Source organism: Nelumbo nucifera, chromosome 1 (genome assembly GCF_055504915.1).
Source record: "Nelumbo nucifera cultivar China Antique chromosome 1, China Antique-T2T, whole genome shotgun sequence".
In the NCBI taxonomy this organism is placed as follows: domain Eukaryota; kingdom Viridiplantae; phylum Streptophyta; class Magnoliopsida; order Proteales; family Nelumbonaceae; genus Nelumbo; species Nelumbo nucifera.
Window position 1 is genome coordinate 33,332,628 of NC_142649.1, and position 72,089 is coordinate 33,404,716.

General features: G+C 40.3%; 1 protein-coding gene, 1 long non-coding RNA gene and 1 pseudogene across 6 annotated transcripts; 1 reads left to right on the top strand and 2 right to left on the bottom strand.

The window, feature by feature from the left end:
* Positions 1-356: 356 nt before the first annotated feature.
* LOC104612050 (uncharacterized) lies at positions 357-34,167 on the top strand. 5 transcript variants are annotated; one of them, XM_088896338.1, is made up of 7 exons: positions 357-4,358; positions 6,067-6,283; positions 22,213-22,329; positions 29,302-29,444; positions 32,518-32,596; positions 33,311-33,436; positions 33,708-34,167. In XM_088896338.1, exons 3-7 carry the CDS (start codon positions 22,232-22,234, stop codon positions 33,778-33,780), a joined length of 519 nt encoding a protein of 172 aa, XP_088752464.1. In that variant the 5' UTR covers positions 357-4,358; positions 6,067-6,283; positions 22,213-22,231; the 3' UTR covers positions 33,781-34,167. The 5 variants fall into 5 exon arrangements, with proteins under 5 accessions (XP_088752464.1, XP_010277662.1, XP_088752465.1 ...); XM_010279360.3 differs by having other exon boundaries at positions 385-4,358; positions 33,311-33,508; XM_088896339.1 differs by lacking the exons at positions 357-4,358; positions 6,067-6,283; positions 22,213-22,329 and adding an exon at positions 26,001-28,781 and having other exon boundaries at positions 33,311-33,508.
* LOC148803100 (uncharacterized) lies at positions 27,515-32,511 on the bottom strand. The gene is made up of 2 exons (XR_016081217.1): positions 32,253-32,511; positions 27,515-32,222 (listed from the first exon to the last, which is right to left on the bottom strand). It is a non-coding gene; the product is annotated as an uncharacterized LOC148803100 (long non-coding RNA).
* A 23,140-nt stretch (positions 34,168-57,307) lies between the features above and the next one.
* On the bottom strand, positions 57,308-60,418 carry LOC148803101 (pentatricopeptide repeat-containing protein At1g11290, chloroplastic-like; annotated as a pseudogene).
* Positions 60,419-72,089: the final 11,671 nt, after the last annotated feature.

Genomic DNA, 72,089 nt, shown 5'->3' on the forward strand with positions numbered 1-72,089 from the left:
AGAAGTTAGAAAAGAGATTGGCATTGTGGAAGAAGAATTGCATCTCCTTGGGGGGAAGAATCATATTGATTAGAGCCATCCTTGCTAACTTACCAACCTATTTTTCACCTGTCTTTAGGATTCCTTTTAGGGAAGCCAAGAAACTTGAAAAATTGGTGTGGTACTTCCTTTGGGAATAGGGGCAAAGTAGGAAAGATAATCTGTTAAAGTGGGAGGTGGTGTGTAGAAGCAAAGAGGAGGGAGGGTTGGGAATAGGGAATGTATTGCAAAAGAATACAACTTTATTGGGAAAGTGGTTGTGGAGGTGGAATTTAGAGAGAGAGAGAGAGAGAGAGAGAGAGAGAGAGAGAGAGAGAGAGAGAGAGAGAGAGAGAGAGAGAGAGACTGGCATGAGGTGGTAGGAAGTATTCATGGTCATTTAGACATTTAGAGAACGGGTGGGATGCTGGGGTATCTTGTTAAGCAACTTTGGCAACAACTTGGAAGGCAATTCACAGTATTCTTCCGTAATTTCGCAACTTTCTTAGGTATGATGTGTGTGATGGTAATTTAGTCACTTTTTAGGAAGACATTTGGGTTGGAGAGTGTTATGGACACATTCCTCGGGAAGACGTACCATCGCCGCTGGCAGCAACAGGAACCTGACCCACCGTCAGCAGCAACAGTGATTCAATGATTCTCATCCTACCCAGTTCGGCAACAGCAGTCTCATCCAGATTAGATTGGATCATCTTGCTTGTTCTTATCTTATTCTATTGCTCTTATCTTATCTTGTTAGTAGATTATCAGATTAGGATTAACTTATCTTATCCTTAGCAAGATAGAACTAGAAGTCTCCCTATTCAGCAAGGAGACTCCCTAAGATTAGGACTCTTGTAATTTTCTATTTAAGGAGATACCAGTATTGAATAAAGATATTGAATATTCAGTTAAAAGAAGTGAGTTAGGAGAGTTGGTGATCTCTTCAACAAATCACCAAGGCGCCAAGATAGGTTCATCAAGAGCAAGAAGGAAGAAGGGAAAACAGGAGGTTTTCCCCATGGACCGACCCATGACGAGATCCTATTCTCGGGCCCTCAACAGAGAGGCTCCTTTGAATGACCTCTTTATGTTCTTATTCATTGTCTCTTGATATAAAAAAGAGCCTGTGTCAAAATTCTTAACCCTCTAGCATCTCCTTTGTTATCAATTTGGGACTTTGGGTTCTATAGAGGCTTTAGGGATGGGGAGATTGAGAGTCTAACCAACCTTCTAAGTCTTCTTGAAAAACGTCTATTTGGACCCCTTTGAGCTAGACAAAAGGATTTGGACACCTCTACCCTTTGGTCATTTCTCTTGTGCTTCCTTCTTTAAGGCCCTTTGTCGTTCTTCATTCCAATAAGTTTTCCCCTTTAAGGAAGTTTGGTGTAGGCCTGTTCCCCCTATGGTGTTGGCATTCTGTTAGTAAGTGTTCTATGGGAAAGTTAACACCTTGGATAATCTACAAAAGAGAAGATCTATACTTTGCATCTCACCTAATTGGTGTACTCTTTGCAGGTCTCATGGTGAGGATTGTTACCATTTACTAATCTCCTGTTCTGTGACAGTAGAGTTGTGATATTGGCTCTTCTTGATCTTTGGGTGTAGGTGGAATAGGCCAGCAGAGGTAAGCATTTTCTTTGATCCTTTTTTCTTTACTTGGCGCCATCGAAGAGGAAGTATTATGTAGAGGTGTGCAAGGGCATCTTTGTTATGGAAAGTGTGGGAAGAAAGGAATGCCAGGATTTTCCAAGATAGCAAGAGATGGAGTGTATTTTGTATAGGGCTATCTTGTGGCTGAAAGTCCTGGACTTATTTCTTTAATTTTCATTTAATGATCTCTAGAGGAATTGGGCAGTAGTGACAAGCTGCTCCCCTGTGAAGGTGCGTTTGAGTTGGGCACCACCTCCTGAAGGTTTCTTGAAACTGAATTTTGATGGCAGCAGTCAAGGTAATCCAGGTCCATCTAGGATGGGAGAGGTTCTAAGCAATGAAAGTGGAAATGTGACTCTCTTATATCAGGCCCATTAGGCGCCGGGGACTCCACTAGGGTGGAACTACTAGCTGCCCTTCAAGGGGTGCAGTTTGCAGCACAGATAGGAGTGGAAAAGCTAATAATAGAAGGTGACTCCAAGGTGGTTGTGGGGTGGCTTAGAACCCAGAAACTGTGATATGGTATTTTAATAATGAACTTAAGAAATGCAAGTGGCTGACAAGAAATCCGTGTCAGAATACAATTGGTGGGGAGTCAGCTATTGGGGTCTGTTTTGTAACTATTGGGGTCTGTTTTGTAACAATAGTATGTGCCCTATTGGGGTCTGTTTTGTAACTTGGGCATTTCTAGTTTTAATATAAAACAACTTTCTCATTTGAGAGAGACATGTAGGAGTAACTTTGCCCTAACTCTCTCTCTTATAACTCTTCCATCTTTCTCTTTTTCTAACCTTATTTCAATGAAAAAAGAATATTCTTGACCTTAATGACTTGCTGTTACCGATTCTCCCAGAATTTGAATACATTTTTAAGTCCCTGAAAGACTTAAGGCTACTTGCCTTATTTCTTACATTGAAATGATCTTAATAGAGCATTGTATTGAACCTTTCAAGTTATACAACTTCCTTGTAAATTAAGCTTTTGACTCCTTAATCCTTCAATCCCACAGATTTCCATTTTTTACTAGACCTTTTCTTGGGTATTGTTTCCTGATTTTTTTCCCATTGACTGAGGTTGCAGAATAAGACACCCTCTTTTTTGTTTTCTTTTCAGACCATTGGCTACATGGCTCCATTAGTGCCCTCAGGTTGGAGAAAAGCTCAAACTTGAGTTTTAGTACTGTTATGTATCATAGCATGATTTTGTGCCCTTTGGTACTGAGGATTTCTTGATTTGTTGCTTCTTATGTTTATTCTCATGTTTAAGTGAAGGCTGCTATTCTATCTCATACAAAACATCTGTGGTTACTTAAGCATCATATCCTTGTCCTTACCCTTAGTTGGAACTTGGAACCAAATTGATCTTTCTTTCATGTTTGTTTATTTTATAGGTATTTTTCCTACATGTTCGAGAAATAGCTCTATCAAATTTCCATGGGTGCCCTGACAAAATATCACATACTTCTAATAGAAGAACATCAGACCAAATTTTGTCATTTCATCTAATTAAAAATTAAATTAAACATTTATAATTGAACTTTTAGTGCATTTCCCTCCTAACCATCCCACTAGATAAGGTTTAGGAACAAGCTAGGCCTTCAGCCACAACATAGTGGTAAACTATTTGGAGATAAAATTACTTCCATATCTGGTATCAATGACAATGCCATAGCTTTTGCACTTTACCTTCCCCCAAGTTCTGTAGATTATGTTATGTCATGCAGAAAGAGTTTCTTTTTTTATTTTTTGATGAATTCATTCAGGAAGAGATTCATGAATTCATTCTTTCTTTGATCCTTGGGCCTCAGCAACCATTAAAACCTATATGCTATTACCATGTGTAACCTTATTAGTTTTGTAATAACTTTGCCTTCACTACTGTGCTTTTCTTTCTCTTCATCTTTGTTTGTTGTTAATTTTCTTTGATTAGATATATGCCATGGTTGTGGATACTGAAAACACATTCTTTTAGTCTTCTTGCACTAAAAGACTACTCTTATTCTTTTCCATATTGCTCTTTGGTGGTTCTTCTTGGAGGCCACCTCCATTCTTTTCCATATTGCATTTTGGTGGTTCCAACTAAAGAATCAAACTTATCATACTTTTTTATTGGGTCCATGATCATAGTTTAGCTTACAAAATCATACCTATGAATTCAGTTTCCTTCTTCAGTTGATGGAGCTGTGAAGAAAATGCAGATGGAGGTTGATCTGTAATATACAAATTTGTTTTTTATTTAGTGTTTGGTCATTTCAAGGCTATCCATTGTATAGTTCCTGCTATCTAGCCTGGACTGGTTAGAGTCACTGGTTTTATGGCAATTAATGCACATGTCTTTGTTAATTATCAAAAAAGAAAAATAGTCAAAAATATGCTTCTGTTATGATTATTCCATTCATATATTCTCACCACATAATATGTAGTCATTTCTTATGCATATTCCTGTACTTCATCACATTTTGTTTTGTTTTTCTTGGAAGAAAAGAAGTCTCATGAGGCTGGAAACCTCACTCATCTTTAGGCCCTAGTGCCTCACCTCGCACTTTTCAGTTACCCCTTTTAGTTCTTTGAGAAGTGGGCAGCACCAATAATTTCTTGACAAGACCCACTACAGATGGACATTTGGGTTATGACAAGGAAGTACTAAAGCTGACAATGCTTATGCATGAACCTATATTCAGAAAGCAGGTATGCGTTGGACTAGGAAATCTGGTCACCTCTTACATTTTAAATGTATGATGTAACATGATATTTTAAAATTTCTTGGATACCAGCTGTTAGAATATATACCTTATGTTTCAATGATAGATTATAAATCATGAATTAAAATAAGCATGATAGATCATGAATCATGAACTAAAATCATGAAAAGAGAAAAAATTGTGGGGGGGGGGTTGTAAGAGTCTTCCGGCTTCAATTAGGTGGTGTGAAGCTGCATCCCGTTTGACATCTATTGGACAATCTGACAATCTGGAAGTGAGGATCAGGATAGCGCTCAAAGACAAGCATTAGAAGATAGGAAAGTCTGTGGTGATCTTTGAGTATGTGATAGATTGGGTGTTTTTCCCCCCGGAGTTCGCTTAAGTTTGCTTCTTAGGTTCAGGGGCTAATTTCTGGGATGTAATTGAATTACAATTTTGTATTTCTGAGAGTCTCTTTTGATTTGTTTTTCTCAGTGTTATCTCAACTCCAACCCTATTGTTGTTTGAGACTAATCAACTCACCCCATCAAATATTTAAGGCAATACTGAACCCATCCTAAAAGAATCCTTTTAAAACTGTTACTGCCCCAGTCCATATCATTAAAAATTTAGTTTCAGACAATGTTGCAGAGAAATTAGTAAGAAAATGAAAAAAAAAAAAAACAGGAGCAGAAAGTTGAACAAGAAGAGTTGTTTGTTCTTATAGCATAAAAAAAGAACAAAACTTAAAGGTAAAATAGAGGAATCCAGTCATCACTGTAGAAGGTCTAAAGCATCAAATTCAGGTATTTTGATGCCAAGCGTCAGATCTAAGAAGAATGAAACTAGCAGGATTAAACACCAAAGATGGTGAAAACATAACAGATGCAAACAAAAGAGTTGTGAATTAAAAGTGTAGATATGGTAGACAGCTAGGTAAGATTATCTTAAGTGTGTAAATGACCTATTTCTTGCCTTATGTGGGGCGCAATAACCTGAGAAGTGGGTATATTGGAACCTGAACCCCCCTGGAAGGAGCCATTTAGATTCCAACCTGGTTTAATATAACCTTCTATAAATTAATCACTTTTCTGCATTTTTTTCCCTCTTGAATCATTACAATAACTTTTTAATACCTTCTAACCATACTGAAGTTAAAGACCAAGACCTTAATGTTTGGAACAGACCTGCGTTTGTACTAGATGCTTTACACCATTAATGGTATCGGTACCTCTCATCTGGATTTGCAAGTTTCTTGTAAAAAAATTATTAAAGTACTTATAATTTTCAACAAGTGGAAGATTGCAAATAATAAGATAAACCACTTTCAACTTTTTTCTTCAATGATATTTTCCATATTTCTTTCGTGGCTTTGTTTAGGATATTAGAAGTTAGGTTTCTATCTGAAAGTTGCTAATATTTGTGAATTGCGATGAACATGTGTGGTATTGGTAATAAGTTTTTGTGGCTTCAAATAAAGCTGGTGTTTTCAATGTATTCCCAACATATGTAATATGTTTATGAAAGTAGTTTTGTATCTTGTCATCAAATTATGCAGTTATATTCTAAAAATTGGATCATATTTTACAAGTTCTACTTTGTCATGTCTTGGGCTCTGCTCAGGTATGCTTGATTTAAATGAAATGATTAGTTACCTAGGGACTGGAAATTATTCTATTCCTGCTTTCTAATATACTGATTTTCTAATTTTTCAGTGGTGTCCACCACTTTTGGGGGGTTTCCGGGCATTGAAGAGGCTTGTAAAGCTTCAGGCGCCAGTAAGGGGCCACAATGTTAGAAAGGGGATGACATAGCAGTTAAGGTGTTTGCAGGCATTAGTAAAAGCCCAGGCATGATCTCGAGCAGGTTGCCTCCTTGGTTCTGATACATGGCATACTTACAACAAGTGCTCACTGCATGTTTCACCACCTTGTAAGCAGGCTTTACTTCTCCCACTTTATTTGTATTATAATTGAGTGCTCTTTCTGGTTTCTCTGGAAATTTTATATTTGACATTTCAAATACTTTACAACCCTATTCAATTGAGGCAAGGGTCATCCATTGGGAGATCCTACCCTTGTGATCGTGCAAGAAATTAAAGAGTTAACAAAGACAAAGCTGGTAAATAGGGAGTGGGGGGCAGGGGAAATAAGGCAAATTCTTTGAAGAAAATTTGTCAAGGTTATTACCTTAAAATGTAAAATAATATTTCTATAATGCGGCCCAGTAGAGCAAGTAACAATGGCTATCACTGGCATAGTTGTCAAGGTGGCGCCTAGGTGAGAAGGCGCCCTTGGAGTCTCATCTCGCCTAATCGCCAAGCAGTTTTCTATAGCGTGTTATAACAAACTTTTATATTCTTAATTTGTTGAGGTTATAATTATAAAATAGAAAATTTTAAACTAAAATACTCATTTAGTGTGTTTACATACTAATTTCTTTTTGTTATTTTCTTATTTGTTAGGGTTTAATCAACAAAAGCATTGCTAAATGCTTTATTGTACCCTCAAACACTTCAAAACCTGAACCAATCAACACATTTTCTTCTTTTTCTTTACTAATTTTGTGTTTTTATATACTGATTTCTTCTTCTTCTTCCACCTTTTCTTTTCTTCTTTTCCTATTAACAGAAATAGGGGTTCAGCCCCTATATTTTTTGAATTTTCTGTTGTTGCTCGGATTGGCTGAGGGCAAACGGTAATTTTACTCCTAAGAATTGGTGTCCTGACCGAGGGCGTGTAGACGATCGTTAGGGGTATGTCGAGGTCGAGGCAGACCACCTTGGGTGTTGAGGATACCGAGGCCTAGGGGGAGGTGGATGATCTCAAAAGGGTTGGTGACGAAGTCTGGATGCTTGGCTGGGCATACGAGGGGTCTGAAGTGGGCCCTACGAGTTTGCTCTGCAAGGAAAGAAGTGTTGGAGGCCTCGGATAAAGACCCGAGGTGAGGACTCTAATGGTCAAGTTAGTGTCCGCACAAGTAGAAGGTTTGATGTCGAGGCACACAGACGATGTTACTTTTAAACACCCAGTCTTTTGTAAGAAGAATGCTAAGAGTCTTGGAGGTTCTAGATCCTTTACCCTGTGGGAGGTGCCTTCCATTTATAGTTGGAGCTGCCTAGGAGTAGTTGGGCTCGGATGGCCCAGATGCAAGCCATACGAGGGCAGGGCACGGGGGTCCCATGAGGCCGCACGGTGTCCTGTGATTGGTTCCGTGAAGCTGGTGCAGGGTAGCCCCATCTACATTGGATCGAGCCCCGTTTGGCACATGTGGGCTGGACGCCTCAGCCCGAAATGGGCTGGGCCAAACTAGCCTACATCATTTTCTATTCTTCTTTTTCTTCTCATGAATATGTTGAAATATGTTGATTTTCTATACTTCAACATGAAGTTTAAGTTTATACTTTTCGTATGAAAATTATGGATATTTATTAAGGAAATATGATTATGGAACCTAGGGAATTACCCTAGGATACATGTTTTTACTTGAAAAAAATCCATTGCCTATGCACCTGCCTAGGCGACTAGGCGCCCCCCTGTCGCCTAGCCTCCCCTTGGCGCCGAGGTGGATGATCTCAAAAGGGTTGGTGACGAAGTCTGGATGCTTGGCTGGGCATACGAGGGGTCTGAAGTGGGCCCTACGAGTTTGCTCTGCAAGGAAAGAAGTGTTGGAGGCCTCGGATAAAGACCCGAGGTGAGGACTCTAATGGTCAAGTTAGTGTCCGCACAAGTAGAAGGTTTGATGTCGAGGCACACAGACGATGTTACTTTTAAACACCCAGTCTTTTGTAAGAAGAATGCTAAGAGTCTTGGAGGTTCTAGATCCTTTACCCTGTGGGAGGTGCCTTCCATTTATAGTTGGAGCTGCCTAGGAGTAGTTGGGCTCGGATGGCCCAGATGCAAGCCATACGAGGGCAGGGCACGGGGGTCCCACGAGGCCGCACGGTGTCCTGTGATTGGTTCCGTGAAGCTGGTGCAGGGTAGCCCCATCTACATTGGATCGAGCCCCGTTTGGCACATGTGGGCTGGACGCCTCAGCCCGAAATGGGCTGGGCCAAACTAGCCTACATCATTTTCTATTCTTCTTTTTCTTCTCATGAATATGTTGAAATATGTTGATTTTCTATACTTCAACATGAAGTTTAAGTTTATACTTTTCGTATGAAAATTATGGATATTTATTAAGGAAATATGATTATGGAACCTAGGGAATTACCCTAGGATACATGTTTTTACTTGAAAAAAATCCATCGCCTATGCACCTGCCTAGGCGACTAGGCGCCCCCCTGTCGCCTAGCCTCCCCTTGGCGCCTTGAAAACTATGATCACTGAACAACAATACATAATATGAACATCACATCAAAACAAAAGGCCAAAAAATAAAAATAGCAATAAAAAGCACTATAACAATAGTTATATGCATGTATGACTCTGAACTTGTATTCTAGAATATAGACCAAAAAGAATGATAGAATCATCAACAAGCTAGGGAATAAAGCACACCCTAATGACATAACCATATTGAGTTGACATACATGGAATTCTAGAGAGCTGCAGGACTAGTTTCATGAAGTTGAATAAATTAAAGAAAAAACACTTAAAAGATATGGATAACCGACCTCCTTCATGATCAAATGGGGCATGTGTTCTGAAGTAAAACTATAAAGGCTCAAGATCTGACCTCTGAAAATCAGTTTTTAAGATCTGTTGTCCAATCTCACTGAACTGGTCATCTCCTGGTGCAGAAGTGTTTGAGAATGGATGTTTGTAAGGATTGAATATGGAAATGAGAATAGAAGTGGAACTGTTTCCATCTGAGCTGTTTCTAACTATCTATTATCTTCAAAAGAATCATTACAAGCGTACCATTCAAAGGGTGATATGTCTGGACACATGACAAATAAGTACATTCTGTTGTTTTACTTGAACCATGCTGGTTTGCTCATGTATATATGAAGCAAGAATGTACCCTTCATATATTATTTTTTGGCAATAAATGAAAAAGAAAAATTTATTAAAGAAGTAGAGAATAGAAATTGGTGACAAGATATCATCCCCCATAATGACCAGCCAAGACCCACAACAATATGACCCTTCACCCCTTTTAATTACAAGAATCTTTTCTCATGAAATACAAGAAAATGAAAAAACAGTACCAAAACTCAGCTCCCATACACAACACCAAAAATAAAACCACTAATTCCCCTAAAAGTCCTCAACTCATTACATAAGTTTGCAAAAAACACCAATCAGGACTACCTTTCGGAACTTTCTTTGTTCAGCGGTTATCTCTTTTCCAAATCCCAGAACAATTTTCTCATCGTATCTTCCCCTCCTAAAACCAAAATTCCTAAAGCTTTCCGTACTTGGACCCTGGTTTCCACTACATTGTCCAAAACCACTTTGCCCTCTACCTTTCTAACTCTATCAACAATTTTTCCTTTACCTTCCTGCTCCTCTTCAGAATTTTCTTCCTTTAGAACTTCCTCCTTTTCCTTGCCTTCCCTTGAATCATCATCTTTTCACAGTCTTTCCTCTTCTCTCTGCAAAGTATCTTCAGTTTGAGCTTTAGGAAAAGACCCCAACTTTTTTCTCACCTCAGACTTTGACTTAGCAAGGGAATTGCTGCTTCCAGATGATTTATGTCTTTTATTTCTGAAAGACCCTAACAATTTTTGAAATTTCGCCCAGCCATCTAGCATGGTTCAGCCATCCATATATGGATCCTAACCCTTCCAACATATTTTTACTTTACTAGTAATATCATCCTAATAGTCGTCTATATTAGTCTTAGAAAGCTCTACCAACTCATCATATAAATCATTTAAAGTACATTGAGTTTGTAGAGTTCGAGACCTTAGAGGCTTGATGGCAGTCCTTAGTGGGTGGTTCACATGTGGACCAACAGGGTTATTGGTGTTAGAACCCTCTGCTTCAGCTCCTCCATGTGAACACCGGTGCTGTTTTTCTTCCATCAATACTTTGCCTTGAGCTTCTAGGGTTTTCCGAATAAGTGCAAGCAACAACTCTTCTTTAGCTTGTTCACCTAATCTTCCTCTCATGTTTCTACCATGGTAATGAGCCATTTGAAACCTGATGCTCTAATACCAAAACTGATGCAGTAGGGCTGAAACAAACTATGAGATCCTAAGGATTTCTGTGGCTCAAAAGAAATCTTCATTCATTCATTAGCTTCAAAAAGGAATAGAATACATCTATTTATAGAGTGATTTGTGTGGCTCGGAATACTGTTCACTATAATTACAAAAATGCCACTCATTGTCTTGCACATCAAAAAACACAATAATTTTCTATCTACTAATGTAAATAAACTAAAAATTGAAAGATAAGGCCTACTAAACTAGTGGAACAAGATGTTATGACCCAGGCCCACATAGGACTAGTTAAAATGACGAAAATACCCCTGACCAGCTCAGTCCAAGTCCAAAGAGTCTTCCCATGACAAATCAGAACCTGTTTGTAGGCCTTCTTGTGAGAATATGTCTTATAATTCTTGGACCGATCCCCATCGTTATGGTTAGAGGGGATGGAGTGCCCGAGGTTAGGATTGGAGGTTACATTAGAGAGAAAATTTGAGTTGGAAGAAGTAAAGGAAGCTGTATTTTCTATGGATAGATCAAAAGCACTGGGTCTAGATGGATTCACAATGGCATTCTATCAGCATTGTTGGGAGATATTGAAGGAGGATCAAATATTCGTTTTTGATGAGTTTCATAGAAGAGGAGTAGTTAACCGGGGGCTGAATTCCACCTTTATTGTTTTGACTCCCCATAAGAGAGAAGCTACCCATCTAGGAGACTATAGATCAATTCGTTTGGTGAGCAGTCTATACAACATTATTGCAAAGGTGTTGTTGAATAGGATCATCAGACAAGTGTTCCCCACCCTTATAGCACATAACCAAGGAGCTTTTGTGAGGGGAAGATGGATAGCAGATCAAATTCTAATAGCAAATGAGAGCATGGAGGATTTCAATAAATTAGGGGAAAAGGGAGTGGTATGAAAGTTGGATCTAGAAAAAATCTCATGATCTAGTAGATTGGTCTTTTTTGCTGGAGGTGATGATTAATTTTGGGTTTGAAGATAGATGGTGCAAATGGGTGATGGGGTGTGTTAGGACTTGCCATTAATCTATCTTGATAAATGGGATAGTGGTGGATTTCTTCTCGGCATTGAGGGGAATAAGACAATGTGACCCCCTCTCTCCTTTCTTTTTTACCCTAGTTGCAGAAGTTTTGGGGAACTTGATCTCTAGAGCAAATTCTAGAAGCTTAGTAAGAGGTTGGAGAATGCAGGGAGAACATGCCACCTACTCACTTGCAGTTTGTAGATGACACAATACTTTTTTATGAAGGAGGAGATTTGAACTGGATTAGGAATCTGAAACTTGTAATACAACTATTTGAGCAAATGTTGAATCTAAAAGCGAATTTTGAGAAAAATTGCATAGTGGGAGTCAATATGGAGGAAGAGGAAATTTTTGAATTTGTAGACATTTTGGAATGCTTAGTGTCTAATTGGCCTCTAAATTACTTAGGTCTGCGCTAGGAGACAATCCTCAACAAGACAGCTTATGGACTCCAATCATAGGGAGATTTGAAAAGAAACTTGCTTCATGGAAGAAAATTTATTTATCTTTTGGAGAAGGAATCACCCTAGTTAGGTCTACTTTAGCTAACTTGCTTGTTTATTACTTGTTGATATTCAAGATCTGAACCTAGGCATAGGTGCTTTTTATTGCTTGCCTCACCTAAATGCCAATAAATTTTACATCAAACCTTACACTATATTACAATATTTTTATATTTTTATATTTTTATCTCATAATATTAGCATAGTCCATGCTATGCCATAATATAATTTTTATTACTTCATAAATCAATATGCATTTGTGAGTTTTTTATATTAGGGTTCGAATGATACAAAGCTCTACCAAAAAAAGCAATAAAAAACTGAAGTTCAGTGGAGTTCGAAGACTTCAAGATTTTTCAAGCGATAAAGAACTGAAGTTCAAAGACTTAGAAGATTTTGAAGACTTCAAAGGCTTAAAAGAGTGAAGACTTAAAGCAACAAATAACACCAGTCGAACACAGGTATGTTCGGCATCTTCTTCTTCTTCTTCTTCTTCTTCTTCTTCTCCAGAACAGAAATAGAGATCAGCACCTTCTTTTTCCGGGATAAGAAAGAACTCTCTCCTTAAATTTCTGATTCTTTTCCTTTCCTTTTTGGAACAAAAACAGGGGCTCCGCTCCTTAAAATTTTTGTTCTCCATTTGATTTTTTTTTTGAAATGGTCATCATTTTCAAGTTTTTTCTTGCATTTTTTTAAAACGATTATAGGGGCTTCACCCCTTCTCCTTCATTTATTGTTTTCTCTCCTTTTTTTGAGATAAAAAAACAGGGGCTCCGTCCTTTTTTCCTTATTTGTTGATTTTCCTTCTTTTTCTATGACTAAAACAGAGCAGCCTCTTCTTTTACTAGGCAATGGTTATTTCCAAGACACCATCCTTGAAGCAGTAGGAAGAAAATGGTTATTTCTGAGATATTTACAGAAGAAAAGGTTTATATTTGAGACACAGGCCTAGAAACAGTATGAAAAATATGTTTAGTTTTAAGATACTAGGTGACTAGGCAACCAAGTGATCCCTTGTCGCCTAAGTTCGCCTTTGTGTCTTTAAAACTATGATGGGTGGCCAGTAAATGGGAAAAACTAATGAAAAACTTTCTTTGGGATCCAAGGGAGGAGAAAATGGACCATGGGGTTGGGTGGGAGATGGTGAGCAGAAATAAGAAGTTTGGAGGCTTGGGCATTGAGAATATAAGGAAGAGAAACTTGGCTTTGTTAGGAAAGTGACTATGGAGATTCCCTTTAGAAAAAGAAAAGTTGTGGGCTATAGTTGCTAGTATTCATGGGCTTGCGGATAATGTATGGGATGTTTGGTTTTGGCCAGGACTACAAGAGCATCCCCTTGGAAAGCAATCCAAGCTATTTTGCCTTTATTTTCCCCATGGATCAGGTATGGTTTGCACTTATGCAATCTCATTAAGTTATGGGCATAGGTTTGGGTTGGGGAATGTCCTTTGAAAGATTAATTTCCAGCTCTCTTTGCTATCTCAATCCTTAAAAATGAATCCATCTCCACTTTCCTTGTACCCTCTAACTTGATTTCTGGGTTTGGTTGGAACTTGGGTATGAAAAGAGCCATCAAAGATACAGAAGTAGAAAGTAGCTTGTCTCTTTTGGGCATTTTGAAGGGCTCTTCTTGGACCCCACAAAGCCAAAACAACAGAATTTGGATCCCTTTCCTTTGGGTTCTTTCACTTGTGCCACCTTTTTTAAAGCCCTAATTCAACCGGTTGCTCCTTATGGCTTGTCTTATAGTTGTCAAGGCGCCCCCTGAGGCGACAAGCACTCTTGGAGGCTTGCCTCACCTAATTTCCAAGCAGTTTTGTACTTTCTATTATAAAATATTTTTTTATTCTTTATTTTTTGAGATTATAATTATAAAATAGACATTATTAAACTAAAATATTCATTTTGTGTTATATACTATTTCTTTTTATTATGTTCTTATTTCTTAGGGTTTAATCAACACAAACATATCTAAAAGCTTTGTTGAACCGTCAAAGACTTCAAAACCTGAACCAATAAGCAAGGAAGAACTTAAAATTTTTCTATTCTCTGTTCCTATAACAAAAATAAGGGTTCAGCCCCTATAGTTTTTCTAACTTCTTTTCTTTCTTCTTTTTCTTCTCATGAATATGTTGATTTTCTATACTTTAACATGAACTTTGTACTTTTTTTTATGAAAATTATGAATAGTTATTAAGGAAATATGGTTATGATACCTAGGGAAGGACCATAGGATCTATGTTTTTTACTTGAAAAAATCCATTGCCTAGGCGTTGCCTAGGCAACAAGGTGCCTCAGCCTTGTCTTGGCGCCTCGAAAACTATGGCTTGTCTTTCTCTGTTAAAGAGGTTTGGTGTCAACCTATCCAACCAAATGTTGGGAGTTCTTGTTGGGAAGCTTTCCTGGAAAGAATCAACACAAATTATTTGCTTAAAAGAAAGAGACCTAATAGATGCTTTGGGTGTAGGTGGAACCCTCGACTGAATGTGCAAAGCTTGTTTGCTTCTTGTTCTTTCAACTAGCCAACGAAAAGAGGAAGGATCTTTTGGAGATGTGCAAGGGCTGTTGTTTTCTAGATTATTTGGGAAGAAAGAAACACAAGAATTTTTTTCAGTCAAGGAGAGAAGCTCAGAAAATGTGCTAGAAGTGATCCACATAAGGGTTGTACACTAGCCGAAAACTCTAGATTTGTTCATATACTTCTCGGTGGATGATATGCTAAAAATTGGAAAGAGATTGCGAGCTCAGTCCCAGCTAAGAAGACTTCCAAGTCCTGGAATTGGGGTAGTATTAAAGAATGAGCATGGGAATGTAATAGCTCTGTTCTTAGGCCCGATTGGAGTAGTTGACTCTCTTAGGGCTAAGATCCTGGCAGCTTTGGAAGGGGTAAAAAGCGCTAAAGACTTGAAGATTAGTAAGCTGATCATATAAGGAGATTCTAAGCTAGTAGTGGGCTGGTTAAAGGAAGACAACAATGATCTCTGGAAGTACAATAATGAAAAGAGAAAGTTCAAGTGGCTGACAAAGGATAGAGAAGTGCAAATTCATTTGCTGATGGGCTAGCTAGACAACGGGTAAGTAGGGATTATGTTTTTTGGGCTTAGTTGTAACTGCAATTTATTTCCTTTAGATGGCTTTTGGCCACCTTGGGGAGTTAAGAAAGTTTGGCTCCATCTTAATCTTTTTTCTTCATGGAAAAGTTTGTTATTGATCAAAAAAAAAAAAAGCTGCCTAAGTTCAAAAAGTATGCCTTTGTAAAAAGTTTTGACTGAAAATATGCTTGATTGTGCCCATTTCCATCTTTTTGAGTCAGAAAGCAAATTTTGCTGGTTTTGGATTAAAGAGAGGAGTTCTATGTTGAGACACAAATAAAGGGAATACAAGTGTACAAGAAAAGGCCACGTCAGCCTTTGAAGAATGTAACTAACAGCCAACCACTAGAACAAACTAAATAACAAACTAGACAAGTGGACTGGACAAGTGGGGAGGCTGGTATAACAGAATTGTAACAGCAGTATATAAATAAGGAAAGGAGGTTAGGAGGGGATTATGGATTTGGGGAATACAATCTCTCTTTCTTTCTATCTCTCTCTCTCTCTCTCTCATTTAGGAGGCAGGCTCCCTCGAAAGAGTCCCTGAGTTAGGCAGTACCTAACAAGTTGGTATCAGAGTCAAGATGCCAAGCACAAGGTCATCAGCAATGGAGAACAAAGTCGACAACATGGAAGGAGAAATGCAAAGAATATCAGCTGATGTCAAAGAAATCAAAGAAAGCATTGCATTCTTGCTGGAACGACTGGCACCGGCACCACCTGCGCCAAATCAGGAAGAGCGCAGTGACACCAGTCATCGAAGTGGATCAAGAACAGCAAGAATTGAGTTTCCCATCTTCGCAGGGGGAGATCCTACTTCCTGGCTTCTACGAACAGAAAGATACTTCGATTATCACAACACACAAGGACCTGATCGTGTTCCATTAGCTGCTGCACACCTGGAAGGAGAGGTGATCGTCTGGTACCAGTGGTACCGGCGACGGCACCCAAGGGCCACATGGGCAGACTTCACCGACGCCTTAACCATGCGATTTTGAGTCTCAGCTCTTGAGAACTATGATGAAAGCCTCGCTAAGCTACGACAGACCGGCTCCGTCCAAGATTATCAGATGGCGTTCGAAAGATTGGTTGTGCGCGTGCAAGGCTGGCCAGAAAACGCGCTTGTTGGCAGTTTTGTTGGTGGACTCGGGGAAGAATTGCGGCTGGAGGTAAAAGCCATGCATCCCACCATCGTTCTTGAAGCAGCAGCATTAGCTCGACTACATGAAGACAAACTGAGAAGGATTAATTGACCTTTGGGAGCTACGATCAGACCAGGTATACCGAACCAAGAACCAAGTATCTTGGGTAAACCGGAGCCCAGATCAGGAGTAGGAATCACAGGCAAGGACGCCAACTCTGGCTCAGGCCCTGACTCAGCCAATAGGTTAACCTAGGCTGAGATGCAAGCTTGACGGGAAAAGGGCCTTTGTTATGCATGTGGAGACAAATTCGGGCCGGACCATCACTGTAAGATCCCTCAAGTTTTCTTCCTTCAACCTAAAACCGAATATGTCAAGCAATCAACAGACATTGAAGAGCCAATGGACAACCAAGAATGGGGGCAATGGACAAAGGAATACTCGGAAGTATCCCTGCAAGCCTTGATCGGTCTTGCTTCTTCTCAAACTATGAGAGTAACCGGACTGGTACAAGGGCGCCATGTGTCGGTTCTGATAGACAGTGGCAGCACCCTCAATTTCATTACCCAAACATTGGTCAAACAACTAGGGATTCCGGTCCAAACATGTGCAACCTTTCGGGTGCACGTAGCTAATGGGAGCAACCTGGTGTGTGACAGTACGTGCACAGAATTAAAGATGAAGATACAAGGACATGAGTTCGAGGTAGATCTGCACCCCGTGGAAACCAGTGGAGCAGATGTAGTTCTCGGAGTCCAATGGTTAAGGCAACTAGGGCCGTCTCACCATGGATTTTCAAGTGGGCAGCTCACAGGTGCATATTCAAGGGCAGCTGTCCAAAGGTCCAGGACCTATTAGCCTCGCCTCCCTAAGGAAACAAGCAGCAGACCCAACCCACATCGTTTTAATGCAGATAGACTCCCACAGGAATGGCTCCATTCTAGCCCAAGGAAGCAAATCTGAAGAAGGCCGTACACAACTACAGCAGCTACTTCAGAAGTTCTCAGTGATCTTCCAAGAACCTAAGGAACAGATTTCAGGTGGATACGCAAAGGGAATCACATCGAACCAGAGGCATCGGTGGTATGGTCAGGCCTCCCAATTGAGGATGCAACTTGGGAACATTACTTGGATTTACAGAATAGATTTCCACATCTAGACCTTGAGGGCAAGGTCGCTTTCAAGGGAGGAGGGACTGTTGAGACACAAATAAAGGGAATACAAGTGTACAAGAAAAGGCCACGTCAGCCTTTAAAGAATGTAACTAACAACCAACCACTAGAACAAACTAAATAACAAACTAGACAAGTGACTGGACAAGTGGGGAGGCTAGTATAACAGAATTGTAACAATAGTATATAAATAAGGAAAGGAGGTTAGGAGGGGATTATGGATTTGGGGAATACAATCTCTCTTTCTTTCTATCTCTCTCTCTCTCTCTCTCATTCAAGAGGCAGGCTCCCTCGAAAGAGTCCCTGAGTTAGGCAGTACCTAACAAGTTGGTATTAGAGCCAAGATGCCAAGCACAAGGTCATCAGCAATGGAGAACAGAGTCGACAACATGGAAGGAGAAATGCAAAGAATATCAGCTGATGTCAAAGAAATCAAAGAAAGCTTTGCATCCTTGCTAGAACGACTGGCACAGGCACCACCTGCGCCAAATCAGGAAGAGTGCAGTGACACTTGTCATCGAAGTGGATCAAGAACAACAAGAATTGAGTTTCCCATCTTCGCAGGGGGAGATCCTACTTCCTGGCTTTTGCGAACAGAAAAATACTTCGATTATCACAACACACAAGGACCTGATCGTGTTCCATTAGCTGCTGTGCAGGTGGTGCCTGTGCTAGTCGTTCCAGCAAGGATGCAAAGCTTTCTTTGATTTCTTTGACATCAGCTGATATCCTTTGCATTTCTCCTTCCATGTTGTCGACTCTGTTCTCCATTGCTGATGACCTTGTGCTTGGCATCTTGGCTCTGATACCAACTTGTTAGGTACTGCCTAACTCAAGGACTCTTTCGAGGGAGCCTGCCTCCTGAATGAGAGAGCAAGAGAGAGAGAGAGAGAGAGAGAGAGAGAGAGATTGTATTCCCCAAATCCATAATCCCCTCCTAACCTCCTTTCCTTATTTATATACTGCTGTTACAATTCTGTTATACCAGCCTCCCCACTTGTTTAGTTTCTTATTTAGTTTGTTCTAGTGGTTGGCTGTTAGTTACATTCTTTAAAGGCTGACGTGGCCTTTTCTTGTACACTTGTATTCCCTTTATTTGTGTCTCAGCAGTATATAAATAAGGAAAGGAGGTTAGGAGGGGATTATGGATTTGGGGAATACAATCTCTCTTTCTTTCTCTCTCTCTCTCTCTCTCTCATTCAGGAGGCAGGCTCCCTCGAAAGAGTCCCTGAGTTAGGCAGTACCTAACATTCTATCACCTGCTCCAACTCCTAGTCATTGATTTTTCTCCTGAAAACAGGGGATCAAATGTGCTCCCACACCAAAGCCTGTTTATTCTCAACTGTATTGAACAAGAAAGGGAAGCCTTCTATTAGAATAGTGTTCCCACACCAAGGGTCCAGCCAAAACTGCAACCTGCTTCCATTGCTAGGTTTATATTTTAATTCTTTTATTAAGTGGGGATAAGCTTTGTAAATGCCTTCCCAAACTCCACAACCATATGAGAAGATGAGACAGCAGCATCCCATCCATTAGCATTAAAGCCATATTTTTCAGCTTTTATTGTCCTCCATAACTCATTCAATTCTGAAGAAAACCTCCAAAACCACCTTTCCAACAATGCTAGATTGAACAATTTCACCTTTCTAATTCCCAAACCTCCATGGGAAAGAGGTTTGCATATCTCTTCCCAGTTCACCAGGTGGTATTTTGATGAATCCTTTCCAACCTAGTCACAAGAAGTCTCTCATTCTTTTTTCTATTTTCCTTGCATAATTCAAAGGCAATGCTGAACCTCACCTTCCAAGTTAATTTGCTTTCCATTGTGATCTTTTCCAACTTGTATTCAATAATCTTGTAATGCAATCCAATACTCAATCCTAGATAGTTATAATTGAACTTATATTCTCTCTTGTGTCACCGGATAGCAATGATGAAATATGTTAATGAATTTCAACTACTTAACATAATATTCTATCATTAGCCTCTCCAACAAACTATTTGGAACCAATAAAACTGTGTTAACCCCATGCCTGCTTGGGTTGACTGAAGGAATCATATCCCTCTTAACAACCAAAGGAACCAAAACCGAGACTTGACCTTTCTTGTTTTCATCAGGCAACTTACCTGCCTTGAGACCCTTATCAAATATGACAATGATGCTGTGTACTGGTTATTTGAATCTCCATTGGACTTTTGCATCATTCATCCCATATGAAGAAGGGAGGGGAAAAGGTTTTGGTGGTAAGAAAGAAAGCAATCCAAAGACAAAAAGGTTTTGAAGAGGAAAATATGAGTCTTTCAGAAGTTTCAAGAGAAGGGAGACTGGATTTGGGTGACAACTAGATATGAGAGTTAAGGAACGGAGGCTGGGCTGAAGGATTCTGTTGCTTCTGCAAGTACTAATCATTTCTTGCAACAAAATATGTGAGAAGGAAGATAGAACAGGGAGAGTGTTAAATCAAAAGAGACCAGAATAGAGAATCATTCGTTGGATCTCTTCAACTTGAATAGTGACCCCAAATCAGTTGCTATCCATGCATCGATTAATGAAGTTGATGCAACCGGGTTGGTTGATGGAAGCTTAAATTGGATGGAAGTGAGGATAGAGGTTGAGCTGAGAAAAGGTGCACAGATTGACACAGGTGGGGGTGAATGATTGTGTAGGTGGTGGTGAAGAGGGAGTGACCACAAAGGAGATATGTACTATGTAACTCCGGGATTAGGGAATGAGGTGGCATCTGAGGAAGCTAGTGGTGAAGAAAATAGAGAAGTGGGAGGCAAGAGAACGGAGGTTTGAGCGAAGAGAAAGTTTGTAAGTGAGCTTGCCAGGGGTGACCGAGTTGCTAGAATATATAATAGAAAGAGGAGGTAAACCAAGCTGTAGGGGCTGGTGATAACACTGCTGGGACAGAGGAAGGGGAAGAAGAGTGTGGAGTGGAAGAGAGGGGAAAGAAGTAGAGTTGGTAGATTGATGAAAAAAAAGTGGAGTTGGTAGGAAGTGTGGGGGGAGTCGAAACTACAGGTTACATTGAGCTTAACACAATTGTTGGCAAATAGGTGGAGGTGTCCAAGTCTCTCTGCTTATTTTATGTGGGTGGTGAGGACTTCGCAAGGAGAGCATGAGCAACTAGATAAGAGAAGAAAGGAGGAGAAACTTAGGAAGAAGTCATTGGGTGAAAGGGGTGAAGATTAGGAAGAGGACTCCGAGGGGAGGAGAATAGGTCTCATTGGTGAGAGGGTTTGGGTGAGTGTAGGGAGGGGGTAGTGAGAAAGTATAAAAGTATTAGGCTGGATTGTGAGGGGCTGAAGGGAGAGGACAAGGAGACTGGCAGTGGAGGCTTTCAGCCAAGGGTTTTTTTTTTTTTTTAATTTTTTTGATCAGCAATTCTAAATTCATTCATTAATTAAAAAAGTATAGTACAGCAGGCAAGGAAGATCCCCAGCCACCCTTTTTAGAATTACAATTCCTTTTTACAATTTAGCCCAAAACAGATGTTTTCTATTTACCCCTTGCTTAGCCAAGCAATCTGCTAGTCCATTTGTTGTTCTTCTAATGCATCCAAACGTGGTTTTCACTTCTTTTGCAATTGCGTCAATTAGTAATTTAAAAGGCGTGGCGTGCCTGGGAGCACATGCGAAGCACACCGATGCTCCGAGAACCCTGTATTTGCTAATGCTGTTCATTCATTCATTTTAATAAAATATCTTCTTAAAAGGCAATTAAAGTTATAAAATCACTGTTATGAGAATTACGAATTTAAGACCCTAACATGGACTTGTTTGATCTTTCCTTGAGGGGTGTGGCACAAAGGCGGCTTGTAGAATTAGGAATGTAATATGTTTTACATCACATTAGCTATTTGAAGTAATGCAATTGAGGAAAAAAAGAGATTGTGGGTTTTACATGCTTGAAAATGTTTTATATGTTTGATTTTTTTTTTTAATTTTTATTTGAACACGCTTTACATGTTAGGTTTATGTATTTTAATTCTAGATAATAGGTTTTCTAAAATATTTATTTTAAAATTTAAGTTTATATTTTTTATTAATATTATGCTTAATATAATTTTTTGAATTTTTTGCATTTTTTTAATTTTTGGCTTTTTTTTTTGAATTTTGCTGTCATTGTTATTGATTTTTTAGCTTTTCTTTTTTTTTTTTGTAATTTTGTGCCTTGCATCTCAGGTGCAAATTGGCCCCCTACGCTTTTTTTTGCACTTGGCGCTTTTAAAACACCAGTGTCAATTTTCCTTAAAGTCTACCTGTAACTACTCCAAGCTCTTGGTGTCTCAGTACTTAGCCAAGTTTGAGTCCCCTTCCGCTTCCATTTGCTGAAACCTCAATTGCTTTTCTAACCTCAGCCCTTGTAGTAGTGCCCAAACTTCATCTTTGACAGAGTCTTCAATACCAATAGGGCGTGAGTAGAATGCTTTTATTACACCATTTGCATTTCTAACACTTCCCCCCTATACCTGCTAGGATAGTGGAGAGGGTCACTTTGTGCAAAAAGAAAAGGGAAAGGAAAGGTTAGATCTGTATCCAATACACCCCTCCCAAGACTTCAGATGGCTAGGACTAACATTGGATATTGACTTTTCTGTGTGCTATTTTTCTTCCTATATGTATGTTTTCTGCTATTTTTCTTTTTCTTTTATTCCTCAGTCACGATCCTTGTATTTCCCTTGGCTGCAGATAAGATATCCTTGTTATCCTTAAATGTGCCAATGCTTCTCATTTTGGTTTCTATTGCTATTGGCATTGTTAGTTTTTCTTTTTGCCTCATAAAATTTTAAAATGTAGGGAGGGCTGATGCAAACTCATGATGAGGAAACCTACAATTTTCTCAAGTACTCTTCAGTCAAAGTTTTATTTTGTCTCCGATCTGCTGGGAAAAAACATAGCTAGGCCAAACAGCAGGTTAGACCTAAATCGTTATCTTGTCTTCATCTTTTACCTTTGGTTTTACTTCAGGTTTGGTTGTTTTAAATATTGAATGAATCACTCTCTATATCATGTATGGATAGTATAGATGCTATTTATAGCTTTTTGGGATTGCCCTATATTAATTAGCTTAAGTGCAAGTCCTTAATTAGCATTCATTGATGTGATAACAATTGGCATTTATTTCCACCAATCTTTCAATGGATACTTAAAAATACCATTTTCTTCAGGAGGAATCCACAATGTTTACTTGAATATTTGTCTTTTGGGCTGTTGACAACTTTTCCTATCTATGTAGTTTACTAATAATATCTTCACCTAGATGTAATTGGAGTTCCTGACATTTTATGTAGGCATGTTCCTGTAATGTTAATGACAAGCGTAGCCATTGTGCAGACTAAGATACATAGGCAGGACTGTTATATTGAACAATCTTTCCTTGGATTTTAATTTTTTAATGGAAACAATTAGTGCATAGCAGAACTCACTTCCCTAGTAAATTTTGACTCTTTACAATCATTAAACCATTGCCCCTAATGACCTCTTGCTTCTTTTTCATGAATTATTCTAATTTTGTTTACTAGGATGGTTTCTAATTCTAAGATGTTCCAAAGTTTTGCTCATCTTTCTCATATATTTTTTAAGTCCTTTCAACTTTTTATGCATTACCATTATTTAGTTAGGGTCTTTCATTAATCTAAATGAGGTTTTTATTTTATATTTAATGTGGCTAGATGTTTATCCAATGCTATTTCCTGGGTTCTTGAATCTATAATTTCATATTAGTTATTTTTCATAAAAGATTAGAAATGATTATAAATTTAAAAAATTAATTAACAAGAACTTTTGGTTACTTACCTATTCCAATTTAATCTATACTACTATTAAAAGTGTGAACTGGAGTGAAACTTTTGTTTGACTAAAATACCCCAATTTCTGAATTGGTCCCTCTCTAACTGTAAGGATAGAAATGTAATTTGAACAACCACTTTTCTCTTCATTCAAATCCCTCTCATTACGTCTTATATTTATAGTATTAACTCATATTAACATTCATTGAATTCTATTATTGACTAAAATACCACTATTTTTAAATTTGGTCCCTCTCTAATTGTGGAGGCACAAAATGTAATTTGAACTAATGCATTTCTCTTCATTCCACTGGCATTCATTAAATCTTATATTTAGGGTATTAGCTCTCCTTTCATTGAATCCTATATTAATTACCCATATTAAAGAAAAACAAGTGTGACAAAGAATAATTACTTTTATTGATAATAGAAATACATAATTTTTATAGAAAAAATAACAAAGTTTGTTAAAATGGCAAAACCAGTGATGTTTATAAAGTAATAGCCAAATTAGTGATTGGGGAGGAAACGAATTTCTTTTGGAGATCGGCTTCTATCAGGGCAAATCTGTGCCCACACCATTCTGACAGCTTTTTACAACCTTGCATTGGGAATATCTCTTCATGAAATAAAGCATACAAGTACGGAGATATTCTCAATGCAAGGCAGTAAAAGCTGCTCGAATGGGCTTTGCCCTGACTGAAGCCGAATTCTTTCTTTTGGACAAAATTGTCCAAAAAAAATATAACAAGTAACTTTGAAAATACCTTGAATACATTGAAACCAGAGCTCCGCTCAATCTCTCTAGGCTGTAAACTCATCTCCCCTAAATGCCAATCAAATTGCAGTCTTTCCCTTTTCTTCAATTATATGGAAAAATAGAGAAGAATTCAACGGTGAACGAATTCGACCTATACCCAAAAGGCAATATTTGTTTTAATATTGTTTGCTAAATGGAATGTCCATAGGAACCAAGTTTTATTTTTGTTATGAATTTTCTAAATTGGTTTATGTATTTCCTAGATTTTTCAAGTGGGTATGTTCTATTTCAATTATTTTGTTGTCTTGTATCTTGATTATAAAACTGCGTTGTCTATTGTTATTCCTCGTAAGTCATACCAATCATCTCTATCATGGATCCATTATTCATTTTAAAATCTCGCTCTCTCTCTACTACACTGTGGCAAAATAAGTGCTCAGGGTTCCATCTCTGTTCTTAATGCATTGTAGTGGAGAGGAAGAAAGGTTGAGGGTTCTCTTTGTTTTCTTAACGTGTTGTGAGGTGCTACTCGCATACTCTCTCTCTCTCTCTCTCTCTCTTGAATTAATTGTGTGGTGGAAGGATTAAAGGGTTTTTTCTCTTTTTTTTTTTGTATTTTCTTATTGAATTGTGTGGTAGAGGGAAGGGCTAAGGTTGAGGTTCGAACGGATGACTTGTATGTTAAGGGGAAATCTTGTCCAACAAACTTACTTCGTTCTCCATTCATCTATTTAGACATTATTTTCTTAATATGACCGAATTTGTTTATTTGATAAACTTTGTTAATATTTTTGCAAAAAGCCCTAGAAATAAAATAAAAATTTAAAACCAACAAAAAATGGGATTGTTTTCCTATTTGGTGGCGAGTCAACAATTCAACCTTGGTGCTAGTTTATCAAAAAACTTTTTTGGGTTAAAATGTGTCGATTATTGATGTCATAGTTTAATAATAAAGATTAAAAAATAAAAATACAAAAGTATAAAATAAAAATTGTAGAAAACATTAGGGCACATCTCTATTATCATATTAAATAAAAATAAGTGTGAAACATAAGAATAATTTTTATAAATATAAAAATATAAAAAAAATTATAGGAAATCTTGAAATCATCATAAAAAATGCCACGTGCAAAGGCGTGCATACTTGCAATGTATCAGATACGGGGGGCATTTGCATTTAATCTATCATTCTCAACTTTTCTATTCACAAGAAAGCTGGGACAATCTATACCTATCATAAAAAAAAAGTAACTGAAACGTTCTTGGGGCTTATGGTCACTTGCCCTTTTTTGTGGTGAGTTGGAAAATGAGATTCTCATTCCTAGGGGGCTGGAATGAGAATCGAAATTCCATTCAACCAAGTGGCTCGAATCAAAATGACCGGTTGGATTTTGGTTCTTGAACAAGGCAGATCCTAAAGTTTTAAGCAATCTTTTCTTTTAGATCAGTTTGTTGTAGAATCTGTTTGCTTGGGGGAAATTTGCTAGACTTAACTCCTTGTATAGAAAACAATAAATATTTGAGTCCCCTTTTGTAGATTAGCCAAGACTGGTATGGAGATAATGGTAGATTCGGTCCTGGACCATCCTATTATTGATGGTTGAGGTGCAACTCGTACATGGTAGGGCTATAATTAGGGTTTAAATGGAGCAAATTCGAAAAGGATGTGGCCATATTTGAATTCGATTCTGATTAAATACAATGGCTACTTGAATCCGATTCGATATGTGATGGAGTTCAAAATCGACAAAATGAATTTGAATTAGTTTAAACCATCAAATATCTGAATTCAATTCAAATTCGACAAATAATGACTAGGGTGTGGGATTCAAAGTTTCAAACTAGAATAAAACTTACCTTATGTGTCTTTGTCGATATACTCTTTGCTTCTTTTGTTAAACAAAATTTGTATGCTTCTTTAGTGTAAAGCTTTGGAGCCTGCAAATGTTAAGAGAAAACTTAGTCCTCGCTATCTCAACTTGTGGTGTCACCCAGGAAGGACGACAATGTTGAGATTAATAGGGAGATGAAGTGCGTTTGACAAGAACCAATATGACAAACTAGGACAGAGGATCCTCTTTTCATTGAATATAGCAGCTCCAACTGACATTGAAGATCGGAATTTTCATGACCATTGATGATTTCACTTCACCTGAGAATATGAGAAAACACACCAGGGAAAAAATAGCAGCAGCCGGTAATGTTATGTGCAGTGACAACCCCTCCCCTCCATCCCAAATATAGAAGGGTAGGTATTCAAAGTGTACAGACCTAAAAGAAGAAACGGGGAGGGATCATTGACAGAGGGAAAATGGAGTGAGTATTGAGAGAAATCCCTCTCTTCTCCAAAAAGCTAAAGGCTGATAGTTGACAATTTTTTCTTGATATCACATATATTATATATAATTTATATTTAAACTGCATTTATAATTGGTTGATTGAATATTTAACGAATTGAATCTACTTTATTTGATTTGATTTAATTATGTTTAATTCGAATTCGGATTTTTGAATACTGTTTACACCCCTAACTATAATAAGGTTTGGATTTGATGCAAATCCAATCCAAGTATTGAAAACCTTGAATCCAATTCGATTGAATACATGTGTCTTAGCTCTGATTTGGATCCCATTGGACTGGGATCGGATTTGGGTTAATCCGAGTCTGTTTTCATCTTTAAAATAAATCAAATGGTCATTTGCTAAGACACACCTTATAGTTTCACCTGTTTACTTAAATCACCTTCTGTCAATGACCGCTTAAATTTTCGTTTAACAATTGTCATGTGACCTCTTAAAATACATTTTAATTCCAAAAATGCCCCTAACAAGTCTTAAGTCGCCACATTTTTTCACAGCTCATATCAATTGGTTTCCATATCTACCCAAAACCAAAATGGAGAATACAAAGAAACAAATAAAATTTCCAATAGAACACTTGAACTCGTGAACGAAACAAACTCAAGAACAAAAACTAGAAGATTATAATACTTGCATGGTAAAAAAAAGAACCATATTCATTAGAACAGGAACAAGGCTATCTTACACAAAGCAATTATAAAAATGCGATCTGCATGTAATGAGAGATAGAAAGAAGAGAAGCTTTGGAAGAGATATTTAAAACACCAACATTTTCTCTAATCGAAATGATAAACCCAAGTCCTATTCAGCGTTATGATGAGTTTGGCCATCTCTAACTTCATTTATTGATTAAATTTGGATTGGGCTTCCTCATCTTATCTTTTGCCATCACTGTAGTATTTTCATTTCTTGAGGTTTGGCTGGAAAAGGGTTGAAGTTATCATTCAATATTGAGCTCTTTTCATTTCTTGTTGCAAGGGACGGATCTCTTGGTCCCTTTTGAGATTTTCAACATTCACACCACACCTGAAAATTTGTCAATCTTGAACGTATTTCTTGTTCTCTTTGAATTCATTTTGAGTTTTTTCTCAAGGTCACGTTTGTTTGAGGTGGAAAATCGAACCGGGGTAAACTTTATACCCAGTTCGATTTTATTACAGGTGTTTGGTAATATTGCCTCATGAATCGATGTAAAAGTCCATTCTCGCCGATATTTACATTGAAAATCAATGAAAAGTTTACATTGATTCTCTCCATCCATTGATCTTTATACAAAGAGTCGAAGAGAGGGTGAGAAGACCTCATCTCCTCTGATCGTGAAGACCTCCTCCATCCAATGGTTTCCGTCCAAAGAAGAGCCCGTCGTCCGTTAACATCCGATCACCAATGGAGTTAGCAGAGAGAAACTCAAAATCTACATTGCTTACCGACATCTTTTCCCGTTCTATGTCAAGCTTCTTTGGCGACTCAGAGCACGAGCTTATGGAGATGAAATCATTGTCGTCGATGAAGTCAATGGAGAAAGAGGTCCGCGGGCTTGATGTTGGCTCCATAGAGTTTTAGAGTAGATCTCCTTCCAAATCGAGCCTAAGGCAAAGGGTTTGGGTTTCCTACACTAAGGTCGGCTCTAGTCTTTGGGTTTATTTATTTAACAGACCGAACTGCCTCACCTGCAAACCTTCATCTCTAATCGTTGGAAAATATTTTTCGACTCTGCCAGCTCCTCCTCAATTCGTCTCTGGTGCTCATTGCATTCTGCGACTCGCTGTCGGAAATACCGAATCCTCTTGAGGCTGGCCGAAACTGCCAGCCCCATCTCTGCCATCCTTCCTTACATATTTGTATTCTCATCCTGTGATTCTTTCAGCTTCTTCGTCAAGAATCAATACCCATCTAAGGATTTAAGGAGATTCTCTAAGAGAAGCTTGTTATGCTCTTGCAGCGCAGCAACATTCCCTTCACCATCTCCTCTTCTACAGTTGTAGGGTTCCAAGAGCAACCACTTACCCTACTATTATCTCCTTCCCCAAGCTTGAGAACATCCATTCCAAGCTTGTCTGTGCTACTATGCTCGCACTGAGTTTTAGAGTAGAGCAGGGTTTCAGAGTTTCAGAACGTAGTTTCACTTTTACATCGAAACAACCAAACAACATGAGACAAAATTTCCAAAACACCCTGATTCAATTTTCCATCGACTACTAAATTAGGATCAAAATTTCCATCGATGTAAATTTGAATTTACACTTGAAACAAATGCATCGCAAAGACAAATATTAATTTTTCCTTTTGAGGGTGTTTGTTTATTGTTTTACAAATCTTACTATTTACAAGCGTTGGGTTAATTCCTAGGGAATACTTCTTGGGAAGAATGATCATTCAGACCAGGGTCAGATTTCACAGGCCCAAAGTACAGTTCGGTAGGTGTCAACTCAAAATTGATGCCAAATCACGAACAGGTGTAAGTGCATAATGTGTAGGTTTTTGAAATATAAGTGCATAATGTGTGGGTTTTTGAAAATTTGAATGTTTATAGAACTGTGTAAAATTCTGCTGTCCGTACTTCTCCGACTCCGTTTTCATCATGTTCTATTAATTTGACTTCATGGATATTACCTCTCCGCACATCCTTGAATCCCGATATCGTCGCAAGTCTCTTTTGAGGAAAAATGTATCAAATTCTAGGTTTTCTTCGTTTCTTTCTTTTCGATCTTTTGAGTCCCGCTTGATGGAGGGATAGATCATGTCGATTTGTTGTTAATGCGAGTAATGTGTTCTGTCATGCTAGTTAGACAGCGCTTACTTGAGAAAAATGTGAGTTCTCCCTTAGATTCCACAGAGATTTGGTTATTAACTCGTTAGTTTATTTTTCTTTGTCATATGTTTCCACTAATGCATATGCTTTAAATATACCCTCTGTTTCTTTTATTTTCTTTATAACTTTCTCTCTTAGTTTCATTTTTAATTTTGATTTGGAAGAGTTCTTGCACTTTATCACATGCAACGGAAAGATCAGGGCTCATTCTTGTCCCCATCAGAGGATGAGAGTTCAAGAGAAGTTTTTGGTCTTATAAAGAAGCTGAATGTTGCCCCTGATACAAAGAAAAAAGCAAAGCCTACATGTAAGACATTCAATTGAGAACTCGACTGTTCTTTTTTTTTTTTTTGAGAAAAGATAACTGATAGTATTAAAGATAAATTGACTGTTCTTATCTGTCTACAAGATTATTCTTTCCTATTTGCTAGTTGTTTCTTGTTGTTTTTTATTATGCAGCCTTTTTCAATATGCTGGTTACGGGAGGAAACAGTAATAGTGCTTCTAAGGCAAATGGATATTTCCCATTTTGCATTGAGTTGACATTATTGGGTGAACTGCATTATAACTTTGTGACATGGACAGGAGATATACAGTGACCTTGTATGGGTTATTGCTTAGTGTGAGGGTAAAATCATGGGCTAGGAAGTATCAGAATACTGGGTTGATTTTGAGAACAGTTCATGCTAAATACCTGAGGTTAGGTACGAATTTGACTGTAATTGGGATGGTTCTAGCACTTATGAATCTGGCCTGATTTATAAACACATCCAAACCCAATCTGTAATCTGATCAGATTTAGCGGGGTCTTGGATCCTATTGAATTTTTGGATCTAATCTGAAGTTGTTTCATCAATTTTGAAATGAAGAAGAATTAAATTATAAAAAAATAATTACTGACTTTAAATAATTATATATTATCAATAATATATATGTATGTGTATTAATTTTTATAAAATTTAACCGACTTGGATCAGATCCGCTTCTGATCCAATCATGCAAATGGATCATCTGAATCTGAAATACGTAGATTGGAATTTGGGTTGGGCAATTGGACTTTCAGAGATCATTGACAGCCCTGTACCAGTCCCCCCACCCAACCAATCCCCAAGATCCCAAATAGCTAAGATTCCCATTAGTTAATGGCCTGTATTTTTGATGGACCAAAATTTTCATGATTGGATAACTGCTATTTTGTCTGTTTTATTGCAAATGCCAGAAGTGATGAAATTTTAATGGGAAAATTGGTGAAACTAGCAAAATAGTGCAAATATATTAAAACAACTTAAAGAGGATGATGGTTTTTGAGGGTGGGTGTTATGGATTTGATTTTTATTGTCTTTAATGGTCAATTTTTTTGTCAGTATGTTTTAATTGGTCCATGGTAGCGTTCTCTAGATTAACTTTCTAGAAGAAAATAATAGATAAGTTAAAGGTATGAATATGATCTGATTACTTGCTAGCTTGATGATGAAAACTCCTAAGGAGAGTGTTCAATAATATTTTAGCACCCATCAAGAAGCTATAGCAAACAGTAAATTACAGCTTGGAAAGTAAGAAAATGAAGAGGACAGCCATAATAAGTTTGTAAACCCAGAGTTTTCTAAACTATTTGTGTACTTATATGGGGTGTGGGTTAGATTACTGTCATCCATCATCCAATGTTGGTCCCAGCTATTTGGGTCTTGGGAGTTGGAGGGGTGCACTGGATACAAATTGTTACACACACACACAATCAAACAAGTTCGAATGGCACAAAACAAAGCACATAGAGATACTGAAAAGAGAACAAAAACCCAATACACAAATATATGTGGTTTGGCCTTTGATGTTCACAGGCAAGGGGGGAGCAGAAATCTACTAAATCAGTAAAAATGCAGCAATTGAGTAGCCTCACAAAACCCTGGCACCCAATACAGTTGAAGCTCTCTCTATATGAGTGGCAGATGCAAATATTAGATCCACTCAAAAAACCATACAAACATATGCACAATTGCACATACATGTTTGCATTCATAGACCCATAAGATCCATATGCAAAACCTTCCGGGTCTGTGCTGTGGGGTCTGTCAAAGCAAGGCAAAGTTTTGTGGAATATGGTGCCAGGTGTGATCTACTGGTCTGTTTGGAAAGAGAGAAATGATAGAACCTTTCAAAGTCAAGCCTTACCAGTCGAGAAGTTATGTGGTAAGGTGGAAAGGCTGCTGGTGAAATGGGCTAGTACCTTAAACATCCTCAGGGGGTCATAAGTGCACTGATTTCTATAATCATTGGAGTGACATTATCTCAAATGATGGCTTTGCTTTGTCATTGTTTTGCTGTTTTAGTTTCTGGTTGTGGCGTTGGAGTCTTTGTAGAAGGGAACCTCTCCCTTGCTCATCTTTTCTTTATTAATGAAAATTTGCTTCTCCTTTGAAAAAAGAAAAAAAGACCCTGAAGCCAAAGCCTCTTTGCTTTGAATCTGTTCATGTAATGGAGTTCAAAGAATTTTCAGTGGAAATTGATACATTCTCTAAGATTCAGGCATTCTGTCTTTGGTTTCTTCTTGTTTGTCTCCCCTCCTGAAATTATTTGTCTTTTGCAAGAAATGTAGATTACTGAAATGAATGGATTTTCTTCTGCCATTTTGTTTATTCTGCCACTCAACCCTATTGCCCAACTTGATCTGTACAATTTGCATGGGATTGAGTCTCCAGTTTCTTAGTTAACCATTGTTAGCTCCCATCATATAGCAGTTCATTTTACATGAGAGGGAGAGAGGGGGATCTAGTTTAATATTTTGAGTATTCCTGTGAATTTTGCCTGCCACTTGACCCTATTTCACAATTGAGTCTCGAGTTTGTTAGTTGTCCATTGTTAGCTCCAATCATATAGCAGTTCATTTACATCCTTTTCATACTCTTCTAGAGCAGGCCCTGTATACAGCTCAACCTGGTAAACATCCCTCTTGCAAGAGTCTGTAATTGTGTTGGGCTAATCTCCCGACCCAATTTAAATAAGGTAGCCAAGTTGTGGGCCAGGGCTCTTTCTTTCCTAATCTGGTTTCTATATTTAATAGGGAATTATTAGCCTTTCTCTCATCCACCTGTGAATTATTAGCCTTTCTCTCATCCACCTGTGAATTATTAGCCTTTCAATAGGGAATTAATAGTCAAGGTGTTAATATATATTCATAAATAGAATCTCCTGTAAGATTCTATTTACGTATTTTTAAATATGTAGTTCATACTTCAGAACTGTTTTAGCTTCTTGCATGATAATTTTTGTACCCCACTCCAAAGAGCTGGTTTTGCTTCAGTTATTTATGTTATGTTTATATTCCTGAAGTACTTAAATTACTATTACTAAATAAGTGTTTTTTATTTAATTTTTCATACCAGTCATCCATCACCTACAGTTCTCATACCTGCTCTTCGAACAGTTGGAAACATTGTCACAGGAGATGATGCTCAGACTCAGGTATCAACCTTGTTTATGTACCCGGGATTATAATTGCTTCTTCCATTAAATAATCGTAATGAATAAATTAAGAATTTAAAGATTTCTTGCACACACTGGTTTTGAAAATAAATTATCATGTTTTTTTTTATACTTGTATCTAGAATGCTTTGTAGCCCACTCCTGGATCTCAAATTTTATTAGCAGATGTAGATGTTTATGGCTGTCCAGTTGCCTTGTCAATTTCTATCCATTCAGCCAGTTCAAATTCCAGATATTTGTATCCCCCCTTCTCTCTCCCCCTCCCCCTCCCTCTCTCTAAATTTGGTGGTTCAAGTCATTTCTCTTAGCACCTAGAAATGTCTTTTCCCTTGTAATTCCTTCTAAGATTTACAAAACCCTGGACGTTATAGTCATGAATGTAGGTCTAACAGAACACTTTCGGGCCTAAAGACACATCCTAGAGTTAGTAATTGGGGGAACCTGATCTTTAAATTAGGCTTCTGAACAGATTCCTCACCCTTCTGGCAGGTTATCAACAATTTCACATATGGAGTTTAAAAATAAAATTTCATATATGGAGTTTAAATATGTTTGTAAGAATTACCCTATTGGCCATGTATAGTCAATGACTCAATGCCTTCTAAAAATATATTCTTCCTGTTAGTAGTGTTGTGCTATTACTTGGTTATATGATTTCTAACCCTCCATTTCTTTTTCGCTTTTGCTTGGCAGTTCTACAGACTGCCTGAAACAACATTTTCTCTCCAATCTGATGTTGACTGGACAACAGTTTTGTGAAGAAGACTGGTCAGCACTCAAAAAGAAATACAGTAGCCTTTCTGAGGATTATTTGCTGCGGTATTGCTTCTCTTCATCTTATATTGTGGCTCTACTGCATGATACTCTTGGAATTTCATTGGATGATCAAAGGTATTTCCTTTTATGCTTTCTGCCACTTCCTTCCAAGATCATTCTGTGATTATATCATGATCATCATCAATGTTTTCAAAACGTCATTGACCATAGGCAGTTGAGCTGTTCAGACTGGAAACCGGTCACCATTCTGGAATTTCAATATTTTATTTTACATGTCTGAAATTCTTGGGTTGATCATTTCTTTCTTTTTTAGGCTGATGTGGATGGAAATGGAACAATCAGTTATGTTGAAGTTATTACTGCAACCATGCATAGGCACAAGCTAGAAAGAGACGAACATCTATATAAAGCCTTCCAGCATTTTGATAAAGATCAGAGCGGATACATTTGTGATAGGATGATTGGGCTGCTAATTCTATGCCGTTTGGAAGCTCCATAGTTCCTATTCAAAAAGAATAGTTGTCGTTGGCGTGAAGAGGAGAGAGAAACTGGCTTACTTGGTAGAAGAGACCGTTGTATTTGCATTGATGGTGGGAGTAGCTGGTTGTTTTTATGTTGTTATTTTTTGCCAAGATGCCCATTGTATGCCCGGGCAGCTTGTTAATTTTTATATTTGTTTAATGGTGGGAGTAGCTGGAACAACATTTGGTAGCGAGAAACAATTGTATTTGCATTGATGGAAATGCCAAACATCCACAAAAATTGTATTCTTATTTGCATCTTTCAAAACAAATGAGTTGAGTGCAAAGTGGGTGTATAAATCTTGAACCACTTTGCACTCACATGAACCAAACATTTATGCTCTGCACTCTACAAATTTGTATTCATACTCCAACCAAACGGAGCTATAGGTCGTTTCAAATATCGAACGCTTTCCATCATCAGTCCAATTTTGTTTGTTGCAAAGGCTACTCAGGTCTGATGTATAGCTGCTTCTACTCCTTGGCAAGCAATGGGAACATAGAAACTTTAATTGGAGGAGAAAAGGCTTTACATCGGGAACATCTCGCATGCTTATATGTTATGGTCTTCTAACCATTAGTGACTTTAGGTCTCCTAAGAGAAAATTGACTTTAAATATCCAAATTAGTAATACGAGAAACAGAAGTTATCTTTTGTCTGAACGGATGGTATGGTCAAAATTGTCATTTTACACTTATGTCTAAAATAGTAAGGATAAGCAAAGCAATGCCAATGTGCATGAGTGTCTTAATAATAGGTAAGCTATTGGAGATGTCTTAGTAAATATTAGAAACTATAGGAGGTGTGTTAGTAAATGACCCTAAATAAAAATGAAAAAAAAAGGCTGATTATTTTAACTTATGCATAGATTTATATAAATATGCACATAATATACTCAAATCTTAATCAGATTGGGTGGTGGTTAATAGAATAATGAAGCTTCTAAAATTCAAATCCAATTGGATTTGGATATAGAAGGCACACTAACTTGGTCTAAAGTTTGGAGTACAAATTTAATTCCTCCTAGCAAGGTTTTAAAAACTGATATGGAAATAACCATTTTGGCCACTGGTTTTTGGGTCAACAGTTCAACCTGTTCAATTCAAATGGATGGTCCATTCTAACGAAAAAAAAATTAAAAAATAATTTAAATAAAAATGACCAAAACTGTTGAACGGATCGATGGTTTGACCACTTAGGTTAGTGGATCGTTGACCAATTTAATGGTTTTTTGCTAGGGATCAGATTTGAGATAAAACAGAACCAGTTGCTCGGACGGTTCCCAGACCGAATAGTCTGACCTTTCGGGTCAATGATGGTTCAAAAACATTGCCTCCTAAAGTGAAAGTGATTTTGTGGTTGGCTATACATGGGGCTCTACCAACCAGGTCTATTTTGAATGCTCATCATATGTCGATTGATAATCTTTGCCCTCTCTATGAAGTAGAGGATGAATCTATTGAACACATTTTTTCCTCTACTACCATGTGATTAAATATATTTGGTTTGGCTTATTCTTCCTAGATTATGTGAGCTGGGATTTGCTGATGATCTGTATGGGTACATCTCACCATGAAACTGGAACCCACCATGTCTGTTATGCGAGCCATCCATTGTTTTGTTTCTGTTGGTTTACATGAGTAGATTAAAGCATCAGAAAAAAAAGCAGGGCTTTTAATTCATACGAAGCAGACAGAGAAGAACTGAAATTGGGTATCGGTGCGTATTGATATGATTGATATTTTATTTTTTATTCTATAAGTATTTTAGGGATGGATTTCATAAATCCAGTTTTAAATGTTTTAAAATATTTATGTATCAGTGTATGCATATGTCTCTCAGTGCCCTAATATGAATACTTGACAATTCTGAGGCTTAGATGCCTCTAACATACGATAGACAAGTATTTTAGAACGAACAATCAAAGTCTTGTGTTGTCTCATAATTATATTCTCGGAAATTTATCCTACTACAAAGACCAGATTATTTCTTATGAAGTGAATAAAGAGTAGATATCTTACTATAGGTCTATAGGATTCCTTAAGGAAGCGAAAATTAATGGTGAAAACAATCTCTGGGAGCTGCCCCTTATTTTGCATTATTGAATTCCAGACCATAAAGCTCAAGGATGTATATATCCTTTCCAAAAAGAACAGTGGCCAATTGGATAGTAACAACTTAAAATATCTCACTCAATGTGAACTTTTGCCACAAATTGTCCAAGAGATGGTCCATTGATTTTTGTGTGCTCAAGAATGGGATCTTTATACATTTGTTGGTAGATGAGAAAAGCAAGGAGTTTAGAATGTCCTGTGCATGGTGTTTCAGCCAGGGTCAAGGGCAATAAAGTACTTTTACTTCCTTAGTCAAGAGCTCATGTGTTCGAAGGTTGATGAAATTGAGGGTTTGTAAGTCTGACCTGAGAAGGAGGAAGCACGTCAGAGGCCCCGGGTGTTATCCCAAGGGTGGAGTCTCTGACGGTCAAGTTAGTAAGTACGTAACAAAGGGGTCGGATGAGGCCTAAGGAGAGAGTGAAGGAATGAGAGATTCATCATATGGATGGCCGAACCCTGCAGGAAGGTTGGGCGAAATTTCAAAAATTTCCTCTCCCCTCATCTGGGAATCACATTCCCTGTTTTAGAAAATCTGCATTTTCAAGGATCAATCTTGAACCCTAAATCAAACCAGATATGAAACCAGAGGTAGGAGAGGGATATACCTGATACGAATAAATAGTATCTCCCAATGGAGGTTTTCACACCCAAAGAAAATCTCCAAAGACTGCTCCCACTGAAGATGACACAGTGTAGGGTGGAGCAGAATCAACAGTGTTCTTCCCAAGAACCGAACCCTTCACAAGAATTCGGTGGAGGCTGTGAGTACGATTTCAGATCAGCCTTTCTCCAAAGGCTGATATCAAGAACTGTTATTGATCGCTCCTTCTTGTATGGAGATCGAACTGGCAGTTGGCGGAAACATGAGGAAAACATAGGGAGAAGATGGCGCAGTCACACTGGTGCTGTCTTCTCTCTGGGTGTTCTGAGATATGATCTCTGAGGCTGGATGATTTGAGATGTTGAGAATGAACTGAATGGTTCGCTCCTTCCTCCTTTTATAGACTTAAAGAGATCAACTCCTAATCCCATTAGGAGTTTCCTGATTCAAATCCTTATTTGAATCTGGACTCTCTTTAAGTGATAAGGGTAGACCCTTATCTTATCTGCAGATTAGATAAGCTCTCTCCTAATCTCATTAGGAGGTTTACAGATCCAAATCTTATTTGGATCTAGACTCTCTGAGTGGATAGGGTAAGACCCTATCCTATCTACTGATCAAATCCCATATCCGCCCTTCTTTAATTAGTCTAACTAAACCAGTTCGAAATGGGCTTTAGGCCTAATAAGTCTATGTGCTCAGTAGGCTTCCAAACTGCTGCCCAGTTGGGCTTCTTTGTATGGCGTGGGACCCAAGCATTGATCTACACATCAGCCACATGGGTTCAGCCCATCCTTTGTTACAAGGCTTGGCTGAATACACTGTTATGGACAGTGAACCCCCTGAGCCCATCACATGGGCTGCTAATGGGCCCAACACTTACACTAAGTGGTCCCTGGGCCAAGCCACCTTATAAAAACCCAGGGACTGTGGGCAGATGCAAGATTAGCCCATCAAGTATTACCCTCAATGGTCTTATAAAAACCCAGGTGTAAGATTCCAGTTTTGCCCATCTATTTGCAAGGTCCAGGGCAATACTGGAATTCTGGTCCGGTTCAGGGTTTCAAGCAAACCTACACTGCATGTACCTTGGGTCTCACCCTGGCAGCTGAGACAAGCCACCCCAACATTTGGCGGCACATCAGTTTCAGCCTTGGCAGGATAAATCTCCCTAGACTTATCCAACGGCTGTGAACATTCTAAACTAACATGAATCTCAGAAGTGTCCAGTTTAAGGGTATTACACAGAAACACACCATAAGAACATGAATCAAATATATACTTTATTCATTTACAATAAATGTCATAATGTACATCATTCTGATTGGAGCTAAGGGCATACAACTGTCTAACAGAGAGTACTCAGACGAGATCACCCAGGAGCTAGGGAGCTGGAGAGTTGTAGAAGCCATGATAGCTTACCTAGGGAGTGATGCCACTTATTTATACTTGAGCTTGCCAAGGGTGAGCTGGACTTAGTTAGTAGAGGACGGCTAGGATTGCTTCTTGGCCCTACCACGTGGCACGATTTGGGCCTTGCCACATGCACCTATATTATTTGCCCCCCACTCTCGAGGCCGTGAAAGACGAGGTCCGATGGAGAGCTAGGTGGAGACTTCGGCTTTGGCCGAAGAGAGTGCAATATTACCGCTAGGAGGTGCTGGATGGCGAGCTAAGCGAGGGCCTCGGCTTGCTTGGAAAGGGAGTCTCCTTAGAAGCGCAGAGACGTCGGCCTCTGAGAGGATAACACCCTAGCACAAGGACGAGGAGGCCAAAGTGGTAACCTGCATTCGAGTGTCAGGGACCATTCGAGCCAAGCCCTTGGTGTCGGAGGAATCTATGGTGTGGCTTGGCCTCAGTCCCACCCACCTCGGTAGGGGAACTCCTAATGTTGGCTTGTTTTTTTTTTGCATCGTATTAATACCCTTGTGGTGCTTTTGTAGAGATATAGGGGAACACCAATGAGATGTTGTTGCAGGCAGCCAAGTCTTTGAAGAAGACTCCAGGCAAGGGCCTATCAAGGAAACACTCGCCAAAGGGAGGGGCACCAGCGAAGAAGACCCCAAGGCCGAAGGTGCCTGCTGGTGCTAGAGCCGAGAAGGGGAAAGGGCTTGTCGAGGCTGACTGGCACTAGGAGCCAGCCACAAAGAGGCCAGTTGAGCCCCTCTTGCCTCCAAGGGGCAACAGGTTGGCAATGAAGGATCATCCTACTGATGGAGATGAAGGAGGTTTGCGTATGCCGAGGGGGCGCCTGACCAAGGGAGCTGTTGGGGGGTCCCGCCACTCAGGGCCCCATACCTCATTCGAGCTATGCGATGACATGCCGTTGACGATGCGGCGAACCTTCCGCCCCCGGTGGGGAGTCCGAGAGGGGGATTCCTTGAGCACCCCAAGGGTTAGTCGGGCCCTGCTTACTAGGATGCTACCATCTATGGATAGGTGGTGTTGGTGGAAGTATGCCGCTAACCACTTCGGAACACCAGTTTAATATTTATAAAATTTTTTCGATTCTCAAACAACTATTAACGCAGTAAAGGGATGAGAATGAGTCGCATCCATTGGGAAGTGAGGGAAAAATTAATATGTACTTAGATCCGGACAAGAGAATATAATCAAAATTTGTAGAAAATAAAAAAATAAAATCTATTATTGCTGAAATTAAATGATTCATAATTAAACAAAACAATAACTAAAATTCAGAATTTAACAAAGTGCAAAAATCAACAAAAGAAATAAAAGACATAAACAAAGTTGATCCAGAATTCGGATCCAGTGGTGGTAGCTGTAGATTGGCCGGATAGCTTGCAGGAACCCCTCTTGAAAAGAACTAGGCATCTTTCCTTTCTACAATCCTCGAACCCCTCGAGACACCTTATCCTTGAACTAGATGAAATCAGATCTGCAAAATAGAGAAACGAACAAGAATTAAATCTAGTGGTGGTAGTTGCAGATCGGTTGAACAGCTTGCAGGAACCCCTCCTGACAAGAACTGGGCGTCCTCCCCTTCTACAACCCTTGAACTCCTTAAGAAACCTTAGCCTTGTAACTGGGTGAATTGCCAACCCCTTTTACAAGGCCCCTGGGGTCCTTTTTATAGAGAAGGGTGGACACGACTGGGAATAGAGAGAAAGAGGGGGCGGGAGCTGGGTTTTAGCAAAAATATGGGTGCCCTAGGGTTTAGAATGAAGGGTTAGGATGGTTCTAGGGTGATCCTAAGGTTGAGAAGAAAAGGAGAAAGCACCCAATATTATGTAAGGCTGAGAAGAAAAGGAGAAAGCACCCAATATTATGTAAGGCTGAGATTTAATGGCTAAAGGCTAAATGGTGAAGATTAGAAGTTAGGTGCCTCCTAGGGTTAGAATGCTAAAAAGAGAGTGGCTTAGAATGGATGGTGGAGATTAGAAGAGATGGAAGGTGAGGATTTAGTAGTTAGGGGCGGTAGGGTTTGCTAAGAGTGAAAAGAATGGGTTAAAAGGCACCGTAGGGTTTGTTAAGGCATGGGGAGCATGCTAATACAGTGGGAGGGGCGCCAAACTGGGTTTAGCAGCTAGGAGGCGCCCTCCTGCTTTTAGGTTTTCACAAAAACACCCACTCTCCCAGCTGGACTTCACACTAGCTTCCCAAAATCTACATTTCAGCCATGAAAATTTCCCAGTTTTCCTCAAAATTTGTACAGAGACCCTCAGAGGTCACAACAATGAATTTTACTGGGAAAAAGGCGTACTTTGACTATTCTAAGGCCGGAAATACCCTTGAAATGATGCCCTTAAGCCATCAAAATGCAGAGTTATCACACCCTCCAACTTAACCATTGCTAGTCCCTTAGCAATGCAGCCTTAAAATTACACTGATCATAGAGATTTTTCCCATTTCAAGATCCTCCCTTAAAGAATTAGTCAAGCATCCTGATTCTAACATTCTCAAACTCTCTATAGTGGGCTTAAGGGGTAAAACTGTCTTACTTTAAATTTTACAAAAACTTGGCTTAAAAATCTTATTTACCGCTCCATTTGCAGACTGTCTTGATATGCTGAGATTGATTTTTAAAATCAGACATGTATTCTTCTTATCATTTTTGACAGCAGATTTCTACCCCTGAACTTGATATGCATACTTATCTTTGTTACATTCCACCATTTTATGCGAATCTCGACACTTGACTTAGGTGAAGAGACCCAGTTACTAAGTCTTGGATGTCCATTAACCTTTTATTCTCTCTCTCTCTCTCTCTTTATCTTTTCAGAAGCACAGTTCAGGGTAGTCCACTATCTCTAACAATTTTGAATTTTTTTTGTCTAATTTTTCAATCTCTCTCTTCTTATCTTGGTAGGGGCAAACTTGGGAGTATTTTCAAATTTCTAAACAGTTTTGACAATATTCAAATAAGACTAATTTTTGACTCCTATCACTTGCTACCAATTTCTACAGAATTCAATATTCTTTTATTAGTTTCCTCAACTTTTTCTGTTTGGGAATCTCTTTTAATGGATTTTTTTAAATTTTCAGTGAAATTTTAATTCTACATATTTAAAGGCTTAGCTTTTCAAATTTTTTTCAATATATATATATATATATATATAATTTTTCTCTCTCTTTTCTCTCCCCCAACTTAAATGCCATTGTCCTCAATGACATAACTAGATTGATGTAAAAAGGGTTTGGGCCAAAGGAAACAATTAATAGGTTTTCCTGAGGGGTTCAAGGTCTGCCACCTGGTCTCGAATCAAGAAAAGAAAAACTTTAATCCTAAAAGTAACTGAAAATTACGTTGGGTTGCCTTCCAACCAGCTCTAAGTTTAACGTCTTTAGCCGTACACATTTACGCACTTCTTCCATCTACACTCTCCGACTCACTTTCATCTTCATACAAGCAGGGTTCAGATTGGACTAACGAAGGGGCAAACAGGGCATCTAAAAGATCATCAACTACATCTATCTTGCACTCATCTTCCCCTAGATTTAGATACTTAGAGGCATTGAAAACATTTAATTGGACTTTATGCTCCAAACATGAAATGTCCATTTTTCCCAATTTACAGTTGATGTCTGTATTGGTTGTTGCTAGAAACGGACATCTTAAAATTATCAGGATATGGTTCAGTTCCTCAATTGGGGTCATGTCTAGGATAAAATCCAATGGGAAGTGACAACCCTCTACCCTGACCATGACATCCTCAATAACACCTCGATGAGTCTTGATTAACCAATTAGCAAGTTGTAGAATTACCGGGCTAGGTTTTAACTTGCCAATCCTAAACCTATCATAAATGGACAGAAGTAGATTTATACTGGCCCCAAGATCCAATAGGGCCGATCGAAGGTGATTCCAGAGATGATATAGTTTATGAGAGGAGCACTAAGGTCTTTCATTTTCTAAGGGAGTCGATTTTGGAGAGCTGCAATAACATCTGCCGAGAGCATCATTTTTTATGGAGCCGATCTTGGCTCCATCATTTGAGTACATATCACTTTCAAGAACTTGGCATAGGCCAGGATATGTTGGACCGCGTCGAAGAGAGGGAAGTTAATATGGACTTCCCGGCTCTCCTCGTTGTGGGTCTCTTTCTTCTTTCGCACCGGCCCGACTGTGAGTGTAGTTGGAAAGGAAACTACGGGTTGGTTCACTAAAGGTTATTCTTCTAAAGTTTCCTTTCCTTCTTCTTCTCCCCCCAACTTAGGGTCTTCCTGCTCCTTTTCTTCTTCTTCAACTTTCATTTTCTCACACAGGTCCTCTAAAATCCTCTCACTCCTTAAGGTTGTAATAGTTTTGGTATTTTCAAAATGAGGGTTCTTAGGAGGTGGTTGAACTTGTTGAGGAGGAAGACCTGGTGGGTGATTTCTAGGACTCACAACCAGTTGACTTGGTAATTGCCCTACTCCTCTCCCCTTTTTGGCTTCGGCTAGCTGTCCCATTCGGCTTTCTAATCTATCGATGGATTGCTGTTGATTTAGGATCAGATGCTGAAGCTTCATGAATTGGTCACCGATGGTATGAGTTTGAGGAGGTTGTGGGTAAGGCTGATACGGATGAACCGGTTGGTTCCTAGGGTACACCTACTGGAATGAACTCTGTACTTGTGTCCTTTGAAAATTTGGGGCCATTGAGTTAGATGGGTGGTATTGCTGTTGGGACTGTGTATAGGTTTGACATGGTTGAGCCGTTTGAGTCCCAAGTTAATCATTATACTCCCAACGAGTCTGGGCTTTTTAGACCATTGAGAGTGCATATCTGGCAGGGGGTTTTCTTGGACTTGGGCTCTATAATTGAAGTTGGGCTGATTTTCCCACCCAAGGTTATATGGACTAGAGAATGGGTTAGCATTGGGTTGGAAAAATCTATTGGCCGCATGTACTTGGTTTGGAATAACTGGTTGACATGGGCCTGGCTTGCACAGATGGAACATGATGGATAGGCTAACAAGGTTGGGTATGGGCGACTTTGTTGACGATATGCAAGGACTTCGTCAATTTTGTGGGTCATCCCATTAATCCTGTCCAATCTATCTGTGGCTCAGGTTGGAAGTAGTTTTTCATTTCAGAAACTCCGACCATTGAATTCATTTTGTTTTAACCCCCCTTTTTTTTTGAAATTTGAAATTTAAATTTTGAATTTTAATTTCAAATTTAAATTCTACAATTTAAACTCAAATTTGAATTTTTATTTTTTAGTTTTTTTCTTCTTTTTTTTTGTTTTTTATTTGAAGTTTGAAATTAAGCAAATCAACCACACGACCTAGGGGCTGACCTAGGGTTTCCTAAACTAGTGGTTCAACCAATGTGAATCCTCACCTTCCTTGGCGGTAGTTGCAGATCGGTTGAACAACTTGTAGGAACCCCTCTTAACAAGAACTGGGCATCCTCCCCTTCTACAACCCTTGAACTCCTCAAGAAATCTTAGCCTTGTAACTGGGTGAATTGACCAACCCCTTCTACAGGGCCCCTGGGGTCCTTTATATAGAGAAGGGTGTACACAACTAGGAAAAGAGAATATATCAATGAACAAACATTTTGGCTAACTTGTGCCTTTTTATGCTCGTGTTTCTTATCTTTTATTTTTTGGCATTCTAGGGGCCAATGTCCCCTTCCGAGAAGTCACAAGTAGTGAAAAATATAGTGGCTGTTACTTAAACACTTGCTTAGAAAACATAATTAAGGGAGTTGGGCCGAGGTCAAGATACCTCGCCGAAGTCTCAAGGCCCCTTTCCTTAGCAAAGAGGAAAGGGATAAGAATGCCTTTGCTCTCCTGACTTGTTCTCCATCCCTGCTAAGGTAGCTAGGCCGAGCTCAAGTTGTGCCACCGAGGGTTCGGGGTGAGGCACATGCCATAGTTTGCTTGGCTTATCCTTCCTTGGTGTCTTGGGGTGTGAGCCCATAGGCAACCAAGGCCATTGGGACATGCCCGGACAAGATCACAAAGTGCTTCTTGTTTTTAAGAAGTAATTTGTTTGTTTTAGTGTATTTGTTCACTAGGTAGTGGGCCAAAGTCTTTAGCCGATACTGTAGCCAAGGTCCCCGAGGATCTCTACTTTAGATAAAAAGGCAAGTAGGCGTATGACTCACTAAGAATCATGTGCCTAGACCGTCATCCAGTCTGAGCATATAACCTTGGTGAAGGTTGTGTGCTCCGTCTAGTCACACAGCCGAGGGGTCCTGGTAGTTGAGCGCAGTCAAAACGTTTACACTAAAGCCAAAGCTGAGAGGGGAGGAGCAGGAGCTTTGCACTTTTCATTGAAAAGCTTTTGTACATGGATTACATCATTGATAGTACATCTAGAGGTCTTAAAAGTTCCAAGTACGAGGAACCGGCCTTTCACTCAAGTATTTTAGCTGAAAGGTTCCAGGGCCGATGACCTTTTTGATTATCTAGGGACCTTCCTAGTTGGGGCCAAGCTTTCCAACACCAGGCTCAGTCACCATGACCTTGCTGAAGACGAGGTCACCTTCTTTGAAGTGTTGCACCTTCACTCGAGAGTTATAGTAGCGAGCGAACCTTTGCTGATAGGCCACAACCCTGATTGAGCCTGCTCTTTGATGCCTTCCAACAAGTCTAAATTATTTCTAAGTTCATCATTCTTGGCCTCATTGTACACCTCGGTCCAAAGCGTTGGCTGGCCGAGCTGTGTTGGAATGACAACCTTGGTACCATAGATCAAGTTGAATAGGGTCTCACCTGTGGTTGTCCAAGGTGTCGTCCGATAAGCCCATTGGACACTATATAACTCATCGGCCCAAAGGCCTTTGGCTTTGTCTAATCTTGTCTTCAACCCATCCAAGAAAGCTCTATTGGTGACCTCGGCTAGGCCATTGGTTTAGAGGTAGCCTACTGAGGTGTACTACTACTTGATGTCAAGCCTATCACACCATTCTCTAAACCTAGCATCGTTGAATTGCTTTTTGTTGTCAGCAACGAGCTTGTGGGGGATGCCAAAGTGACAAATGATGTTCTTCTAAAAGAAGTTTTGAATCATCTTGGTCGTGAATGTTGCTAAGGGCTCAACTTTGACCCACTTGGTAAAGTAATCAATTGCGATGATGAGGTATTTCCTGTTCCCAGTGGCTTAAGGGAAGGGACCGAGGAGATCCATTCCCCATTTGGAGAAGGGCCATGGATTGTTGAGGGCCGAGAGAGTTGTAACAAACCGATGGGAGATGTTAGGGTGTCTTGGGCATCGATCACAATTCTGCATTAGCTTGGCTGCATCATTTTGTATGGTCGGCCAAAAGTACCCTTGCCTTAGTGCCTTTTGTGCCAAGGCTCTTCCTCAGAGGTGGTTTTCGTAGATGTCTTTATGGATCTCTCGGAGCACATACTTACCCTCCTCCTGACGAAGGCATTAGAGGTAAGGTAAGGTGAAATACCTTCTATAGAGCACCCCTTCGAGCAAGGCATAGTAAGTTGCCCGACGTTGGACTCACCTTGCTTCATTCTTGTCAAAGGGGAGTTGCTCATGCTGCAGATAGGTGAGGATGGGGTCTATCCAGCAGGGCTCGGCTTGCATTGGGAGCACCTGTACTTCTTTAATGCTAGATCGTACAAGTTTGTCGATATGGACACTGTGGCCGAGGTTTGAACCCAAGGTGCTTGCCAACTTAGATAGGGCTTCGGCCCTCATGTTCTCAGCCCATGGGACCTACTGCAAGGCAAGGTCTTGAAAGTGGTGTGGTAGTTCCCGTACTTTGGCTAAGTACTTAGCTATGTTTGGTTCTCTATCCTTGTACTCACCGTTCACTTGATTCACTAGCAGTTGACAGTCACTAAAGACTTCAATGTACTAGGCAACGAGATCTTTGGCAATCCGCAATCCGGTGAGTAGGGCCTCGTACTCGGTTTCGTTGTTGGAGGTCAGGAAGCTAAATCATTGTGCATACTCCACCTTGTTGTCATTCGGGGTGAGGAGTATGAGGCCTGCTCCACTTCCTTTGGCACTAGAATACCCATTTACAAACAACTTCCAAGTCGATCGAGGTCCCTCATCTTCTACGGGATCCTGGCTGAGGGCTTTGCTAAAGTTGCACTCCACCAAGAAATCAGCCAGGGCTTGCGCTTTTATTGCAGGCCTTGGTTGGTACTGCAGGTCAAACTCGAACAATTCAATGGCCAATTTGGTCAACCAACCCAAGGTCTCTGGCTTGGAAAGTACAAACTTGAGGGGCTCAATGGTCAACATTGCGATGTTGTGGGCTTGAAAGTAGGGTCTAAGTTTCCTGGTTAAGACTAATTGGGCGAAAGCTAACTTCTCCACCTTGGGGTAGCAGGTTTTGGCGTCACAAAGGGCCTTGCTAACATAATAAATTGATCGTTTCCCTCCTCCTTCATTCTCCCACACTTGAACAAAACTAATAGCCTTGTCCCCGATTGAGCGGCATAGTAATAGTGTTTCTCCTAGAAGGGGCCGTGTGAGTAGAGGGGGCACGGCGGGGTAAGATTTCAGCTCGTCGAAGGCTCTTTGACATTCTTCAGTCCACTAGAAGACCTTTAGCTTTTTGATGGCTCATCGAAGTCTCTTTAACTCTTTGACATGAATTGGATGGGGGCAGCCACTCGACCTATGAGTCTTTGTGTCTCCTTGATGGACCGAGGTGCCTTCATGTCAAGTATGGCTTGAATCTTTTCTGGGTTGGCCTATATACCCCTTTGAGTGACGACGAAGCCAAAGAATTTGTTCAAGGTGATGTAAAAGCCCACATGATGGAATTAAGTTTCATGTTGTATTTCCTTAACGTAGCAAAGGTCTCGGTTAGGTCCGAGGTGTGTTGGATGACCTTCATGTTCTTTGCAACCATGTTATTCACATAGGCTTCAACATTTTCTTCCCATCTGGTTGTTGAAAAACTTGTTCATAAGTTATTTGTAGGTGGCACCAGCATTCTTCAAGTTGAAGGGCATGACCTTGTAATAGTAGGTGCCATGCTCAATGATGAATGAGGTCTTCTCCTCGTCCTCAGCGTGCATTCTAATTTAATTGTATCCAAAGAAGGCACCCATGAAGCTCAACAACTCGTACACTGTGGTGGCGTCAACTAGGTGGTCGATTCTCGACAAAGGAAAGCTATCTTTGGGATAGGCTTGGTTGAGGTTTATAAAGTCAATATAGATTTGCCATTTCCCATTGGCCTTCTTTATTATGACCACATTGGACAACCAGTTAGGGTAATGCACCTCTCGGATGAAGCCAACGTCAAGTAGTTTGTCAACCTCCTCTCTGATGGCTTCTCACCGAACTGGCCTATAGCTCGAGTCCATGCTTAGCCTATGAGTAATAACTGAAGGGTCAATTCTGGGCATGTCAATGGCAGACCAAGCAAAGACGTCAACATTAGATTTGAGGAAACTTACCAGTTCGGAAAGGGTGTCAGGAGGAAGGTTGGACTCGACGTGCACTGTCTTCTCGGGCTCAGCCTCGTCTAGGGAAACCAAGATGAGGTCCTTGGCTGGCTGAGCTCGGCTCGTTGGTTCATCCATGAGATTAAGCCCTTCCAACGTTAAAGATTCCTTATTTTTGCCTTTTAGTGCCACCACATAGAACTGTTTGGCTGCTTGTTGGTTTTCCCGAACGACTCCGACACTATGCTCGGTTGGGAACTTCATGGTGAGGTGGTAGGAGGAGATGGCCACCTTGAGTGCATGAAGGTTCGAGATCCCAATGATGGCGTTGTAGGGGATCCGATCTTTTTGACCAAGAGCTTGGTCATCCTGGTCACTTTTTGAGGCTCTACTGCCACTGGTAGTGTGATTCTTTCCTCTAGTTTGATGGCATTTCCAGAGAAGCCGACGAGTGGCACATCGGCCAGTTATAGTTGTTCTGGAGTCAGCTTCATCTTTTCAAAAGTATCATAGAAGAGGATGTCAGATGATGATCCTCTTCACCATGAAATTGGTGATGGTCATTGACACCACCAATGTGTTGTTGTGGGGTATCGAGACCTCCTTCAAGTCGTCATTCAAGAAGGAGATGGCTTCACTTGCTTTCTACTTCTTGGGCACTAGGGCTTGGATGTTGAGTTGCCAAGTGTAGGCCTTACGGGTTGAGGCCGAGGCTCTTCCCAAGGTCGTGCCCCCACAATGACGTCGATGACCCTGACCAGGTTGTTGTGAGGACAAGGTTCTGGCATCATCTTTGAGTTTGCAGCAATCCTTGGTATCATGGTTGGTGCCGTGGTGGTACTTGCAGTATTTCTATGGATTATCCCTCTTGGGGTTCCTCTTCATCTTTGTTGGCCACTTTACGTAATCCTCTTTCCTTACTTGCATGAGAATGTGTTCGGATGGAGTTGAATGGTGTGTTGGTGAAGGACGGGGCTGGTGACTTTTTGTTAGTGTCTTTGTTGTTGTTATGGTGGCCATGACCGTGGCTGTCTCTATCCTTCTGTCCTTCCTCTTCTTCTTTGACCCCCCTCAGCTAGGTTTGGCCTCACCTTCCTAGCGTTCGCTGGTTGAGGCCTCCTCGGCGATGATGTTTTTTGTGCCTTTTTAAAAAATTCCACCTGTCTTGGGCGATGTCTTGGTGGCGGACCACTTGAGGGGTCCAGTTAGGTGGCCATTGATTGTTGCATGCATTGAGATCAGGGGGCCGAGGTTTTGGACCTTGAGCTTTTCCTTCTTGAAGTGGCCAATGTAGGACCGCAAGCTCTCTCCGTGCTTTTGTTGAATGGACATGAGGGAGACGACAGTCTTCTAGCATCATCGGGTACTGATGAATTGGGAGAGGAAAAGGCTAGAAAGTTGATTCCATGAGCTGATGGAGCGAGGTGGGAGCCTGGTGAACCATCGGCGAGCTACCCCCTTGAAGGTCGCTTGGAAAGCTCCACACATCAAGGCATCGGAATATCCGTAAAGGAGCATGAGTTCTCGGAAGCTTTCCAGGTGGTCATCTAGGTCGGTGGTTTCATCGTACATTTCTAGAGTGGAAGCCTTGAACTGGGGGGGAAGAGGCTCCGAGGTGATGGAGTTGGTGAAGGCGTCCGTTTTGTTGGATGAGGGGTTCTGACTAGTGAAGGGATCACCTTGGCCCTCCTTCACTTGCCTGAGCTCGTCTTGCATGGTGCCAATCTATGTCTGTAGGTCACCAATCCTTTTGTTGATAGGAGCCTGGGCCTCGTCTTAGTCCTCTCGGATGCGGAATGGTTCGGACCGGTTTCCAGAGTTCTCTAACATGGGCACGTCCTGGTTCTTTCGGGCCTATCGATCGTTGATGAGGTCATGGAGGTCTAAGATAGGTGAGGGAGAGGTGTGGCATCGGCTTCCAGCCCTTAGAGGAGGACTGTATTGGCCAAAGCACTCGCCTTTGTCCCAAGGGCTCTTTAATCGGTAGTAGAGTTCATGGTCCTGACAGTTGTGACGAAACACTACAAGATCTCCCCCTCCCCCGGTGACGGCTTGTTGGGGCATCAACTGCTGCTGTTGGACACTACGGGGTCGTCCTTCTTAGGCCCGACAAGGCGTTGGACCAGCAAAGCATGGGTAGAGCGTCCATTGTGGTGCCCTAGGCTCCCGGCGGGGCGGCTACCTTATGGGTGGCCTTCTGCTGGGCCCCCCACCTCATCTAGTCATTGAGTGATGTTATCAAGTTTGTCGTGGACCATCCTGAATTGGTCCATGGTAACCAAGTTCTGAGTGTTTGGAATGTTATGATTATCAGCCATTGTTCGGAAGCTTAGTAGTTTTTAGAATCAAGTGTTTACTTAAGGGAATGTCTTAGCAACAGTTCCCACAGATGGTGCCAATTCTTGTTGCCTAGGATGGGCCAAGGGAAACAAGATATTTTTACTTCCTTAGTTGAGGGCTGATGTGTTTGATAGATGATGAAGCCGAGAGCCTATAATTCCAACCTGAGAAGGAGGAAGCATGTCAGAGGCCCCAGGTGTGACACCACTTATTTATACTTTAACTCGCCAGGATGAACTGGAGTTGGTTAACAATGGACAATCCTGGTGCTACCACATGGCACAATCTTGGCCCTGCCACATGCGCCTATATCACATAGGAAAAGCTCAAAATGCAAATGGTTGTTGGTCAGTTCCAGATTACCTTCAATTTGCTTCATTTTAACCCCACCTTTTCTTAATCCCTTTTCTATATTCATTCGGTTCATTTTCCTAAAAATCTTGTGTGTGCAACCGTTTAAAATCTTACTTCATAGCTCTTAGCATATCCTACATTGTTTTACCTCGTTTTTGTACTACTAAGTAAATAATCATCCTTTTGGTAATAAACTCTCTTATCTATATTAATCATAAAGATCTAATAGACCCAGAAATTTTGGAATCCATCAAACAGAATTTGTCTTTTAGAAAAGTAAACAAAACCAAAATATATAGACAGATGTTAGAGAGAGAGATAGAGAGAAAGAATTACCAGTGCAAATACTTTCGTAGGTACTTGAGTTTGGAACATAATAGGTCAACCATTACCTACGAGATAACTAAACTAACTGAAGCCACATTGACACAATTACTACAAAGCATGAATTATTTGTTATTTAAGCAATAGGAAGGATATTAAAGTGGACATATTACCTAGACATAATGTTGATGCCATTTTGAGGGAGGAATTTGAAATATAAAAATTAAAAAAAAAAACAATGAAAGCAAAACCAAAAGAGAGAGCAAAGACTGTATTTTCATATTCTACAACTCCATTAATTAGTTAGTTTCATGAGTAAACCTCCTCCATCATTTTCTCCATTCAAAAATTTGTCCATGCATCCCTCTCTTCACATTATACAATATCCTTTATTTTCAAAGAAAAAGAAAAATCTAATATATGTTGGGTAGAAGTATTTTCTAAAACTCTACAAGTTACAAGTTGCTATTGGCATATTGTTGCTTCATAATCAGTGTCTTTCACTCAATGAGACATGGTTAAAATTGAGAGCAAGCAGTGGCCACTAAAAAATGTGAATGCAAACATATTGGCATACATCCCCAAATATGTTTGAAATGAAATGACATCTTTTATCTTGTTGTAACCCTTATTAAAAATATTAGAACTATTTTGTATAGAGTTCAAGGAGATAAACAACACACCTACCATAATTTTTCTTCCACACCCACCTTTCTTTATCTCTTTTGTTAACTTTTCAATATGTCCATACATGGAATAGTACTTGAGAATAATTTTGGAATTTGATCACTGTTATGTACGGGCAAGTTTTCCATTAAAAAAGATGGTAATAATGGCACGAAGAAATAAATGTTGTTTAATCTTTTTTCTAATTACCTTTTCCAATGGAAAGGAAGAAACAACTTGAATTGATCAGCACACTTCATTTAGGAATGACAATAAGGGAATTTTTTTTTTCGGAAAATTCCTGTTCAGTACCTTGTACTTTGGCTTGAGTGGCAATTTGGTCCCCAAACTTTAAAATGCGACATTCTAGTACTCGAATTTTCAAAATGTGATAATCCAATACTTACCGTTAATCAGCCATTAAGTGACATTTGAAAAGTCAAAAATGCCCTAAGAATGCCATCTAATTCTCTTTATCAACCATCCAAACATTGACAATAAAATGAACAATCCCAACTTTTAGATTCTTCTAAACAGTCACCAACGTTTTTTTATAGAAGAGGCTAGGATTTGGGACTGTTCAGTTTTTTGTCAAAATTTGGATGGTTGATAAAGAGAATTAGATGGAATTCGAAGGGCATTTTTTACTTTTCAAATGACACTTTTGTTAAACAGTTTTGTATGCCCTTATTTTCAATCAGAATGATGTACTTTATGAGTTTATTGTAAATCAATAAAAGTGCATATTTGATTCATGTTCCCTTGGTATGTTTCTGTGTAATACCCTTAAACTGGACACTTAATGAGACTCGTGTTAGTTTAGAATGTTCACAGCCAGTGGGTCGGTCTGGGGAGACCTATCCTAATAAGGCTGACACTAGTGTGCCACCAAGTCGGTTGGGGTGGCCTGTCTCAGCTGCCAGGGTGAGACCCTAGGCATATACAGTGTAGAATAAATTGAATTTTTGAACTGGACCAGATTTCCAATATTGCCCTGGACCTTGGAGATTAATGGGGCAAAACTGGAATGTTATACTCGACCCCTAGACTCAATTATGATACTGCACTGGGTATCGGATTGGACTGTCTCTGATGTACCAATCAGTGAGATCCTTAGCGGGGGTCAAAACCTGGGTATGTTGGGACAATCTGAGAATTCATCTGAGTGGGTGATCATAGTGACAGGATCAACCCCTTTCTCGGACAAAGGTAATGATCGGGGATGCACTCTTACTGATGGAAATCAAGACTGCCGGCAGCCGATTTCAATCGTTGAGATTTGTTTTGCAAAGTATATTTTATATGAGATATAAAAGTATATATATATTATGGTTTCTAAAAGGTTTGCAAAAAGGTTTTAATTCCTAGGATCCATATAAGTAGAGAGTGCGGCACTGTTCCTTGCAGCCGAGGGAGAGGTCCTCTCTTGTCTAGCAGTGTTTGATCATTATGGGCTGAGAGGTTAAGTGCAAGACCATTGAGGGTAATACCTAATGGGCTAATCTTGCATCTGCCCATAGTCCCTGGGTGTTACAAAGTGGCTTGGCCCAGTGATCACTTAGGGTAAGTGTTGGGCCCATAGAGCCCATTTGATGGGTTTCAGGGGTGCACTGTCCATAACAGTGTATTCGGCCAGGCCTTGTAACAAAGGCTGGGCCGAACCCATGTGGATGATGTGTAGATCAATGCTTGGGTCCCACGCCATACAAGGAAACCCAACTGGGTAGCAGTTAGGAAGGTTGTGAGTACATAAACTTAATGGGCCTAAAGCCCATTTCGAACTAGGCTATTTAATTAGTTAATTATGAGGCGAATTCTGGGATGGATTAGCAGATAGGATAGGGTCTTGACCCTATCAACTCAGAGAGTCTAGATCTGAATGTGATTCAGATCTAGAAACCTCCTAATGAGATTAGGAGAAAGTTAATCTAATTTGCAGATAAGATAAGGGTTTATCCTTATCACCTAAAGAGAGGTCTGATCCAAATATGATTTGGATAAGTAACTCCTAATTGGATTAGGAGCTGATCCTTTGGGTTTACAAAAGAAGAAAGGGGCGACAGCCTTTAGCATGAGATATTCACATCCTCTTTAGTGCTGAAAACACAGAAGAAAGAATTAAGCAATCCTGCAGAATTCTTTCTTGCCGCCTCCTTGTTCTTGCCGCCCTGGTTTGCCAGTTCGATCTCTAGTTGTGGGAGAAGTCAAGATTCGATCTTGACATCAGTTCTTTGAGAAAGAATTGATAGGAAGCTGTGCTCACGTGCCATCCTGCTGATTCTTGCGAAGGACAAAGTTCTTGGAGAAGAACACTGCTGATTCTGCTCCATCCTACACTGCGCCATCTTCAGTGGGAGCAGTCTTTGGATCCTTCCTTGGGCGTGAACACCTTCGTTGAGAGATATTATTTCTCCATATCAGGTATAATCCTCTCCTACTCCTTTTGGTTTAGATCTGGTTCAGTTTATGGTTCAAGATTGATCATTGAAAATATGATTTTCTAAATAGGGAATGCGATTCTCAATTGAAGGGAGAGAAATTTTTTTTGAAATTCGCCCCCTTATTCCGCAAGATTCGGGCGTCCATACGATGGATCTCTCACTCCTTCAACTTTACGGCAGATTAAGGGACTAGTTAACGGAAGGTACTAGATTGTCACATTTTGAAAGTTCGGATACTGGATTGTCATATTTTGAAAGTTTGGGTATTGTTGCATTTTAAAGTTCGGGGACCAAATTGTCACTTGAGCCAAAATACAAGGTATTGATAAGGAATTTCCCCCTTTTTTTAAATAAAAAAGTGAAAAAAGTGCATTATCCTAGTAACAATGATTGATGGAAACCAAACAAATAAGACAAAATTTCATGTTTAAAGATTCAAAAGCTAAAATCATGACAACACAAAAGAACTAATGTATACCAGAAAAATTTGCAACCAATCAATTGGCATCATAAAAGTAGGAATCAAACAAATGGCTTTTCACCAAAATCCCTTGGGGTTGTGATTTTTCCATCCAACAAAGCCTTTCACATAAATAATTCCATGGTTTTGGCTATTCAAAAAGACTTGTCAAGCTCCATCCCCAAATTATCGACCATTGATGGATGATTTTTGTGGTGTTGTAATGCTTTTTTTATATTTTTTGAATAAAAATAACCTTTCAAAGAGAGAAAAACAAGAATGACATATTATTTAAACTTAAAAGAGTGATAGAAATATAATACCACACAAGTTGGAAGTTGAAATCCAAGTAGATAATTAAAACCGGCCTGAAGTTAATGGGATTTGATTTTTTTCCTAAATCTTTGTTTCAGTTTCAATTCATTACAGGAAAAATGACTTTCAACACTAGTAACTTTATCGGCAGTCAGCAAACGGCCGCTAAAAGTACTGGCGCTAGCAGTTATAGCGACAATTTTTATGACTATCGGTAAAAATATAAAACTGCCATTAAAAGTACCTTTCCGCTAAAAAACGAACAACTGCCACTACAAGTCTGGTGCATTTTTTTTTTATAGCGGCAATTGTGGAAATCTTTTTTGTTCATATAATCCATAATTCCTTTTCAGGTTAGTCCTGCATTGCTTCGAATAACCTATTTTGTCTACATTCATCTAAATTAGAATGAAATAAGTCTATTCTTCATTTAAAATATTTTTTCTACCAAAAAGAAAATTCAATACATTTGAATCACAAATTAATACTTCGCATCCTTTAATACAAATTTCATTGTTCATTCTCAAAACTCAAAACACTTGATTCACAGGAACTTCTCCCAAAATCGGATTCTTCTTTAGGGGCACTCGATCGTTTCAACAGAAAATTAGGCTCTTTTTGGAAACAACAGCATAGAGGATCTTCCACCATTCAGTTCCCATTTCTTGAGTAGTTTTTCTCAACACCTCATTAACAATGGTAGCAAGCCTTGTAGTTTTGAAAATCACCTGCGTTAAGAAAGCAGACTAAATTTCCTTTCTTTGTTTTGTTAGACAGTTTATGCCCTTAGCTCCAATTATATTGATGTGTAGATACATTTATTGTAAATGAATAAAAGTACATAATTGTTTTATACTATCATTGGTGTGTTTCTGTGTTATTACCCCTTAAAGCTGGACACTTATGAGAATTGTGTTACTTTAGAATGTTCTCAGCCATTGGATAGACTTGGGGAGTTTATCCTACCAAGGCTGACACTGATGTGCTGCCAAAGAAGTTGGGGCAACTTGTCTCAGCTGCTAGGGTTAGACCCAAAGCACATGTTGTGTGTGTTTGTTTGAAACAATGAACCCGGACCATTTTCCAGTTATGCCCTAGACCTTAGAGATTGATGGGCAAAACTGGAAAGTTACACATAACCCCTGGACTTGATTCTGATACTGCACTTTGTGTCGGATCGGGTTATCTTTGATATGCCAATCAGTGAGATCTTTTGGGGGTGAAAACCTGGGTATGTTGGGACAGTTTGAAAATTCACTCGAGTGGATGATCATAGTGATAGGATCAGCCCCTTTGTCGGACAAAGTAAATGATTAGGATTGCACTCTCTCTGGTTGAAACCAAAACTGCTAGTAGTCGATTTCAACCGTGTTTGAGATTTATTTTGAAAAATATATTTATATGATAATATATATATATATTATGCTTTAAGAAAAAGTGTTTGCAAAAGGTTTTAATTCCCAAGACCCATCTGAGTAGAGAGTGCAAGTCTGTACCTTGCAGTCAGGGGAGAGGTCATTCCCTGTTGGGCAGTGTTTGATCATTATGGGCTGAGAGGTTAAGTGTAAGAGATCATTAAGGGTTAGTTACCTAATGAGCTATGTCTTACTTAATTTCATTGTCCTTTGGCCTTCATAGGATGGTTGGAGTCAATGATCATTTAGCTATTAATGTTGGGCGCATTAAGCACCCATACTAATGGACTCAAAGTTTCACTGTACTTGGTAGTGAATTCAGCCAGGCCTTTTCACAAAGGCTGGGCTGAACCCATGTGGGCTTATGTAAGGTCATTGTTGGGGTCCCACGCCATACAAATTGAACCTAAATGAGCCAACAACTACCTAGGGACGTGAGCCACTTGCTTAATGGGCCTAAAGCCCATGATTAATAAGATTAATCAAGTGGCCACATGACACCTTAAGTAGTCATGTGACTTGGGCGAATAGGGATTTGGATAAGGGTTTAGAGCACCCATTAGGATAAGAGGATAAGTCTTATCCACTTAGAGAGTCCAAATCCAAATAAAGATTTGGATTAGGAACCTCCTAATTCGATTAGGAGAGATGCTCCTTAAGGTTTAAGAAAAGAGAGATCGAATCTACTCCAGTTACACTCTCTACTATCAGCTCATTCTCTCTACTCTTGCTGCCCCAGAAACCCTAATTCATTCTCCATCTTTGTGACTGATCTTGATCAGTTTTAACTTCTGATTTTGCAAAAAAATATCAGAAATTTTTCATGCTCACCTCCCTTGTACGATCCAAAGTGTTGGATTGCAGTTTTGTTGAAAATTGCGTTGTTAAACCGACTTCATTCCAAGCTGCGCCATTATCAGTGGAGGCTGGTTTTGGGATTCAGTTTGGACGTGACCTACCACTTTGAAAACTACATTTGTAGAATCCGTATCAGGTATATTTCTCCCTATAGTTTGATTTTAGATCTGGTCCGTTTTCGGTGCAAGAATGATCCTTAAAAGATGTAGTTTTTCTAAATCAAGGAATACGATTCCCAAAAGGCTAAAATAAAATTTGAAATTTCGCCCAACCATCTGGTATGATTTGGCCATCCATATGATGGATTTCACATTCCTTCATATTTTCCTTTTGAGTAATAAAATAATGAAATTGCTAAATGTTCTACAATTAAATCAGATTAAAATATGACAAAATACACTTTCACTAGGTCTGTATATGACAACCTAAGAATCCCAACAAGAAGATAAAGTAAAACATGGGTTTTTTCTTGTTTGGCATGCCGGAAAACTTTACTTCTATAAGGCTTAGGAAATCAGGGTGGCTCCATCATACTGGTATGCACACCTGTTGTTCTTTGGGTAATCAGGGTGGTACTTTCTCCACAATTGAGACTTTGTAACAAGATAACATGGGCACCTAAGGAAACTATTCTTAAGACCCTCTGCTCAGCTTCCCAATAAACTACTCAACTTGACATCAATTTGCCTCAAGAAGGCTAAAACCCGGTAGTTTTCTCAATTGTTTCCCTTCCATTTCAAATCTCAACCTATAGGCATCTATCCACCTTCCAGTTGCTGCATAGATGTTAGAAAGCATCACATATGAATTGGAATTTTTTGGATCTATTTCAGAAAGCATTTCCGCAATTTCTTCACCGAGCTTGATGTTGCCATCAGCAAGCACCCAATATAGATTCAAGCAAGCTTGCAGAAGGTTTAAATGGAAGATTCTTAACAAGGCCAAATGCCTCATGCAAATGACCTGTTCAGCCAAGAAGGTTATCCAAGAAAGAGTAGTGCTCCACCCCTAGCTACATGCCATGTTCTTCAATATAATTGAAAAGCATCCGGCCTTTGTCAAGTAAGCCTGCATGGCTGCAAGCTGACAAAATACTAACAAAAGTAATGTCATTAAGTCCAACTCTAGAGTTCTTCGTTTGTGAGAAAAGAGAAAGTGTAGCTTCACCATTACCATGCATACCACATCCCATATGCATTGATCATTACACTCCAAGATATGTCATCCTTCACGGCCAAAAAATCAAACAACTTTTTTGCAATAAAAATGCTTCCACATCTAGAATTTAAATCTATAAGGGTGTTGTAAATGAGTATGTTTCAAAACCCTTACAAATGATGTAAGCAATTATGTATTGTGAGAGGTTCTGACTTCTTAATTGAAGACAAGCTGAGATCAAGGTCAAGATTGTTATATGGTCAGGTTCAACTTCTATTTGAAGCAATTCAAAGAATGTGGCAACTGCATTTTGGGAATTTTTTGCTCTGGACATACACAACCATCATAGTATTCCACATAGAAATGTTGCTCTTGTGGAATAACTTACCCAGCTATTAAAGTATTATGAAACCACATTCCTCATTGCCATTTTATGGAATAACTGAAGGGAAGAAGAAAGTTGTTCACAATCACATTAGCAAGCTAATAGTGAGTTTAATATATTAATATTTGATTCAAATCCATTTCGAAGGATAAAAGCATGGGCAGATTTTCCGAGATGAATGTCGTCTAATTTGTTGCAGGCTGAAAGAATAGTAACTATGGAGACTACATCTGGAATCAAGCTTGTGATGTGCATGTTGCGGAATGCAGCAAAACCCAAATCCAAAAACTGATTTTGTACATATCCTGAAATCATTGAATTCCACAAGAGGTTTTTCTTAGGAATATCATCAAAGAGAAGTTTAGCAGAATTTATATCTCAAGTTTGGCATACAATGATGTAAGGGTTATGGTCACAGAAATTTGATGATCCCAACCATGTTTAATTATAGAGGCATGAAGTGATTCTCCATACCAATAGCTACCTAGGTAGTCACAAGAGGTAAACATAGATATATATGTGACTGAATTAGGTAGCATATTTCCTTGAGCATCAATCGGAAAAGTTCAAAAGCTTCACTGGATCACTTGTTCTGTGTATATGCAGATATCATGGCATTCCAGGCAATAACATTCATCTCAGGTAGTAAATCCTTTATTAATTACTATACACCCAAGTGTCCCATATGACAACTACTCTTAGTTTTTTCCCTACTGTCCCATCCCCACCTTCGAAGAGTCTAAGAGACTAAGACCATCTATTGGATTAACAGTGTTTGGTTTCAGATTCTACAGCTTTCTTCCCCACCCTAACCTTTTGTTGGATTTAGACCCTTCTCAAGTAGTGCTAATTTTTTTCAGTGAAATATTTGAGCTATACTTCATTCCTTCTTATTGTTTACATTGTCCAATTTCTCTTTAGATAAGTGAGAAACAACTGGGTTGGATCAGGTGAATCTGGATATGATTTAGCCTAAAGTTGGCCTGAATTCAATATGGAAACGTCATATTGGTCTAGAAAGTATTCAAAATACGAGAAAAAAGTGAAAAGGTCAGGCCTGTATGATGTCAGATTGACAACTGTGCTATCGGAAAATGTAATTTCCTAGCACTTCACCCATGGAAACAAATGAGGAAAGAAGAGCAGACTACACACTGATGATTTCTGGTTTAGCTTTTTTATTTTACTTTGCCTGGCCCGCTCGCTTGATGATTTGGAAATCCCCTATTTTTGAACAATGATTTCAAAATCTAGATTTTACCCCTGTTTTCCTTTTCTCTGTTACCTAGATTTGAAGAACGACAAAGATAGGCATATTAGGATGCTCTTTTGGGCCATCCATTCTAATTTTGTAGTTGTAAGAATCACTTTGAAAAAGGGATTTAGCTTAATCATAAAATCATTTTATTTTCATTTTTTCTTTGAAGTAGAATTTTAACCAAACATAACCTAAGTTTTAACCAAAATATTTCAATTTATGTTTTCGTCATATTTCTCTATTAGTGGAATGCTATCTCCGTGGCTGCTTTATCACTTCAGCCACATCGGCATCACATCGGATGAATAAGTACGATCAAGACAGAAGCATCATACGGATAAGGAGGACAGTTCCGCTAGGGATTAGGACTCACCTCGAAGACTTCGGTGGATAACTTCATCCCGACAACCTCGGAAGCCTCATCTGAATAGGACAGGATCCACGACTAGACCTGTTCATGGGCCGAACCGGGCCGGGCTTAGCTCGGGCTTTTACTCTTCATTTACAGAATTTTTTCAGGCCCAAGCCCGAGCCCGAGCCTGGCCCTCATGAAAATCCCAAAGCCCGACCTAAATTAAACATGCTCCTTAGTATTGCCCAAAACTTCACTGTTTAAAATGCAATAGCAAGAACCAATAATTAGTTTATTATAGACTTATTTGATAGATTCAATTATTTTAATTTTTCCAATAATTATAGTCTGATTATATAGAGAGAGAGAGACGGGGACCTAATTAAAAGTTAAAACATCTTGCCTTAATTTTTTTTATCCAACAAATAAGAACAGTACATTCACGAAAAATATATACAAGTTGCTGATGAACTATCATGATCAAACCTCCTTACAGAGTCCAGTCCTGTGACTAAAGTTCTTTAACTTACTCCCTAACATTCCATTTATAACGATTGCATCTGCATGTGCATCTTCTGCAATTTGAAGTGATGAAACCGACTGTGCTGCAATAAGTCCTGTTGATACCTCAGTCATGGATCGAGCCCAACCTTTCTCATCAATATATATTGTGAATGGAAATATCTTCCAAAAACCCCAGATGACAACGACCAGCCACTCATCCCCCAATAATTCCACTTGAAACCAAACCCACAGGCATCTGGCATCCAACCCAACCCTTCAAGGGAAGGCTTCATAAAACCCTGATGTGGAAGGCCTGTTCTCCATCCTTCCTTGAACAGGCCATTATTAGTTTTATGACCACAAGGGTTGAACGCTTCATCCCTTTTCAGCCCAATCTCACATGAATCGTCAGTATCTTCAGCAACGACATGCAGATCTACTGCCTCAGCTATTGCAGCACCTTCTTCATCAAGCCTCTGCTGCACTTCTTTCTTTTCCTGTTTCGCCTTTGCTGCTCTTCTTTCTTTTTCTGTTTCTTCTTTTCTAGTTCTGAGCGAATGGTAGCTGAAGTTGCAAGAGAGAAGATAGAACATAGCTGAAGTCGCAAGCTGAACTTGCCTTTGAGACTAAGAACGGTGTCTAGGTTCATCGCCGGTTCTTGAGAGTGAGAGTGAGGAGAACTGAGAAGATAGAACATAGAAGATGAAAAGAAGAGAGAAATGGAAAAGGGTTAGTCGGCTAGGAATTTAGGGTTTACAAGAAATATAAAAAGTCGGACTGGGCCGGGCTCGGGCCGGGCTTTATTGGCAAATCCTAAGCCCGACCCGAAAAATAGTTAAGCCAGGCTTTTAGGCCTGAGGTAGCCTGTCCGGGGGCCGGGCCGGGCCGGGCCGACGGGCTACCTAGCCCATGAACAGGTCTATCCACGGCTATAAAAAGGTAGCTCTTGCTTAAGGTAAGGGATTGGATTCTTGAAACTCCTTAGCAACCATATTGCTTGGACCAACACTATTCTCTCAACTCCTCTACTCGACAACCCATTCTTCTCACTAACTTGAGTGTCAGAGTATCTACCCGGGGAATAACTCGGGCCTCTACCTCTGTTCTTGGTTTCAGATCTTGAAGCGTGGCATCATCCTTCCACCTCGGCCTCATCTAGTTGGCAGGATTATCTGACTGCGACCTCTATTCAGAACACCTTGGATCGAGTAGCATCCAATTGGCGTTGTTTGTAGGATACGCACCAAAAGTCATCTCAAACTTTCTTTCTGCACAATCTGACCGCTTTATAGGCTGATCCCTATCCTGCTTTCACCGCAGTCCTCTACATCACAAAATTCAGCAAGAACTCTAGCAACAAACCACTATCGACCCCACCTAGTTCCAGGTGATGCAGCAGAAGGTCGACCAGATCCTAGCAATGATACAAACACTGGGATCTACCTCTTGCGCCGACGCTTACCGTGACCGATCCTCACCCTAAGGACCCCCAAAAGCTCTGGTCAACCAAGGATAGGGCACAGTCTGACCAAGAAAGGCAGTAGACGTCAAGAAGGTCGGGCTCCTCCGCTTGGTCTCGTGAATGCGATGGTCGTAGCAGAACAAACTGATCTGCTTAGATTCCGGTGAAAGAAAGGCTCAACAAGCGGATGCAATAGCAACATGTCTCCGTCACTGAGTCCAGTTCGGTTAAAGATAGGCCAATAGCACTCAAGAAGGAAAAGACTACGAATGCGGCACCAGACAACAAGGATGTGGAGATCAGGGAACTCAGACAACATTTGACTGAGTTGGAACGTAGCAAAGCTGAAAGAAGCGCAACTCCTCCAATGGTCCGTCTAGTGGACCCCAATAGCCAGCCCACCAAGGAGCCAGCCTTCACACAGGACATTGTGGACGAGCTCCACAGACCCCAGCAACCACCTTGAAGCCTTCAAGGCCTAGATGATGTTGCACGGCTCGTCCGAAGGCCTGATGTTTAAATCTCTTGTGGCAACCCTCAAGGGAGTGGCTTTGACATGGTACTCCTCCCTTCCCCCGTGCTCCATCTCCTCTTAGGAGCAGCTGGAGAACTAGTTCTTGGAACAATTTACAGCCAACCAAAAACACTAGAAGACTTCGACAAGCCTCATGCAGGTGTGGTAGAGAAGGGGGAATCTTTGAGGATGTACCTAGCAAGGTTCAGCTTTGAAGCCTTACAAGTTTGAGCCCTGAACCAGTCAGTATCCGTCATAGCTGTCATGCAGGGCTTGCGCACCTTTCCATTCAGCTTCTCGGTCTCAAAGAACCCTCCTTAGACTGTGTTCACGCTGATGACCGATGCCCAAAAGTACATCAGTGCCGAAGAAGCACAAGTGCAGCTAAGAGGCGAGGAAGAACGACAAGACAGAAAGAGAAGAGATCCCGATGAGCGCAAGACAAAGAGGGTGGACCGAGACAACAAGAGATAGGACTGCCGACCAGACCAAAGACTGGGGACTCCATCGCCGACCTACAGGAACTTCACGCCACTGAATGCATCTTGGTCAGAAATTTTGATGCAGATTCGTGATCGAAATTACGCCAAGTGGCCTGAGAAGATGAAGTCCCAGAACAACAAGAGGAACATGGACAAGTATTGTAAGTTTCATTAAGACCACAGCCATGAGATGGACAATTGCCACGATCTGCAGCCACCACATTAAGGATCTGATCAGGCACGGATACCTTGGTGGATTCATTAACATCAAGGAGGACAAGCCAAAGGAAGAACTATGCCCGGTAGCCAGACCTCCACCGCAAGGCATATGTGTGGTTGCTCCAGATCGACGATAGGGAGTAGAAGAGAAGGCGGGAGGATTTGATCACCTTCTTGGCGGACGATCTTTGGGGGGTCCAGACCCCACATGATGATGCCCTGGTGATATCAGTTGAGATAGAAAACTTTGAAGTGCGGTGCATCCTGGTAGACATGGGAAGCTCGGCCAATATCCTCTTCGAAGAAGCCTTTGATCAACTCGGCATCAGCAAGGATCGTCTCACCCCGGTCAACACTCCCATGATGGGCTTCTCCGAGGAGTTCCTTATGCCAAGCGGGAAGATCACCTTGCCCCTTCTAATTAGAGATGGAGACATCACCACCACAGCAATGGTTGACTTCATCGTCGTCCGGTGCCTTTCATACTACAATGCCATCCTTGACCGGTCAACCCTAAATGCTCTGTGGGCCTCTATCTCCACGTTCCACCTAGGATGAAGTTCTCAACCCCATACGTAGTGGGAGTAGCTCATGGGGACCAGAGAGTAGCACGACAATGCTACTTGACGGCCTGCCAAGGAAAGTGCCAAGCCATGTAGACGCTGACTACCGAGAGTATCGACCTGTGAGACAAGCTGAAGACACAACACGGCCAACCCGTCGAAGACCTCATCTAGGTACAACTCTCCGAAGAAGACCTCAAGAAGACGGTTCAGGTCGGATCCCTCTTAGAAGATCATCTCCGGGATGATCTTGTACAACTGCTAAAGGACCATGCCGATGTGTTTGCTTGGTCGGCGACGAACATTCCGGGGATTGACCCCAAGGTCATCACCCATTGCTTGAACGCTAACCCGTGCTACTAACCTATCAGGCAGAAGAAAAGAAGCTTCACTATAGAACGATGGCAGGTGATCAACGAGGAGGCCTAGAAGTTGTTTGGCGCCGGTTTTGTCCGAGAAGAAAAGTACCTGGACTGGTTGGCGAATGTTGTAATGGTGAAGAAGGTCAATGTGAAGTGGAGAATCTGCATCAACCTCACTAACCTAAACAAAGCCTATCCCAAAGACATCTTCCCCATGCCAAGGATCAACCAACTCGTCGACACAAACGACGGGGCATGAATTCCTGAGCTTCATGGACGCGTTTTCAGGTTATAACCAGATCCAAATGCATCCAGACCACTCGAAGAAGACCGCCTTTATAACCGATTGGGGACTCAACTTCTACAAGGCAATACCCTTTGGCCTTAAGAATGTCGATGCTACCTATGAGCGGCTGGTGAACCAGGTATTCAAAGACCAGTTCGACCACAATGTAGAAGCCTACGTAGATGATATGCTAGTGAAAAGCAAGAAGATTGAGGACCACCTAGCTGACCTCAAGGAAGTCTTTGGCACCCTTAGGAAATATCAAATGACGCTGAACCTGACAAAGTATACTTTTGGGGTTGGTTCCGGAAAATTCCTAGGGTTCATGGTTACATAGTGAGGAATCGAAGCCAACTCTGAGAAGATTAAAGCCATCCTTGACATGCAGTCACCTCAGACCTACAAAGAAGTGCAATACCTTACCGAACAAGTAGCCGCCCTCAGCAGGTTCATGTCAAAGTCCACGAACAGATGCATGCCCTTCTTCAAGGCCCTGTGAAGAAGATGAAAGACTTCCAATGGACCGAGGAGTGTGAATAGTCCTAGTGAATAGTCAGAAAGCTGAGCCCTAGTGAATAGTCCTTCCAGGAAGAAGACAAAGTACAAAGGCTGATCTACTACACCAGCAAGGTTCTCAATGACGTGAAAACTCAATATTCAAACCTGGAGAACGTTGCCTTGGCCCTGATCAATTCGGCAAGAAAGCTTAGGCCATACTTCCAAGCTCACAGCATCTAGATACATACCAACCAGCCTCTCAAACAAGTCTTGTAGAGGCTAGAAGCATTAGGCTGCCTAGTTAAATGGAGGATGGAGCTGAGTGAATTTGACATCGACTACGCACCTCGGCCAGCCATCAAAGCCCAAGCCTTGGTCGATTTTCTGGTTGAATGCACCTTCTTAGCGCAGGACCCAGTCATTGCACCGCAGATATGGACTCTCCATGTGGATGGTTCATCCAACAAGCAAGGTAGCGGAGCTGGCCTCATCCTCTTCGGCCCCGACAATGCTGAATACAAGGCTCTGATCATGGGACTTTGGCTTGCCCTAAACCTTGGCACCTGGCAAGTCGAGGCCTCAGTGATTCCCAAGTGGTGGTCAACAAAATCCATGAGCAATTTGAGATGAGGACACCAACCATGGCGAGCTACCTGCAAAGGGTGCAAGAGCTCATTCAATGGCCCGAGCACTTCACCATCCAACAGGTCCCTCAAGCCAAGAACATACAAGCAGATGTACTCTCAAAGCTCGCTAGCTCGCCATAGACCAACCTCAACCAAGCAGTCTGGATCAATACTTTAGTCCAACCTAGCATTGCACCAACCGCCTTCCTTATCCTCCCAATTCAGCACGGTTCGTCCTGGATGATCCCCATAACACAATACCTTCGGGATAGGACACTACTAGAAGACCGAGCCGAAGCCAAAAAGCTCGCACACAGGTCGACCCAATATTGTCTCATCAAGGGACAACTATACTGCCGATCACACACTCTTCCCTACCTGAGGTGTCTCCCCCTTTTTGAGGCTGACTATGTCCTCAGGGAGATACACAAAGGTATCTGTGAAGATCACTTCGGCAAGGCTACTTTTGGCCGACCATTAAGCAGGATGCAACCCAGGTCGTCAGGAAATGCGACTACTGACAAAGGCACTCCAACCTTTATGATCAACCAGCGGTCCCTTTAAAGCCAATCACAAGCCTATGGCCCTTTGCACAGTGGGGAATGGATATCCTCGAACCTCCCCTCCCCTCGTGTTCGGGCAAAACAGGTCCCTCCTAATTGAAGTGGACTATTTCACTAAGTGGGTTGAAGTTGAAGCCTTGGCATGCATTACTGTGCAAAATGCTCAGAATTTCTTCTGGCAAGGTATTGTCTACCGGTTTGGTATTCCTCGGGTTCTCATCACCAACAATAGTGCACAGTTCATTGATTGAAAATTCAAAGTTCAATGAACAGACCGAAGTGACCAACCGAACCCTATTACACGGCTTGAAGACCAAACTTGACCAGGTTAAAGGAAGGTGGGTCAAGGAGTTACCAAGCATTCTCTAGGCGTATAGGACCACACCACGGACAAATACTGGAGATACACCATTTAGCCTAGCATACGGGGCTGAAGCCATGATCCCTGTAGAGATAGCCTTGCCAAATCTCCAGATTGAGCTCTACGATGAGGAGCAAAACAACGAAGACCTCCGCGCAGAGCTCAACCTGGTAGAGGAAGCACGTGATCGGGCATACCTCAGGATGGCAACACAGCAGCACCAAATGGCCAAGTAGTACGACTCCAAAGTCCGAAGAAGAGAGTTCAAGACAGGTGACCTCGTCCTTCGCAAAGTCATAGTACCCGTGCCAGGAGAAGGAAAGCTTAAACCTAGGAATTTGAGGATGTTTTACCAATAATTTGCATCAATAAAGACTATCTTCTACAATCAACTGTTTAGCACATACTGCATAACACACACCACACCACACTACGTGGCATACACTGCACAGCATGGAGCACATCGCACAACTCACACCGTGCACTGACTCGGCCAACGCATAACGGCTAGAGCCCACAGCACATAGTCGAGCATTAATTTGGCAATGCATAGCTAGAGCCCAAAGCGGGAAGGATGCTTCTGCCTCCTAAGGCCAGAGGGCAAGCCATCGCACTCCGCACACCCAACTGACGAACTATCAGATCTGAGCTAGCTGAGAAACGACCAGCCCAATAAGAGTGTAAGGCTCCCTAAGACCAGGTGCCACTAAGCATCCCCCAAGTGATGAGATCTCGGAAGCACCTCGACCAATGAAAGCTAGAGACCAGGATGTCAGGATCTTGGCTACCCTAGACCTCGACCAGGATAAGACTGAGGCTTACAACTAAGTTTGACAAGATAAAAAAGAAATGAGAAAGTAACACACAACTCGAAACAAAAAGTATCTTTCCATTAATCACAAAAAAAATAATTACATGTAGAAAGGCACGGCATATCGGGCTATATACATCAACAACAAAAGAAGAAAAGAACACCAGAAGAAACCAATTGCGGATGGACTCACTCCACTCCTCGATGCCGTGCTTCAAGTGGGTGTTCTCATCCTTGAGCTTGGCCAACCAAGCCCTCGAGTATTCCACCTCAGCCTGCCCTACCTCATAAAGGCGTCATAGTGTCCGAAGGCGCTCGACCACGGCAATCACCGAGCAAGCATTCTACAAGAAGAAACCAATTGTTCGCACAACAGAAATAACCATCCAAACCAAAAGTGACCATAAGAAGCAAGAAGACTTACCAAGGTGGCTTGGCGCAAGAGCGCACTCTCCAGAACACCGCTTGAAAACCTGACAAGTTCATGCCTAATGGATGGAGTTAGCAGACCCTGAAGAAGCTACTCTGGGGCACTATCTATCTCGAGCCCATCCTCGGGACGAAAGTTTCACCGTGGCATGTAAACAACCAGATTGCCGCCCTTTGGTGCATTATCTCATGGTGAAGGAGAGTGGGCGGCCTAAGCATCCTCCTCCGGGTCAACCACCATAACCTCTTTGTCGGCCTGCCTCGACCTCTTTTGCTGTAGGGGAGTGTGTTCTGCAAACCTAAGTTGCACCTTGTCTTGGGGATGAGCTCCCTAGGTCCGGCCTGACCGTGCCCTCTCCGTCGTGGCCCTCATACGATGGGATATCTCCTTGTGACTAGCCATCTTGATACCTACGCAAGGCAAACAATACATCTGAACAACTGAAAGAGATCGGAAAAAGGAGAAGTCGAAGATGTCAGCATGACAAACAGACCGGCCACCTCACTCATCAGCCCAACACTGATCAATCTCGAGAAGGACGTGTATTCCATCACATCGACCTCCTCAATTATCCCTACTAATGCCCTTCTTCCTCGATGAGATGGGTTGGGGTGGGTGCCTTCACTTTTGTCCTCGACTTTTGAAGCTTGGTCGGCTAAGGCGAGCCTCCAAGACAGTGCATGAAGAAGAACTTCCCCTTCAAGTGCTTCACTGAAGATAGGACCCCCACTAGCACCTTAATGTGCTGCCAAGTTGAGTAGTAGTACCCCTACTGGTGATGCTTCAGCTAGAGAAAGTAGGTAACCATTCCCAGGGTGAGCTCAAGGCCATGGATGAAGCAATAAGAGAGAAGGTCGAGTAGAAACCTAAAGGAGTTCGGCATTAGCTGGACAAGCAGTACCCGATACCATCTGAACACCTCAACAAGCCCCTCGCATAGTGGAAATCTCAGCTCGATACCATCAGGTCATGCTCGTACACACAGAGATCGCTTGACCGAGCATCTGTGGGCCTATCACCAGCTCTCGGGCATCTAACTTCATAATCCTCAGGAATACAATACAAGGCTTTGATCCGGGCTACATCCCCGGGCATTAGACAACACGGAGTTGTCCCGAATCGACTATCAACTCATAGAGGAAGGTCGACCTTCCTAGTCGATGGCCCCGCCTCAGCCTCCTCGGCCTCGGTCTCTCGCTCAGCAACCCGCTCAGGATTGAATGCCTCATACTCTTCGACTTTGGCCCCCTGGCCGTCGGCCTCATGAGTATTGGGCACAACAACCTCAACGAGAGACCCCAGTTTAGACTCACTATGAGAGAAATAGGAAGAAGCGAAAGAAGAGGAAGCTGAAGGAAAGGAAGAACTAGAGAAGTTAGAGGACGAGGAAGACATCTTACTGAACTCTTCGAAGACTACGGAACTAAAGCATCACCGAGCCGAAGACTTCCTCTCGTTGAGCTCTACAAGCACCTCTTTTGCAAATGACAAAGTAGAAATGCTCTTCACCCCCTTTTATAGGGCTCTAGGCAATCCAGATCAATGGCATAGATCAAATGCCACCCTTTGACAGCTCGGAAAGATGAAAGACACCACCACCCTTTGCATGCATGTAGCCTTGAGAAACGAAATGGCGCTCCCACCAACCCGTCCCAAAAACAGTATGAGTGTTGAACTGGCCGGTTCACCCAAAAAACCGATTCAACCCCGAGTCATTCAGCCCAAACGGCACGCTCAACTGGAGTTCAAATTCAAGTTCCTCAACTAAGAACTGAAGAGCTCTCCTATGCGACACCGCGGCTGAGCACTACACTCCTCGACTTCGGAACCGAGGAATGGTGTTTGGGTTGTGGTTGAGTTGGCCTCGGGTGCCACGTATCATTTCCATGGCTGCCTTATCACTTTGGCCACATCGGCACCACGTCGGATGGATAAGCGTGATCAAGACAGGAACATCGTACAGATAAGGAGGACAGCTCCACTGGGGATTAGGGCTCACCCAAAAGGCCTCAGCAGATAACCTCATCTTGACAACCCCAGAAGCCTCATCCGAATAGGACACGGATCCACTACTATAAAATGGTAACTCCTACTCAAGGTAAGGGATCGGACTCTTGAAACTCCTCAGCAACCATATTGCTTGGACCAGCACTGTTCTCTCAACTACTCGGCCCGACCACCAATTTTTCTCATTGACTTGAGCATTGGAGTACCTACCTGGGGAATAACTCCTTGGGCCTCTGACTTTGTTTTTGGTTTCAGATCTTGGAGCACGGCATCATCCTTACACCTTGGCCTCGTCCAATTGACAAAATTATTTAAATGTGACCTTGGTTTAGAATACCTCGGATCGAACAACATCAATAACAAAGAAAAACTACAGCTTAACCAATAAGGATAGAAGAGTAAGCATCACCAACCACTATAAGAAAATCAAATAAATAGTTAGAGATATTAAAGAGAAGCACCTTGAGATTAGAGAGATCGAAGAGAAGCACTGATAAGAAGTGCAAATAGATGATATTAGGAAAGTTTGGCATATCTATTCTCTTGAATTCCTTCTAGAACCGGACAACATTTGCCCACTGTAGTTCTGTCTTTCTAACGAGTATCCAAAACACACAAACTCTCATGGATTAAAATATAGCAATAAATAAAATTGAATCAGAGTCTATCAACCAAATTCATAGAAAGAAATGAAACACAATCATTAAAAATAGGGGTAGAATTGGAAAGAAAAATCAGGGCCTTTCGACCAAACTCGAAGAAGCCAAGCTCATATCTATAGATAGATAGATAAAATATATATAGAGAGAGAAATCTAGTCGGTTATTTGCTCATTAAAAAAATTAAGAAACTTTCATTTTGCTTTTCAATGGTAATCCGTGCTATAATTTGCTCCAATAATTTTTTTGGAAGCGGACAAGTCTGCCCTTCCATGTGACAATATTTTGGGGCTTGTTAGTTCTCATATTCAACATTTCACTATTTCGTGTGTCTCTATTTTGGGGATTGGCTGAGCCGTACATTCTTCAGTTTGAAACTTATCACTAACCATCTATCTATATATTTAAATCATTGCGAGAGTGTATGACAGTATTGGGAGATTGGCACTTATATGTTTTTTGTTTTCTAAATTATTGATACGTCTGGCTCTTTCTCTTCTTTTCTATATTCTTTCTTTTCTCTCATCTCTTTTTGTTTAGAAAATTACAAAAATGTCACATATAAGACAAACCTCCCGATATAATTGCTTCTATAATATTAAAAAATTATAGCAATACCACATATAAGACAAATCTCCTTATATAATTAATTCAATGGCATTCGAAAATTATAGTAGTGCCACATACAATTATTTACGGTCATGACATCTTATAAATAAAATGCCATTCCTCTTTTTTCTCAACTCTCTCTCTCTCCCCTATTCTCTATCTTAACTTTGATTTATTCATTTATTTATTTTACTATCATTATTATCTAAACATTTATTTATTTAATAAAATTAAATAAAATATTTATTTTAATAAAATAAATCGATAGAATAAAAGAGATGTGACATTAAGAGATAGATTTCAATAAACATTTATTTATTTATTTTACTAAATTATTCATATATTTAAAAATAATTTACTAACAAATGATTCTCTCCCGTTGAGCCCAATATTTAGTGTTGTCAATGGGTTGGGTTTGGTTCGAGATAGGTGATACCAGTCCCATCCCAATAGACTTTTATTTATTTATTTATTTATTTTATTTGAGAAAAACTAGGGCTGAACCAATGGGTTGGGTCTATCCTGATGGAGCTAAATTGACTGAAAATAATTGTAACAATTTTGGTTCCACAATTTTGTCTTGATTAATTATTGGATTGATTCTCATTCTTACTTGTCTAGAATTGATTTAGGTATAGAACCAAACATTTTATGAAATATATAATTTTTTGTCTTTCTTGTATTTTTTAATTTCATGTTTGAAATAGTAAATTTGATAAATAATAAATAAGATAATATTAGTTAAAAAATGTTCAACTTATTAACATAAAAATAAATTAGTATTATTTTAACTATTGTTTTCAATATACTGCTACAATTTGATCCCAATTAAATAATCAGTTCAAAACTAGTTCTACGTGGTTGTTTATTATTCATAATAATATAGTTATTGTTATTTTATTTCAAAAAATATAACCTAATTTATTATTGTATCACCAAATAAGCATAAAAAAAATTGTATCTTCAAATGGAAGTTTTAAATTTTTCCCCTGCGAAGCAAGGGCTTCCCCGCTAGTCCAAATTAAGCCATTTTGTATACAAAAATTTTTAAAGAAACCAATTGAACCATATAAAGATAAAATTGTTTGTTTATACTAGTATAAAAAGTGGGAATGGACATGCAGTGTGTTGGATTTATCATTTACTAAACTATTGGTTTGTTTATACTACTAATTTTCATTTTATTCTATTTTCTTACATTGATTTGTATATTTAAGGCATGCTGTTTTTCACTATTAAATTGCATTGATCAACTTTATATTGTAGGCGTAGGAAAAAGTTTCATACCCTTTGATTTTAATAATCTAAAAAATAAATATTTTAAAATTTTACCTAGAAACGAAATTATTTT

Excerpts from the sequence above, each read along its gene's own strand:
- LOC104612050 (XM_010279360.3), top strand. The coding sequence starts at position 22,232 with ATGATGAGGAAACCTACAATTTTCTCAAGTACTCTTCAGTCAAAGTTT. Across the intron at positions 29,445-32,517 it reads GAAAAAAGCAAAGCCTACAT|TCATCCATCACCTACAGTTC; the intron begins GTAAGACATTCA and ends TTTTCATACCAG. Across the intron at positions 33,509-33,707 it reads ATTTCATTGGATGATCAAAG|GCTGATGTGGATGGAAATGG; the intron begins GTATTTCCTTTT and ends TTTCTTTTTTAG.